At 38.2% G+C, this 72,089-nt stretch overlaps 1 protein-coding gene and 1 pseudogene across 5 annotated transcripts; one reads left to right on the top strand and one right to left on the bottom strand.

The window, feature by feature from the left end:
- The first annotated feature begins 15,266 nt into the window (after window positions 1-15,266).
- LOC100664561 (UDP-glucuronosyltransferase 2B31-like) lies at window positions 15,267-26,341 on the top strand (annotated as a pseudogene).
- A 25,673-nt stretch (window positions 26,342-52,014) lies between these two features.
- Window positions 52,015-68,578, bottom strand: LOC100670349 (UDP-glucuronosyltransferase 2B31-like). Of its 5 annotated transcripts, XM_010594165.3 has the most exons (7): window positions 68,141-68,578; window positions 67,730-67,789; window positions 65,824-65,972; window positions 63,702-63,833; window positions 57,788-57,875; window positions 56,681-56,900; window positions 52,015-52,578 (listed from the first exon to the last, which is right to left on the bottom strand). In XM_010594165.3, exons 1-7 carry the CDS (start codon window positions 68,448-68,450, stop codon window positions 52,299-52,301), a joined length of 1,239 nt encoding a protein of 412 aa, XP_010592467.2. In that variant the 5' UTR covers window positions 68,451-68,578; the 3' UTR covers window positions 52,015-52,298. The 5 variants fall into 5 exon arrangements, with proteins under 5 accessions (XP_010592467.2, XP_010592466.3, XP_003414219.2 ...); XM_010594164.3 differs by having other exon boundaries at window positions 65,824-65,968; window positions 67,726-68,578; XM_003414171.3 differs by having other exon boundaries at window positions 67,730-68,578.
- Between the last annotated feature and the right edge of the window lie 3,511 nt (window positions 68,579-72,089).

The raw sequence follows: 72,089 nt of genomic DNA, 5'->3' as shown, positions 1-72,089 counted from the left end.
TAGAATCTGGTGCACACAACTATCACGACTACCTCTCGAGGTGGATAGGTGTTAGGGTGCAGCACACACCTGATGACCCAAAATCAGATTCTACTCAAGAATAGTAAATAGACTCAGGCATAAATATCTGGCAAAAGCTCAAAACAGCTGGTAATAGGTCATAAGTAAGTCAAGGGCTACAACAAACAAGAGAGCACAACCTAGTAGCCCATCCACGTATATTGAAAGAAAACAAAACAAGATAAGACTCAGTGAGCAATTATAGAATACATCAATACTATTTTTTATATCCTAGTGATGGCTCGGAGACAGCAGTCAATATCAAACCATATAAAGAAGCAGACCATGACAGCTTCTACAACCCCCCAAACAAGAGAATCAAAATCTTTCCCAAATGAAGATATAATCCTGGAATTATCAGATACAGAATATAAAAAACTAATTTACAGAATGCTTCAATACATCAGGGATGACCTCAGAAATGAAATAAGGCAAACTGCAGAAAAAGCCAAGGAACACACTGATAAAACAGTTGAAGAACTCAAAAAGATTATTCAAGAACATAGTGGAAAAATTAATAAGTTGCAAGAATCCATAGAGAGACAGCATGCAGAAATCCAAAAGATAAACAATAAAATTACAGAATTAGAAAATGCAATAGGAAGTCAGAGGAACAGTCTCGAGCAATTAGAATGCAGAGTGGGAAATCTGGAGGACCAGGGAATTAACACCAACATAGCTGAAAAAAATCAGATAAAAGAATTTGAAAAAATGAAGAAACCCTAAGAATCATGTGGGACTCTATCAAGAAGGATAACTTGCGGGTGATTGGAGTCCCAGAACAGGGAGGGAGGACAGAAAACACAGAGAAAATAGTTGAAGATCTGCTGACAGAAAACTTCCCTGACATCATGAAAGACGAAAGGATATCTATCCAAGATGCTCATCGAACCCCATTTAAGATTGATCCAAAAAGAAAAACACCAAAACATATTATCATCAAACTTGCCAAAACCAAAGATAAAGAGAAAATTTTAAAAGCAGCCAGGGAGAAAAGAAAGGTCACCTTCAAGGGAGAATCAAAAAGTTCAGACTACTCAGCAGAAACCATGCAGGCAAGAAGGCAATGGGATGACATATACAGAGCACCGAAGGAGAAAAACTGCCAGCCAAGGATCATATATCCAGCAAAACTCTCTCTGAAATATGAAGGCGAAATTAAGATATTTACAGATAAACACAAGCTTAGAGAATTCGCAAAACCAAACCAAAGCTACAAGAAATACTAAAGGAAATTGGTCAGAAAACCAATAATATCAGATACCAGCACAACACAAGGTCACAGACCAGAACATCCTGATATCAACTCAAATAGGGAAATCACAAAAACAAATTGAGATTAATTAAAAAAAAAAAAAAACGCTCAAAACAGGGAATCATTGAAGTCAATACGTAAAAGATCACAATAATCAAAAAGAGGGACTAAACACAGGTGGCATAGAACTGCCGTATGGAGAGGGATACAAGGCGATATAGGACAATACAAGTTAGGTTTTTACTTAGAAAAATAGGGGTAAATATTAAGGTAACCACAAAGAGGTATAACAACTCCATAACTCAAAATAAAGGCCAAGAAAAACGTAACGACTCAGCAAACATAAAGTCAAATACTATGAAAATGAGGATCTCACAATTTACTAAGAAAAACGCCTCAGCACAAAAAAGTAAGTGGAAAAATGAAATTATCAACAACACACGTAAAAAGGCATCAAAATGACAACACTAAACACTTATCTATAATTACGCTGAATGTAAATGGACTAAATGCACCAATAAAGAGACAGAGAGTCTCAGACTGGATAAAGAAACACAATCCGTCTATATGCTGCCTACAAGAGACACACCTTAGACTTAGAGACACAAACAAACTAAAACTCAAAAGATGGAAAAAAATATATCAAGCAAACAATAAACAAAAAAGAGCAGGAGTAGAAATATTAATTTCTGACAAAACAGACCTTAAACTTAAATCCACCACAAAGGATAAAGAAGGACACTACATAATGATAAAAGGGACAATTGATCAGGAAGATATAACCATATTAAATATTTATGCACCCAATGACAGGACTCCAAGATACAAAAATCAAATTTTAACAGAACTGAAAAGTGAGATAGACACCTCCACAATTACAGTAGGAGACTTCAACACACCACTTTCGGAGAAGGATAGGACATCCAGTACGAAGCTCAACAGAGACACTGAAGACGTAATTGCAAAAATAAACCAACTTGACCTCATTCACTTATGCAGAACTCTCCACCCAACTGCTGCAAAGTATACTTTTTATTCTAGCACACATGGAACATTCTCTAGAATAGACCACATATTAGGTCATAAAACAAACCTTTCCAGAATCCAAAACATCGAAATATTACAAAGCATCTTCTCAGACCACAAGGCAATAAAAGTGGAACTCAATAACAGAAAAATTAGGGAAAAGAAATTAAATACTTGGAAACTGAACAATACCCTCCTGAAAAAACACTGGGTTATAGGAGACATTAAGGAGGGAATAAGGAAATTCGTAGAATGCAACGAGAATGAAAATACTTCCTATCAAAACCTCTGGGACACAGCAAAAGCAGCGCTCAGAGGCCAATTTATATCGATAAATGCACACATACAAAAAGAAGAAAGAACCCAAATCAGAGAACTGTCCCTACAACTTGAACAAATAGAAAGTGAGCAACAAAAGAACCCATCAGGCACCAGAAGAAAACAAATAATAAAAATTAGAGCTGAACTAAATGAATTAGAGAACAGAAAAAAATTGAAAGAATTAACAAAGCCAAAAGCTGGTTCTTTGAAAAAATTAACAAAATTGATAAACCACTGGCTAGACTGACTAAAGAAATACAGGAAAGGAAACAAATAACCCAAATAAGAAACAAAAAGGGCCACATCACAACAGACCGAACGAAATTAAAAGAATCATATCAGATTGTTATGAAAAATTGTACTCTAACAAATTTGAAAACCTAGAAGAAATGGATGAATTCCTGGAAAAACACTACCTACCTAAACTAACACATTCAGAAGTAGAACAACTAAATAGACCCATAACAAAAAAAGATTGAAACGGTAATCAAAAAACTCCCAACAAAAAAAAGTCCTGGCCCGGACGGCTTCACTGCAGAGTTCTACCAAACTTTCAGAGAGCAGTTAACACCACTACTACTATAGGTATTTCAAAGCATAGAAAATGACGGAATACTACCCAACTCATTCTATGAAGCCACCATCTCCCTGATACCAAAACCAGGTAAAGACATTACAAAGAAAATGACAGACCTATATCCCTCATGAACATAGATGCAAAAATCTTCAACAAAATTCTAGCCAATAGAATTCAACACCATATCAAAAAAATAATTCACCACGATCAAGTGGGATTTATACCAGGTATGCAAGGCTGGTTTAATATTAGAAAAACCATTAATGTAATCCCCCACATAAATAAAACAAAAGACAAAAACCACGTGATCTTATCAATTGATGCAGAAAAGGCATTTGACAAAGTCCAACACCCACTTACGATAAAAACTCTCACCAAAATAGGAATTGAAGGAAAATTCCCCAGCATAATAAAGGGCATATATGCAAAGCCAACAGCCAACATCACTCTAAATGGAGAAAGCCTGAAAGCATTTCCCTTGAGAACAGGAACCAGACAAGGATGTCCTTTATCAATGCTCTTATTCAACATCGTGCTAGAAGTCCTAGCCAGAGCAATTAGGCTGGACAAAGAAATTAAGGGCATCCGGGTTGGCAAAGAGGAAGTAAAATTATCTCTATTTGCAGATGACATGATCTTATACACAGAAAACCCTAAGGAATCCTCCAGAAAACTACTGAAACCAATAGAAGAGTTTGGCAGAGTCTCAGGTTATAAGATAAACATACAAAAATCACTTGGATTCCTCTACATCAACAAAAAGAACATCGAAGAGGAAATAACCAAATCAATACCATTCACAGTAGCCCCCAAGAAGATAAAATACTTAGGAATAAATCTTACCAAAGATGTAAAAGACCTATACAAAGAAAACTACAAAGCTCTACTACAAGAAATTAAAAACGACATACTTAAGTGGAAAAACATACCTTGCTCATGGATAGGAAGACTTAACATAGTAAAAATGTCTATTCTACCAAAAGCCATCCATACATACAATGCACTTCAGATCCAAATTCCAATGTCATTTTTTAATGTGATAGAGAAACAAATCACCAACTTCATATGGAAGGGAAAGAAGCTTCGGATAAGCAAAGCATTACTGAAAAAGAAGAAAGTGGGAGGCTTCACTCTACCTGATTTCAGAACCTATTATACAGCCACAGTAGTCAAAACAGTCTGGTACTAGTACAACAACAGACACATAGACCAGTGGAACAGAATTGAGAACCCAGATATAAATCCATCCACATATGAGCAGCTGATATTTGACAAAGGCCCAGTGCCAGTTAATTGGGGAAAGATAGTCTTTTTAACAAATGGTGCTGGCATAACTGGATAACCATTTGCAAAAAAATGAAACAGGACCCATACCTCACACCATGCACAAAAACTAACTCCAAGTGGATCAAAGACCTAAACATAAAGACTAAAACGATAAAGATCATGGAAGAAAAAATAGGGACAACCTTAGGAGCCCTAATACAAGGCATAAACAGAATACAAAACATTACCAAAAATGATGAAGAGAAACCAGATAACTGGGAGCTCCTAAAAATCAAACACCTATGCTCATCTAAAGACTTCACCAAAAGAGTAAAAAGACCACCTACAGACTGGGAAAGAATTTTCAGCTATGACATCTCCGACCAGCGCCTGATCTCTAAAATCTACATGATTCTGTCGAAACTCAACCACAAAAAGACAAACAACCCAATCAAGAAGTGGGCAAAGGAAATGAACACACACTTCACTAAAGAAGATATTCAGGCAGCTAACAGATACATGAGAAAATGCTCTCAATCATTAGCCATTAGAGAAATGCAAATTAAAACTACGATGAGATTCCATCTCATTCCAACAAGGCTGGCATTAATCCAAAAAACACAAAATAATAAATGTTGGAGAGGCTGCGGAGAGATTGGAACTCTTATACGCTGGTGGTGGGAATGTCAAATGGTACAACCACTTTGGAAATCTATCTGGCGTTATCTTAAACAGTTAGAAATAGAACTGCCATACAACCCAGAAATCCCACTCCTCGGAATATACCCTAGAGAAACAAGAGCCTTCACACAAACAGATATATGCACACCCATGTTTTTTGCAGCTCTGTTTACAATAGCAAAAAGCTGGAAGCAACCAAGGTGTCCATCAACGGATGAATGGTTAAATAAATTGTGGTATATTGACACAATGGAATACTACGCATCGATAAAGAACAGTGACGAATCTGTGAAACATTTCATAACATGGAGGAACCTGGAAGGCATTATGCTGAGCGAAATCAGTCAGAGGCAAAAGGACAAATATTGTATAAGACCACTATTATAAGGTCTTGAGAAACAGTATAAACTGAGAAGAACACATCCTTTTGTGGTTACAAGGGGGAGTGGGAGGGAGGGTGGGAGAGGGTTTTTTACTGAATAATTAGTAGATAAGAACTGCTTTAGGTGAAGGGAAGGACAGTACTCAATACGTGGAAGGTCAGCTCAACTGGACTGGACTGGACCGGACCAAAAGCCAAGAAGTTTCCGGGATAAACTGAATGCTTCAAAGGTCAGCGGAGCAAGGGCGGGGGTTTGGGGACCATGGTTTAAGTGGACTTCTAAGTCAATTGGCAAAATAATTCTATTATGAAAACATTCTGCATCACTTTGAAATGTGGCGTCTGGGGTCTTAAATGCTAACAAGCAGCCATCTAAGATGCATCAGTTGCTGTCAACCCACCTGGATCAAAGGAGAATGAAGAACACCAAGGTCACACGATAACTAAGAGCCCAAGAGACAGAAAGGGCCACATGAACCAGAGACCTACATCATCCTGAGACCAGAAGAACTAGTTGGTGCCCGGCCACAACTGATGACTGCCCTGACAGGGAGCACAACAGAGAACCCCTGAGGCAGCAGGAGATCAGTGGGATGCAGACGCCAAATTCTCACAAAAAGACCATACTTAATGGTCTTACTGAGACTAGAGCAATCCCGGCAGTCATGGTCCCCAAACCTTCTGTTGGCCCAGGACAGGAACCATTCCCGAAGACAACTCATCAGACATGAAAAGGACTGGACGGTGGGTAGGAGAGAGATGCTGATGAAGAGTGAGCTAATTATATCAGGTGGACACTTGAGACTTTGTTGGCATCTCCTGTCTGGAGAGGGGATGGGAAGATAGAGAGAGTTGGAAGCTTGCAAAATTGTCAGGAAAGGAGAGACTGGAAGGGCTGACTCATTAGGGGGAGAGCAAGTGGGAGTATGGAGTAAGATGTATATAAACTTATATGTGACAGACTGACTTGATTTGTAAACGTTCAGTTGAAGCTCAATAAAAGTTAATTAAAAAAAAAAAAAACCCTATGGAGCACAGTTCTACTCTGATACCCGTGGGGTCCCCATGAGTTGGAATTGATGCCACAGTAAAAGGTTTTTTATGTCCTGGCCCATAATCTTGCTCTGGAGAGACACACCTTCAACCCAGGCCTGTATAGCTTGGGAACGGTGTTGGGATTCTCCTTGAGAGATGGGAGGATCTCAAGAAGGAACTTTAAGTAACAAAAAGCCTGTCTCAAAGCTTTTCCTGTATCCTTTCTTGTTTTAGTGGTATCTTGCTAAGGACCCCAGGGCCTATGCTCAGCGCTGTTCCCAAGTTGAGAGGCAGAGTCAGGTCTAGAAGCCAGGGCTCCGCCTACATGATATATCCTCAATGCCAGGGTCCAGGAGCTCCCATAGGCAGAGCCCTGGATTAAGTTCTCTGCAGGGTCCTCTATAGGGTTTCATTGGAAGACACCCAGATGAGGAATTTCAATCACCTGTTGTGTATGCAATAGGAACTGAATGCGTACACACATGAGGCTTTCAAAAAAACCAATGAAGGAGTTCAGTCAGGGGAGGCTTCTCAGCAGAGACACATCTACACTAGGTTTGGAGAGGGGAAGAGCAACCACAGGGCAGAGGAGATTGAGGCTTGCTATTGACACTGCTTCTTCCTGGCTGTGTGTCCTTACCAGGCTTCCCTTCCCCAAGCCTCTGCATTCCCATCTAAGGTCTCCTCAAAAGCTAAGTTTCTGTGTCAGGCTCAAGGGACAGAAGAAGGAGAGGGTTCCAGCTCTGAGGCAGGGGGCAGCTGGGGAGCCCAGAAGGAGCTAAGGGCCAGTGACAGACTGAGGCAACTCTTGGAAAGCTTGGACTTGAGGCCTTTGTTCTGTCTGAGGAACTCCATTTCCTCATCACCTGTCAGCCTCTAACACATTGCAAATTGGCCTTGGCCCCAGCACACTGCTGAAACTGCTTGTTCTGTGGTTACTGATGACCCAGGCGCCAATGCCCTATCTTGGTCTTCATTCCCCTTGTTCTTTCTGGAACAGCTGACATTGTTGCTCACTATGTCCGCTGGCCTGAGTCCAGACCTTTCTGCTTCACACAATCCTCTTGTGGCTACCAGGTTATTCTTCCTAATGTGCAAATAGAAAATTCCATCCCAAAGCTGAAAAACCTGCAATGGCTCCCCAGCTGGCCACTGGTTTAAGTACAAACTCATCACCCAGGCATGCAAGGCTTTTTACAATTACGATGGTTAATTTTTTGTGTCATCTTGGCTAGGCTATGGCTCCCAGTGGTTTGGCCAAACTTCAGACTAACTACTGTACCATAATGTAATCTAAAGCAATGTAATATAATCACCATCCATAATGTAATCAAATGTAATAAAATCAGTCCATTGGGGGAAAAAAAAAAATGCCATTGCCATGGAGTCAGCTCTGACTCACAACGATCACATGTGTTACAAAGCAAAACTGAGCTCCATGGGGCATTCGTGGCTGTAATGTTTATGGAAGCAGATTGTCAGACCTTTCAAAGTGCCATTAGGTGAGTTTGAACCACCAATCTTCTGATTAGTCACTGAGCGCATACTATTTGTGTCACCCAGGGACCTTTGGGGTGTTACAAGAGTGTCTTATTTTTTTTACCTGTGAAAGAAAGAATCCCTGCTTGAGAAGAATTTTTTTGTATATGCCATTGGCCTCTATCCTGCCCCCGGAGAAAGAAACATCAAAGTCTACTGCCTGCACACACACACTCACACCATCCCTTTCTAGGCGGCAAAAGAGAGCAAGTGGTTGCTTTGCTGGGAATCAGACCAACACACATACTCTGACTCACAAAAATACAGGAAGGGTGACCCATACCTGTTCACCATTAGAGTTAATGGGCTAGAGGTGTGAGACCATCCCTTTTCTTTATGCTGAAGTGGGTGAAGAAGCAGGTGGAGATGCAAGTTGGGTTTTTCTTCCTTTTAGTAGTTTTGGGAAAGGGGTGTTGTTGCTTCTACTGCCCATACTTCTGCCTGTGATTTCCATTTTCTCCAAAAGAAAAAAAAAGTTGTCTTAGGGAGTTTGCATCTGGCCTGCAACCTGATAAGCTGCCTCATTAAAAAGTAAAAATGATAATTTCTATCAGCATATAATTTGTCCTTTTTTACCCCTGTCTTTTAGTCCACCATTCCTCCCTTCCTGAACTCTGCAGCATTGCATATACTGGCCCTTATTTCGTCTGCATCCAATATCAGCCTGAGGAAGTGTCTGATTGGACAAGGATCCATGGTAAATACATTGCTTGGTGTCAGTTTTGAAAAAAAGAACTATTAAAGTTTTTTTTTTTTAGGTAGTGTATATTTCTTTGTCCCTGCCTCGACTAAAAAATAAAACAAAACAAAAAAAACAGCCTTTGTCATCAGGTCATTCCAACTGTTAACAACCCTATAGCATAGTGTAGAACTAACTGCCCCAGCAGGTTTCTTAGGCTGCAATGCCAGGTATTCCTCCCAAGGAGTGGCTAGTGAGTTTGAACCGCCAACCTCCTTTCTGTAAGCACCTGAGCTCTTAACCACTGTGCTACTAGGGTTCCTTTTTATACCTCAAATGAGTCAAAACACCATATAACCAATTTTTTAAAGTCACATCCTCAGAACTTATTATTTCATATCTGAACAAGTCCTTACATGATTATTCAGCTGGTTTTATCCACCCACCTTCTAGTTTTTTACCCAAATTGTTTTGCAAATCATTGCCATCATTTACTGCTTTAGAAGAAGTTGTATTCTTAATACTTTTGAAAATTTTGACTTATGAAGCTGGATAAGATGAAAACATATCAAAGATAGGTTTTCCTAAAATGATTGTTTTGTCATCATTTCAAGTACAGAGCAAATGAACACATTTACTTGCATGAAATAAAATGTATATTTTTCTTTTAAAAGATACAGTGACAATGTTTTCCTTTTGGTTGTAATACAATTAAGGGGTATTCTAGATAATCATTATTAAAGTGTCCAAAGTTTATATCAAGAGTAACTTGAGATCTGTGAGACCCTGTAATTTTTACTATGTTCTAAGAAGGAGCAAAGAGCTGGTTCTGGGGTTAACTTCATGTCACCTGGCTATACAGTATCTTATCGTTGTGCTGACCTTTATCAGGAAATAAACACAGAATGCTGGTTCTGACTTCTGCAAATATAGGTGGCTCCATTATCTGCTATACTTGGTAGCATTTCTTACCTTCTCTCTGAAGAGCTGTAACTTTATGAGTGAGCCTGAATGGACTGAAAATTCATAAAGGGATAAAGGAAAAAAAAAGCATAAACTTCTGTATTTCAACTCAGTCCCCTACGCCATGAACACCTTTCATGGGCCCTTCTTTCTTTAACTAATGTTTTGTATTATCAGGCCTTAATTTCTAAAGCTCCTTCACTTTTTGGTTTGTGTAAGTTTTGGCCAATCCTGTTAAAACTTAGGGTTAGAGGTCAAAATTGAAGACACTTTCTAACCTGGTGTCTGCCCTTTGTTATCAGTACACCTTGGAGAAAATTCCTTAATTTCTCCTGTATCAGCTTCTCTTCTGTCAAGCACTGCATTTGTTTGGGATGGCATAGGATTGTATAGCAAAGCAGAATTGCTTAGGTTTAAATCATGGTTCTGTTGGACCTTGGGAGAGCTACATAGCATTTATGTATTTTGATTTTATCCAATAAAAAATGGGTAAAATATCATACCTAATTCACAGAGATGCTGTGTAAATTCAGAGAGATAACGTACATAAATCACACGGCACAGTGCCTCCTGAGTAATCACCACTATGTAATTTGGAAATTTATCATGATCTTTCTGGAATCCCCTCTTTGATTCTAGAGGAGGAAAGGTGGGACCAATGGATATAGCTTACGGGCAGTGATGAGGCTGGGATGGGCTATTCAGTAAAACTCTTTTGAGCCAGATGCAGTCATGCTCACAAATAGCTTTGCTCACAACAGTAGTGACTTTACCCCTACAGAACTGGCGTCGCAGTTGGCTTTCCTCTCAACAATGCTAATTCTGCTTTTCTTTAGAGGAGTTTTTCTTGTTGTTTTTAGTTGTTGACTTATAGCAAAGCCATGTGACACAATAAAATTGCCACACAGGGTTTTCTTGGCAGTAATTTTTATGGAGGTAGATCCCAGGTCTTTCTCTCACAAAGCAGCCAAGTACTTAACCATGTCCCTAGAAACCACATGCAAATTTTCCATCTACTGTCTGGGTAGGCATCAGGATGGCCTATTACTCTAACTTATCTCTATAGATATATATTTCAAAAAGGATCCCGTCTGTCGGCATTCTTCCACCTTTCTCTGGTTTTCTTTGCCATCTTCTTTTCTCATGACACCCCAGCCCCAAACATTTGCACACTGTAAACACTCATGGGCTTCATTGTTCCCTACACTGTTCATATTTGTTCTTGGAAGTGTTGAAACCATTATAGTGCTTTGGATATAGAAGCTCTTACTGCAGAGTGCTCTTTCATTCCTCTCTCCCAGCACAAATAGGGGAAGCAGTGAAGAAGATAGCCCCAAGATAAGCACAGAACCAAAACCACAAAATATAGAGAAAATTCAAAACAACAAGAGATATCAAATTCAACAGATGGAAAACCTTACTCTCAAGGAGATAGAGCATATGGAACAATTAGAGCAGGGCACAGAAACAGAGCTTTTTAAATTCCCAGAGACTTAAGGCAAATATAACATTTCTAAAAAGAAAAATAGTTAGTAGTTAAACTGGTGGTGCAAATGGTTAACGTGCTCAACTGCGAACTGAAAGAGTGGCAGTTCAAGTTCACCTAGAGGTGCCTTGGAAGAAAGGTCTGGCAATCTACTTCTGAAAAACCAGCCATTGAAAACCCTGTGGAGCACACTTCTACTCTGACTGACACAAATGGGGTTACCATGAGTCCGTGTTGACTCATTGGTAACTATTTTTTGTTTTAAGTCAAGTCAGACTAGTGAGCCAATTTAGAAAACTCATCCTTATGTTTTTGATTCTCTAGAACCATTCTCTGTACCAAATGACTTTGGATGGGTTCTCTAGATAAGCAAAACAAGCAAAGCGTATATATAGATACAGATAGAGAGAGAGAGTAGGGATTTATCTGAAGGAAATGGCTCACCCAGTTGTGTAGGCTTGCAATTCCAAAGTTCATGGGTCATGTGTCTGCTAGAAGATTTTCCTGACTCAGTGGTTGTAGGGAGTGACAAACCAAGAATTGGCAGGTCAGATCTCAGACTGCTGGCCCATATGGCTGTGGTAGCTGGCAAGTCCCAAAGCTGAGAGGTTCGTCAACCAGCCGCTGGCTCAACTGCCAAGAATCAGAGCTCTAATGATGACAGGCTGGAAAAAGGGTCTAGAGCAAGTAAACAAACTTTGCCAGAACACTTGTATATAGATAGGTAGGTAGGTAGGTAGGCAGGCAGGCAGGCAGGCAGGCAGGCAGGTAGGTAGGTAGGAAGGTAGGTAGACAGATGATAGATGGTGATGATAGACAGACAGACAGATTAGATAGATAGATAGATAGATAGATAGATAGATAGATAGATAGATAGATAGATAGATAGATAGATAGATAGATAGATAGATAGATAGATAGATAGATAGACATAGATAGATAGATGATAGATATATAGATAGATGATGCATGGATGGATGGATGAATGGATGGATGGATAGACAGATAGATAGGGTGCAGGCCACACCCCCAAGGAGACTTCCCTTACAACTGATTGGCTGATTACATCAGATCATATCATGGAGGTGATTACATTATATTACTTATGCGAAATCACAAAAGGAAGGAAAATTACATCAAATCATAGAATGGAGGATGATTACATAATACTGAGAATCATGGTCTGGTCAAGTTGACACATGACATTAATCATCACAGACCTCATTGTAAGTTGGTTACATCTGCAAAGACATTATTGCCAAATGAGGTCATATTCACAGGTAACAAGATACAAGACTTGAATATATTTTTCAGAGGGACACAATCCAACCCACAAAACTCTATTGTGCAATCAGCCTCAGCATCATTTCTCTCTTAAAAGACATTTGCCTTCTTTGAGTTTAAGTCATTTCCAAGTAGGATTTATGTGGAATTTAGTGGTGCAAGCATTAAGCACTACTTTACTAGCTGAAAGGTTGGCAGTTCACACCCACCCAGAGGTGCTTTGAAAGACAGGCCGGGCAATCTGCTCCTGAAAGGTCACAACCTTGAAAACTCTATAGAACAGTTCTACTCTGCACACATGGGGTCACCATGAATCAGAATCGACATGACAGCAACTAACAACAAAGAAATATAACAGTTCCTACTTGCTTCCTGCTATAAAGTTGAGGTATTTGGGAAATTCTTTGAATTCGGAAGCTAATTCTCTTTTCTTCATGACCCTTTGAAAAGGCTCCACTGTTTACTTTCACTCTCATTTTAACCCTTTGATAATGAAAGCACTGTCTCAATTTAAGTTATGATAATATTGAACCCGTATAATAACTGTACTGTGTGTTTCAAAACAAGACACAGCATCACTTAGCTGCCTTACAGATATGTTGTGAAATTCAATGTGTTTGTTGAACACAGATCAAAATTATGATTATTGTTCCAAATAATAATACTTGAGATGAGCATATCTTATTCTTTCTCTCTTCCGAAACCCATTGTCCCATCCTTCCTACACTCCTAATATGGAAACATTGCATCCTTTGGCAGACGTGAAAATAATATAATAATCTTTTTCTTTTAGACCTAGGCAAACAATGACTGAGCTTAATCTGTAACAGCACAAAGAATACAAATTAAAATTTTATAGAAAATAGGTAAAACAAACCACAAGTTCCCCTGAAGCTTACACATCAGCGAAATGAAATAGGATCAAAGTGGTCTAGGGTGAGAAAAACCTAACTGTATTTATTGGTCAGAAAGATCATATTTCAAATCTTACAATAAGTTTTATGTTATATAAATACAAGACATTATTTTTTATTTTTGTCAAATAATATCCTTTGCGTGGATATGCCACTTTTGTCTATTCATTAATCAGTTTATAGACATTTGGGTTTTTTCCACTTTTTGACAATTATGCTATTCATGAATAATGCTATTTATGAGCATTCATTTTCAAGGTTTGTGTGGATGCATGTATTCATTTCTCTTGGAAAAATACAAAGAGGTAGAATTGGTGGATCATATGGTAACTTTATGTTCAACTTTATGCCAGACTGTTTTCCAGAATGGTATGTATAAGGGTTCCAATTTCTCCACATTCTTTTTTTTCTAATACTAATTCTTTTTAAAAAGTTTTGTTTTTGCTAAAAATACAGACACAACAAAACACACACTCATTCAACAATTTCTACTTGTACATTTCAGTGACCTTGATTACATTCTTCACATTGTGTCATTATTTCACTACTCTCCGCAAATATTTTACCACCATTCACTTAGATTCTCCACATACTTGACAACACTTTTCATTACCTGTCTTGATTATAGTCAACCAAGTGAAAAGTAAAGATGTCACATTGAAAACTAAGGTGGACCTGACCCAACCCATGGCATTATCAATCGCATCATATGCATGTGAAAGCCGGAAAATGAATAAGGAAGACTGAAGAAGAACTGGCACCTTTCAATTGTATTACGAAGAATATTGAATGTACCATGGACTGCCAAAAGAACAAAAAAATCTGTCTTGGAAGAGTACAACCAGACTGCTCCTTAGAAGCAACGATGGTGAGACTTTGTTTTACATAGTATGGACATGTTGTCAGGAGGGATTAGTCCCTGGAGAAGACATCATGTTTGGTAAAATACAGGGTCAGTGAAAAAGAGGAAGACTCTCAAATAGATGGATTGACACAGTGGCTGCAACAATGGGCTCAAGCATAACAACAATTGTGAGCATGACACAGGACTGTGGTACATAGGGTCACTATGAGTGGGAACTGCCTCGATGGTACCTAACAACAACATCAACAATTTTTATAACATAGAAAAATCTTAAAACCTACTCATGAAAAAAAAAAAAATTGTATGATTCCATTTATATGAAATGTCCAAAATAGAAAAATCCATAAGGACAGAAAGTAAATTAGCAATTTTCTAGGGCTAGATGGAGAAGGAGGCTGGGAAGACTAGGAGAAGATGGGTAAGGGGCATAGGATTCCTTTTTGGATGGACTAAAATATTCTAAAATTAATCATGGTGGTGGTTGTACAACTCTGTGCATATACTAACAACCATTGAATTGTACACTTAAATTGATGAATTTTTTGGTATGTGAATTATATGTCAATAAAGAGTTTGCCAGATACAAAAAGCCTTGAACCATGATATCCAAAAATATATTAATGCAATCATATAATTACTTTTTCTTTAGTTCTTGTGTCAAGGAGACTGCAGTCACAAGTGACTTCAAACTGCCACAGCTCTTAACGCTATTTTAGAAACTATTATATAACACAGATGACACCCAAATGTTAGGTCCTCGACTCTTAGCTGTGATAGCACTTATGATAAAAAGGAAGTTAAGTACCCACATAAAAGACAAGGTCATCTCCCCTTTGTTTTTTTTTTGATCTTGGTATGCTCTGCTATTTATATGATGTGTTTACTTTACCCTGTAAGTTTGTATTTTGACAACTTGATTGATTTCTCCTGGAATACAAGTATGAGCAATAGCAAAAGGGAACAGCAATTTGAAAAGAATTCATTTAAACAGGATGTCTATGAAATATTTTCACTTCTGCTAATAAAACTGAGTTGTTACTTTAACTGTGGAACTTGTGGAAAAGTGCTGGTGTGGCCACCAGATATAGCCACTGGATCGATATAAAGACAATACTGGATGAACTTATTCAGAGGGTTCAAGAGGTGACTGTCCTAACATCTTCAGCTTCCATTCTTATTGATCCCAACACACCATCTGCTATTAAATTTGAAGTTTATCCTACATCTCTTACTAAAGATGGTTTTGAGTTTCTTTTCATGAAATGGATCAGGAAATCGTCAAATGATCTGCCGAAAGATACATTTTGGGCATATTTTTCGGTAGTCCAAGAAATCACTGGGGAAAATTCTGATTGTATTCAACAGCTCTGTAAAAATGTAGTTTTCAATAAGAAACTAATGATGAAATTACAACAATCAAGGGTTGATGTCATTCTTGCAGATGCCATTGGTCCTTGTGGTGAGCTGCTGGCAAAGCTACTTAAAATACCCTTTGTGAGGCAGGGCCAAGATGGCTGACTAGGTAGAAGCTGCCTCGGATCCCTCTTGCAACAAAGACTCAGAAGAACAAGTGAATCAATCACATACATGACAATCTACAAACTCTGACCATCAAATGCAGATCTAAAGAGTTGACCTGAGTGACAGAGACTCAGCCTGCACAAGGAGCCTGCACACTTACTCAGCTAAAGAGAGAACGAGCAACCACGGGGAAGCAGCAACTGTTTTTGGAGCCTGGACTCAGCATCCCAGTCAGAAAACCTTGGCTCTGGGCTTTGGATTGGGTGCAGGGGAGCTAAGCACAACTTCCTGAGATGGTGCAAACATGGGATGAAACCCTAGCCTCCTGAAGTGACCTTGGGGGAAGCCCAGCCTGTGCACGTAGGGAGCGCAGTGACGCAGCTGACAGGTGGAGAAGTCACCGGGAGGAAGAAAAAGCGAAGGAACATACTGATAAAGCAGTTGAAGAAATCAAAAAGATTATTCAAGAACATACTGGAAAAATTAATAAGCTGCAAGAATCCATAGAGAGACAGCATTCAGAAATCCAAAAGATTAACAGTAAAATTACAGAATTCGACAACTCAATAGGAAGTCAGAGGAGCAGAATCGAGCAATTGGAATGCAGAGTGGGGGAGGTGGAGGATAAGGCAATTGACACGAACATAATTGAAGAAAAATCAAATAAAGAATTAAAAAAAATGAAGAAACCCTGAGAATCATGTGAGACTCTATCAAGAAGAATAACTTGGTGTGATTGGAGTTCGAGAAAAGGGAGAGATAACAGAAAATACAGAGAGAATAGATAAAGATCTGTTGGCAGAAAACTTTCCTGACATCATGAAAGGTGAAAGGATATCTATCCAAGATGCTCATCGAGCAACATATAAGATTGATTCAAAAAGAAAATCACCAAGACATTTTATCATCAAACTTGCCAAAACCAAAGGTAAAGCGAAAATTTTAAAAGCAGCCAGGGATAAAAGAAAAGTCTCCTACAAAGAAGAATCAATAAGAATAAGTTCAGACTACTCAGCAGAAATCATGCAGTCAAGAAGGCAATGGGATGACATATATAGAGTACGGAAAGAGAAAACCTGAATGTAAACAGACTAAATGCACCAATAAAGAGACAGAGAGTCTCAGACGGGATAAAGAAACACGATCTGTCTATATGCTGCCTATAAGAGACACGCCTTAGACTTAGAGACACAAACAAACTAAAACTCAAAGGATGGAAAAAAAATATAGCAAGCAAAGAACAAGCAAAAAAGAGCAGGAGTAGCAATATTAATTTCTGACAAAATAGGCTTTAAATTTAAATCCACCACAAAGGAAAAAGAAGGACACTACATAATGATTAAAGGGACAACTGACCAGGAAGATATAACCATACTAAATATTTATGTACCCAATGACAGGGCCACATGATATATAAAACAAACTTTAACAGAACGGAAAAGTGAGATAGACACCTCCACAATTATAGTAGGAGACTTCAACACACCACTTTCAGGAGAAGGACAGGACGTCCAGTAAGAAGCTCAACAGAGACACGGAAGACCTAATTACTATAATCAATCAACTTGACCTCATAGACTCATACAGAACACTCCACCAACAGCTGCAAACTATACTTTTTTTTCTAGTGCACATGGAACATTCTCTAGAATAGATCACATATTAGGTCATAAAACAAACCTTTGCAGAATTCAAAACATCGAAAAATTACAAAGCATCTTCTCAGACCACAAGGCCATAAAAGTGGAAATCAATAAGAGAAAAATCAGGGAAAAGAAATCAAATACTTGGAAACTGAACAATACCCTCCTGAAAAAAGACTGGGTTATAGGAGACATAAAGGAGGGAAAAAAGAAATTCATAGAATGCAACGAGAATGAAAACACTTCCTATCAAAATCTCTGGGACACAGCAAAAGCAGTGCTCAGGGGTCAATTTATATCGATAAATGCACACACACATAATGAAGAAAGAGCCAAAATCAGAGAACTGTCCCTACACCTTGAACAAATAGAAAGTGAGCAACAAAAGAATCCATCAGGCACCAGAAGAAAACAAATAATAAAAATTAGAGCTGAACTAAATGAATTAGAGAACAGAAAAACAATTGAAAGAATTAGCAAAGCCAAAAGCTGGTTCTTTGAAAAAATTAACAAAATTGATAAAGCATTGGCCAGACTGACTAAAGAAATACAGGAAAGCAAGCAAATAACCCGAATAAGAGACGAGATGGGCCATATCACAACAGACCCAACTGAAATTAAAAGAATCATATCAGATTATTACAAAAAATTGTACTCTAACAAATTTGAAAACCTAGAAGAAATGGATGAATTCCTAGAAAAACACCACCTACCTAAACTAACACAATCAGAAGTAGAACAACTAAATAGACCCATAATAAAAAAAGAGATTGAAAAGGTAATCAAAAAACTCCCAACAAAAAAAAGCCCTGGCCCGGACAACTTCACTGCAGAGTTCTACCAAACTTTCAGAGAAGAGTTAACACCACTACTACTAAAGGTATTTCAAAGCATAGAACATGATGGAATATGACCTAACTCATTCTATGAAGCTACCATATCCCTGATACCAAAACCAAGTAAAGACATCACAAAAAAAGAAAATGACAGACCTATATCTCTCATGAACATAGATGCAAAAATCCTCAACAAAATTCTAGCCAATAGAACACAACAACATATCAAAAAAATAATCCACCATGACCAAGTGGGATTTATACCAGGTATGCAAGGTTGGTTTATTATTAAAAAAACCATTAATGTAATCCACCATATAAATAAAACAAAAGACAAAAACCATATGGTCTTATCAATTGATGCAGAAAAGGCATTTGACAAAGTCCAACACCCATTCATGATAAAAAATCTCAGCAAAATAGGAATTGAGGGAAAATTCCTCCACATAATAAAGGGCATCTATACAAAGCCAACAGCCAACGTCATTCTAAATGGAGAGAGCCTGAAAGCATTTCCCTTGAGAACGGGAACCAGACAAGGATGCCCTTTATCACCGCTCTTATTCAACATTGTGCTAGAGGTCCTCGCCAGAGCAATTAGGCTAGACAAGGAAATAAAGGGCATTCAGATTGGCAAGGAAGAAGTAAAATTATCTCTATTTGGAGATGACATGATCTTATACACAGAGAACCCTAAGGAATCCTCCAGAAAACTACTGAAACTAGTAGAAGAGTTCAGCAGAGTCTCAGGTTATAAGATAAACATACAAAAATCACTTGGATTCCTCTATATCAACAATAAGAACATCGAAAAGGAAATCACTACCATTTACAGTAGCCCCCAAGAAGAGAAAATATTTAGAAATAAATCTTACCAGAGATGTAAAAGACCTATACAAAGAAAACTACAAAGTACTAGTGCAAGAAACTAAAAGGGACCTACATAATTGGAAAAACATACCTTATCATGGATAGGAAGACTTAACATAGTAAAAATGTCTATTCTACCAAAAGCCATCTATACATACAATGCACTTCCGATCCAAATTCCAATGACATTTTTTAAGGTGATGGAGAAACAAATCACCAACTTCATATGGAAGGGAAAGAAACCCCAGATAAGTAAAGCATTACCGAAAAAGAAGAAAGTGGGAGGCCTCATTCTATCTGATTTCAGAACATATTATACAGCCACAGTAGTCAAAACAGCCTGGTACTGGTTCAACAACAGGCACGTAGACCAATGGAGCAGAATTTAAAATCCAGACATGAATCCATCCACCTTTGAGTAGCTGATATTTGACAAAGGCCCAGTGTCAGTTAATTGGGGAAAAGATAGTCTTTTTAACAAATGGTGCTGGCATAACTGGATATCCATTTACAAAAAAATGAAACAGGACCAATACCTCCCACCATGCACAAAAACTAACTCCAAGTGGATCAAAGACCTAAACATAAAGACTAAAACGATAAAGATCATGGAAGAAAAAATAGGGACAATGTTAGGAACCCTAATACAAGGCATAAACAGAGCACAAAACATTACTAAAAATGATGAAGAGAAACCGGATAATTGGGAGCTCCTATAAATCCAACACCTATGCTCATCTAAAGACTTCACCAAAAGGGTAAGAACACCACCTACAGACTGGGAAAATATTTTCAGCTATGACATCTCCGACCAGCATCTGATCTCTAAAATCTGTATGATTCTGTTAAAATGCAACCACAAAAAGACAAACAACCCAATCAAAAAGTGGGCAAAGGATATGAACATGCACTTCACTAAAGAAGATATTCAGGCAGCTAACAGATACATGAGAAAATGCTCTCGATCATTAGCCATTAGAGAAATGCAAATTAAAACTACGATGAGATTTCATCTCACTCCAACAAGGCTGGCATTAATCCAAAAAACACAAAATAATAAATGTTGGAGAGGCTGCGGAGAGATTGGAACTGTTATTATCCACTGCTGGTGGGAATGTAAAATGGTACAACCACTTTGGAAATCTATCTGGCACTTTCTTAAATAGTTAGAAATAGAACTACCATACAACCCAGAAATCCCACTCCTTGGAATATACCCTAGAGAAATAAGAGCCTTCACACAAACAGAAATATGCACACCCATGTTTATTGCAGCACTGTTTTCAATAGCAAAAAGCTGGAAGCAACCAAGGTGTCCGTCAATGGATGAATGGACAAATAAATTATGGTATATTCACATAATGGAATACTATGCATCGATAAAGAATGGAATACTACGCATTGATAAGGAACAGTGACAAATCTGTGAAACATTTCATAACATGGAGGAACCTGGAAGGCATTATGCTGAGTGAACTTAGGTGCTAAAGGACAAATATTGTATAAGACCACTATTATAAGATCTTGAGAAATAGTATAAACTGAGAAAACACATTCTTTTGTAGTTAGGAGAGGGGTGAGGGAGGGAGGGTGGGAGAGGGTTATTTACTGATTAGTTAGTAGATAAGAACTACTTTAGGTTAATGGAAGGACAATACTCAATACAGGCAAGGTCATTTCAACTGGACTGGACCAAAAGCAAAAAACTTTCTGGGATGAACTAAATGCTTCGAAGGCCAGCGGAGCAAGGGTGGGGGTTTGGGGACTATGGCTTAAGGGGACTTCTAAGTCAATTGGCATAATGAATTCTATTATGAAAACATTCTGCATCCCACTTTGAGGTATGGTGTCTGGGGTCTTAAATGCTAACAAGCGGCCATCTAAGGTGCATCAATTGGTCTCAACCCATCTGGATCAAAGGAGAATGAAGAACACCAAGGTCACACGATACCTATGAGCCTAAGAGACAGAAAGGGCCACATGAACTAGAGACTTACATCATTCTGAGACCAGAAGAACTAAATGGTTCCCGGCCACAACCAATGACTGCCCTGACAGGGAGCACAACAGACAACCCCTGGGGGAGCAGGAGAACAGTGGGATGCAGACCCCAAATTCTCATAAAAAGACCAGACTTAATGGTCTGACTGAGACTAGAAGAATCCCGGTGGTCAAGGTCCCCAAACCTTCTGTTGGCCCAGGACAGGAACCATTCCTGAAGACAACTCATCAGGCATGGAAGGGACTGGACAATGGGTTGGAGAGAGATGCTGATGAAGAGTGAGCTACTTGTGTCAGGTGGACGCTTGAGACTGTGTTGGCGTCTCCTGTCTGGAGGGGAGATGGGAGGGTAGAGAGGGTTAGAAAGTGGCAAAACGGCCACGAAAAGAGAGACTGGAAGAAGGGAGCGGGCTGACCCATTAGGGAGAGAGTAAATGGGAGTATATGGTAAGGTGTATATAAGGTTATATGTGACAGACTGACTTGATTTGTAAACTTTCACTTAAAGCACAATAAAAAATTATTAAAAAAAAATACCCTTTGTGTATAGTGTCTGGTTCACTATTGGCTACACATTTGAAAAATACAGTGGAGGACTTTTATCCCCTCCTTCTTATGTGCCTTTTGTTATGTTAGAATTACAAGATCGCATGACGTTCTTGGAGAGGGTAAAAATATGATATATGTGCTTTACTTTGACTTTTTGTTCCAGACATTGAAGGAGAAGAAGTGGGATCAATTTTACAGTGAAGTACTAGGTAAATCATGTTTTTAGTTGATAGAATGAAGTCTTAACTTTCCTTGTGTTTTTGAATTTGAGTTTGTGTAAATAAGAAGAGAGAGGAATTTGTTTTTCGTAAGTAAAAGATGAAATGATCTATCAATCTCACAAATATTTTAGAGAGGTTTCTATTACAGGGTCAGTTAGAAGAACCCGCTGGCCCATCACAATGACAACAGACACCTGAAAGTCAGAAACTCAAAAATTAAGACACTTAGAATTCCTTTAATTAATTGCATATCTATTTTAATGTACTTTTATCTTTGAAAAGTCATTATAAACCTCAGTGAATGTCTGGATGATAATAGACATGTAGATTGAAGAGTGACACATGGTTTCTAGCCAAACAGTCAATGTAACAAAAACCTGTTGCCACTGAGTCTATGTTGACTCATAGAGATGCTATAGGACAAATTAGGACTACTCCATAGTATTTCCAAAGAGCTGCTGGTGGATTTCAACCACTGACCTTCCGGTTAGCAGCAGAGCTCTTAACCATTTTGCCGCCAGGGCTCAAACTATCTATGTAGCATTGGAAAAATAACTTCTTCTATAGCTCAATTTTCTTATTCATTAATTGAAATGTTTTTCCATGTTACCTTCTGAGAATTCCTTCTCAGTTGAGAGATATAATGGCTCTATCCCAAATTCAAAAAATTTATACTTTTTGTCTACAATATTTTATTAACCTGCTAACCAAATAGCCGTAATCTAGATAATATAATTCTGCACAACTTGTTTCTAGTGAACCCTAACGATTCCACAATTTTTCACTAAGTGCTTACAACTCCTCTTTCTTACAGGCCCATCAAGCTTTGGAAGGGTTGACGTACAAGTTATTAATCTGTATTCTTTGAAAACTATGTCTCTCTATTAAAAAATAAAAATCACATCTATTTGCATAATTTTATTGAAAATTTTCCAGTTGTTAATTGCAAATAGTTTTATTTGTTAATAAAATTTTATTCCGCTCTTAACTTGAACCAAATATAGTAGCTGATACAAGGAATTGAGCCATACTTACAAAACCTCACAGTTTAGTTGGAAAACCAAATGTCAAGGGACTGACTTGGTAAATTGTAGAAACTAGACTTAGTACTTCTGGGAAAGGTGTTTCCATGGCTGTGGTAGGATTGATTGGGGAGCTCGAATTCTAGTTGTTTGCATTTTTGCATCTGTTACTTTTGCAATTTTGTTGTTGTTGCTTTTGGGTGGTATCTAGTCAGTTCTGACTCGTAGTGGCTACGTGTTCAACAGAACAAAACACTACCTGGTTCTGCGCCATCCTCATAATTGTTGTTATGCTTGAGCCCATTGTTGCAGCCACCGTGTCAGTACATCTTGTTGAGGGCCTTCCTCTTTTCCTCTGACCCTGTACTCTGCCAAGTATGATGTCTTTCTCCAGGGACTGATTCCTCCTGATAACGTGTCCAAAGTACTCAAAAGGTAGTCTCGCTTTCCTTATTTCTAAGGAGCATTCTGGTTGTATTTCTTCCAAGACAACTTTAGAGAAACCAAATGCATATTTAATTCTACAGTGCCTTAGGTTTAATAACTGTTTATGATGGTGAATATACTGATGTGACTTTAGAGATCTAAGTCTCCTCTCACACTTTTAAACAACTTTAGCTGCATTATTCCAAGCTCCCTTCTGAAAATTTCTGACCCCAGGTGACAATTTTCTGAAGTTGCCTCTACCTTTCTTTCTCTTTTCTTTTCTTTTCAGGAACACCCACTACATTATATGAGACAATGGGAAAGCTGAAATATGACTCATTCGAACTTACTGGGATTTTGAGTTTCCTCGCCCACTTTTGCCACATTTTGATTTTGCTGGAGGGCTCCAGTGCAAACCCGCCAATCCCTTGCCTAAGGTAAACCTGTTACTGTTGGTTTTGTATTTTCAATTGAAATGATTCTATGGAATTTTTAGAAGAGAATGTATACATTTTGGCAAAGAGGTGGACCTGGATGAAATACTTAAATTTTGTTGTAAGGATTTAGGCTTTTCACCAGTATTGTAGCTTAGAGGCAGACCCTTCCTAAACAGTATAAATGGGTGAGCATAAATGGGTGCTCCCAACAATATTTGCAGCCAACCCAAAGTGTTTTTCTTCAGTGCTTTGGTTTACAGCATTGAAACTATTCATCATTTGAAAACTCAGGGTTTTACATCTTTGAGAATAAAAGGAATTGTTTAGTGTATCTATCAAAGGAAGTGTTTTCTGCTGTATATCAACCCTATAGTAAAACTTTGTTTTTGTATTAAAAAAAAAAAAAAGTTGCCTTTGAGTCGATTTCAACTCATAGCAACCCTATAGAACAGGGCAGAACTGCCCCACAGGGTTTCCAAGGAGTGGTCGACCTTGGAACTGATTTGAACTGCAGACCTTTTGATTAGGAGTCGAATGTTGAACCACTGTGCCAGCAGAGCTCCACTGAGTATATAGGTATCTATATCATAGCTGCCTGATAAAATGAACAACGAAAATGTATCCCGTGTATCTAACAAGGACAATAAATTCTGTGTACATAATAAAGATCAACCAATTCTACCAATTTTTTCTGAAAATTCTCTTTGTTCAAAACTACAAAATAATTCTGTCAGCATATAGAATAATATACCTTATGAAGGAAAGGAAGAAACTAATATATTTTAAATTAATATTACAACTTTAAGACATAAAAGCAATCATTATTGCACTAGTATACAGTCTATCAAGAGATCCATTTTGTCTACCTTCTTATTGGCAGCAACATAAAACTGAGATCCTATTCAAGGATTAAAAGTCATAACTTATCTCAAGTGCAAATTGTTTAGGCTATATGGAATATCTTTTGTAGAGTTCAAAAGTTGTGGTATGATTAATGATAACTTAAAAATTTTTTTTTTTTTTTAATCTTATTGGGGAAAAATTTTCGTATTCACTTTAAAGGAAAATGGCAGTGTAAGGAGGAGGAAGAAACAGAGGAGGAAAAGGACAATAAATAGTGCCAGAATAGTTAAAATATTTATAGTAAATTTTACTTAAATTGAAGAAACAATATGGACATTCCAATATGTAACTACAAATGTGTATTCATGGTTTATAAATGGAAGTCTTATGACTATTTCATAGAAATTCCAAACTCAAAGCTTTTTTTTTTTTTTTTTAATATTAGAGATTCTTAACCTCTGGACAATAAGGGGTATGTTAGGGGAATATTTGGGAAACTAAGAGAAAGTTTAAGGTGTGACATACAAGGGTTATGTAACTTAGAGAAATACGGAAATATAATCATCACCACCATAAATAATTTTTCTTAGTGTTCATAGTTAGGAAGTAAAATGCTAATGACTCCCAACTGAAAGAATTCTTCAGAAAACGTTCTGGAATAAAAACATGTGATATGTTAGAACTATGACCAAAGAGGTGTCATTATGTTGATTCCAAATCATGGTGATCCCATGTGTATCAGAGTAGATCTGTGCTCCATAGGGTTTTCCTTGGCTGATTGTTCAGAATAAGATCACTGTGCCTTTCTTTTGGTGCATCTCTAGGTGTACTTGAGCTTTCAGCCTTTTGGTTAGCAGCTGAGCACAGTAATCATTTGCACTGTGCTGAGACTCCAGTAGAAATATAACTATGGAATTAAAACTGAGTTAAGACTCTGCTGTGATCCCTCCTTCCAAGAATGTATATTAGTAGTTAATAACTATAAATGAAGAGCCAGGATTCCTCTCACTACTGTGTAATAGCTTAATTTCATTTCTAGCTTTCACAAGGCACATACATAAACAAATTTACACAAATACACATCATAGAGACCATAGATTGCATATCACACATCTCCTTCCAAAGGAACTGACTGATTAATTTTGTTAAAAAGCAGCCACTATTATGATCATTTCTATCAATACTTGAAGATCCCTGTGTGGCGCAAACCTACAAAACAAAAGGCTGGCAGTTCCACCCTACCAATGGCACTCGGAAGAGAGGTCCAGAGATCTGCTTCCATAAAGATTACAGCCAAAAAATCCCATGGCACTCAGTTCTACCTTGTAACATATAGGGTTGTCATGAGTAGGAATCGACTCTGCAGCAACAGCTTTGGTTTTGGTTGTCATTGTTTGATTTTTTCTCTTAAGTTGTTTGTCAACAAATTGATACATATTGTTCAATATTTTTTTGCTGTTTCATGATGAAGCAGCTTCTTTCTTCATAGGAAATAGAAAAGGTTGTCCAGAGCTCTGGAGGATATGGTTTTGTGGTGTTTACTCTTGGGTCAATGGTCAGGAACATTACAGAAGAAAGGGCTCACACGATTGCATCAGCCCTTGCCTAGATTCCACAAAAGGTAGATAAAGTGTCTTAATGGTGAGCAAGTACATCCCTAGTCTGTTCAACTCTATAAAGGCTCTGATTATAGAAATTTTCTGCAGAAAGGTAAACTATCATGATAACAACTACTTATCTCAAATTTTATTTTGAAAACAGAAATTTTGGTGATAGATGTTAATATGATGTCTTTTTAAAATGATAATTACTTCAGCAATAACATTATAATGCGAAATACATATGTTTCATAGTTGCAGTGTGAAGTTTTGGCATTATAATGATGTTATAGCCAGGTATACATGAATCACTGAATTCTGTCCTGTCATTTGTTCCTCTTTCTTTCAGGATTCCTGGGGTCGCTATACTTAACTGCAGACATTATCAGAAAAGAGTAGTAGAATTTTAATTTGGTTATTAGAATAATAGGTCAGATATAAAAGTAAAAAAATATTTCACAAAACAACAAAGTCTGGGGAACATCACACTCTAGACAGAAGCACCATGCCATCCCTTTGCAGCAAAAACCTGAAAAAACTAAGTAAAACAGACACAAACATCAATCCTGAAGCCCTGAGCACTGAAGACAAGATAAAGAACTTGAACAAGCATCCAATGCAATAAGAAACTGACAGAACAGAGAATTAGGAGAGTTATGGAGTGGAGGTCCCCTACCAGCTAACATGGTACTGATTTGTCACCTTGGACTACAGCCAGCAAGGAACACAGACAGGGAATACGGAAAGGCAACTTCATAGAACGCCTACCAGAAAACAGAGCACCCGGTAACCAAGGATGCGATCATCCACCTCCACACTTCTTCCTTCTAGTTGGCCTCTACAGCTTTTCTACAGGCCACCATCACTCGACCAGAGAAACACCAGCTCACTTCCACCCAAGTCCACCCTGCCCTCACAGGTCAGCACCTTCAGCACCATTTTTTATTGTTGTTGTTTTTTTTGTTTTAGCTTTCTTTGTTTGTTTTTTCTCTCACTCTTCCTTCCTTTCCCTTCTCCTGGCCAGCTGGCCCTGTGTGCAGTCCCTGCCACTTCTTGAAGGGCTGTGCAACACTGTTCAGACAGAGAACCACCAGCCAGGCCTCTCCAGTTCTATGCCAGCTTCACCAGCCAGGTCTCTAACCTACGTTTTTTTTTTTTCAGTTTCTTCTCCTTTTCTCTTCCTTCCTTTCCTTTCTCCTGCCCATTTAACCCTGTACACTGCCCCTGTCCCTTCTTAACAGGCAATGTTGCACTGCTTGGCTAGAGAGCCACTGGCACACTAACTCCCTAGGCCCATTCTGCCCCCAATAGCCAGCTCCTTTACTGCCATATTTTTTTTCTTTCTTTTCTCTCTCTCTTCCTCCCTTCCTTTCCTTTCTCCCATCCGTCTAGCCCTGAACACTGTCCCCCCTCTTCTCGGCAGGCTATGCTGAACCACTCAGTTAGGAAGCCTCTGGCACATGGCCTCCCTGGGTCTGAACCTCCCCCACAGATCAGCTCCCTCAGCACCATATTTTTTTTTCTTTATTATTCTCTTCCTTTTTCCTTCTCTCTCTCACCTAGGCCTTGTGCTGCCTCTACCTCTTCCTGAAGGGCCGTGTCACTACACCCAGTGAGAGAGACATCAGTGAACTACCACCCAATTCCAAGGCACCCCCAGTGTCCAACTGCCTCAGCACCATATTTATTTTTGTTGTTGTTGTACTTATATTATTGGGTTTTATTTTTTTGTTGTTTCTTCTCTCTCTTTCTCTTTTTCCCTTTCCTTTCTCCTGCTGACCTACACTGTACACCACCCACACCCCTTCATGACAGTCCAAGCTACACCACTCAGCTACAGGGCCACTGGCACATGGTCCCCCCCAGGTATGCCCTAGTCCATGCACCAAATCGTTCAACAACTCCATTTTACTTACTTTTTTTTGGTCTGTCTCTCTCTCTTCTTTCTGTCACACACTTAGCTCCACACATCGTATCCTCTCCCTTCTTTGTTGCCTATCTACACTGTGCATTGAGCACTGTGCACCTGACGGGCAGCAGCATATTCACCCAAACCTTGGGCCCTAACACATAAATGACTCCTCCCCTCCTAACTTCAGCTGCTGAATCTGCCCTGTCACACCATAGCTGAGAGACTGACCCTGCTGATGGCAAATTTAGGACAATTCCAGTAAAACAGAAATTAAGGAAATATGTAAAAACCAAACCAAAATTACAAGAATTATTAAAGGGACTCCAGTTAGAGGATCAACAACAGCAGACAACAACTTGAATCTAGGACACAGGGCAGCATCAGTCAGATAGCAACCTGGGTAATGAACTCTCAAGGGTACAACAAAACTAAAATATTTACAACATGGAACCAGAGTGGTCAATCTGTAAATGACAATATCAGAACAATAAAAAAGAGAACAAGCAGTGTACCTATAGAGCTTTCAAATGGAGAGGAAGCCAAGGCAATTCGAGTAATAAAAGACTGGTTTAAACTTAGGAAGGTAGGAGTAAATTTGAAGATAAACAGAAAGAAAGTTAAGAAATCTGCTCATAAAAATAAAGCAGAAAAACATGAAGTCTCAGTAAACACAAAATCTACAAAAACTAAAGAAAAAAAAATCCAGAAACAAAAGGAATTCAGCTCAGGACAGTAAGAGGAACAAAGAAAACATAAGCACCACAAAAAAAAAAAAAACCTGTAAAATGATACCAATAGAGGGGCGGGGCTGAGACGTCTGACTAGGTAGAAGCTACCTTGGATCCCCCTTGCAACAAAGACTCAGAAAAACCAGTGAATGATCGCATACATGACAATCTACAAACCCTGACCACCAAACACAGATCTAAAGAATTGACCTGAGTGACAGGCGAGTGAAAAACTGCACCCTGAAACAGCGACCACCTCTGGAACAGGGGACACGCTCCACAGCCTTGAGCCCTCGTGGTTCCCTGGTGTCAAGTGGTGGGGCGGATTGTGGGTTGCTGAGGTGGGGCAGGCACAGGACACAGCCCTAACCCCTAGGCCCCTGGGGTAACCTCGGTAGAGGCTCAGCCAGCCCAAGCAGGCTGCACGATGATGCGGCTAACGAGAGAACAAGCAACCCCGGGGAAGGAGCGATGGTTTTCGGAGCCTGCACCCAGCATCCCAGTCAGAAAACTTGGCGCCGGGCTTTGGACTGGGCACAGGGGAGCTGAGCACGGCTTCCTGAGGCGGCGCAAACACAGGATGCACCCCTATCCCCCTAAAGTGACCTTGAGGGAAGCCCAGCCAGCCTATGCACCCGACAGGAGGAAAAGTCACCGGGAGGCAATGACTGGTTTTGGAGCCTGGAGTGCAGTGTCCCAGCCAGGGAACCTCGGCGCTGGGCTTTGGACTGGGAGCGGAGGAGCTGAGCACGGTTTCTGAGACAGCACAAGCACAGGATTGGGGCCTGACACTCAGGGGCAATCTTGACCCACCCAGCACACATACACAGACTACACTCCCCTCAGGAATCTCAGATAAAACAGTCATCACCAAGCAAGATAAGTAACTTTGTCTATATTGCTGGGTGCTGCTTCTCCTATCTATCTGATCCCTCCCGTCTGTGCCCCAGGCAGCTTCATTAACATTGGAATTTCCTGGGCCAGTAAGCGAAGTGCTCCACAGTTTCTTTCTTTTTTTTTTTTCTTTTCCTAACCCATTCTCCTGGCCTGAGAGAAGCAGCTACTAAAAACCCAGGGACAAAAAAAATACTTCCCTGACTTGCCTAAAATGGAATAAAAATACAGAACCAGCTCCAACCAAGCATACGAGATCCACAGTCTTTAGCTTTCATCCCTACAGGGAACAAGGTGGCTATTATAACGCAAAGGTAATTCTGATAGAGATCTGACTGTAATTGTTTTAGCGGATCACTGGAAAGAAGTTTCCCAGGTCTGATATCTCTACCTATTAAACAGAGCCCTCACTGATCCACAACGGGGAACTGAGGGCTGAAGCTCCTCCCAAACCACCTAGCCACCTGCCAAAGGGGTCTGAGGGTACTGATACGTACCAGTCTTTAGAGGTACATGCATTGGGTGCCTAAGGTACAGCTGCAGAGCCTGCCCACCAAAGTGCTTTAGGAATAGAGACACACCTACCTTACCGGCACTGTGAGGGAAGGCTGTCAGCATCCTGCCCCCTGGACTGTGAGCTCCTGCTGCTACTAGGATCTAGTGCACACAACTATCACCACTACTCCTCTAAGTTAATAGGTGACAGTCTACACCACACACTTGGTGACCCAAAATCAGAACACTTAAGCTGAATCTACTTAAGAATAGTGAATGGGCTCTTAGGCTTATATAACCGGCAACAGCCCAAACCAGCTGCTAATAAGACATAAGTGATTCAAAGGCTACAACTATCAAGTTGATTGATTGTGGCATTTAGATCTTCCACGTCTTTTTTGAGCTTCTTTCTGGATGTCCCGTCCTTCACTGAAAGTGCTGTGTTGCAGTCTCCTACTATTATTGTGAAGCTGTCTATCTCACTTTTCAATGTTCATAGAGTTTGTTTTATGTATCTTGCAGCCCTGTAATCGGGTGCATACATATTTAATATGGTTATATCTTCTTGGTGTATTGTCCTTTTAATTATTATATAGTGTCCTTCCTTATCCTTTATGATGGATTTAACTTTAAAGTCTATTTTGTCAGAAATTAATATTGCCACTCCTGTTCTTTTTTGATTGTTGTTTGCTTGATATATATTTTTCCATTCTTTGAGTCTAATTTGTTTGTGTCTCTAAGTCTAAGTTGTGTCTCTTATAGGCAGCATATAGACAGATCTTGTATTTTAATCCATCTTGCCACTGTCTGTGTCTTTATTGGTGCAAGTAGTCCACTTACATTCAGGGCAATTATGGATAGGTATGAATTCAGTGCTATCATTTTGATGTCTTTTTTTTGTGTGTTGTTGACAGTTTGTTTTTCCCACTTAATTTTATGTGCTGAGTAGATTATCTTTACAAATTTTCCTTTCCTCATATTTGTTGTTGATTTTGTTTCTTCTGAGTCTCTATTTTTTTCTCTTATTTTATTTTGATGATTAGGATGGTTTGTCTCCTTTGTGGTTACCTTATTATTTACCTCTATTTTTCTTAATTTAAACCGAACTTTTATTTCTTTGTATTGCTGTATCTTCCTTTCCATCTGGAAGGTCTATGATTTCATTTCTTAGTCCCTCTTTATTATTTTAATACTGTCTTCTTTTATATAATAACATCGCTGTTAGCCTGTTTTGAGCTTTTTTTTTTTTAATAAATCTTTGTTTTTTTTTGCATTTCCCAGTCCGGGATGACTTCTGGTTGCTCTGCCCAGTGTTCTAGTCTTGGGTTGATATCTGATATTATTGATTTTCTAACCAAAGAACTCCCTTTAGTATTTCTTATAGTTTTGGTTTGGTTTTTATGAATTCCCTAAATTTGTGTTTATCTGGAAATGTCTTAACTTCGCCTTCACATTTAAGAGACAGTTTTGCTGGGTATAGGATTCTTGGCAGGCAATTTTTTTTGCCTTCAATTTTTTACATATGCCATTCCATTGCCTTCTTGCCTGTGTGGTTTCTGCTGAAGTAGTCCAAGCTTATTCTTATTGGCTTCCCTTTGTAGGTGACTTTACTTTTATCCCTCGCTGCTCTTAAAATTCTCCCTTTATCTTTGGTTTTTGCAAGTTTGTTTATAATATGTCTTGGTGAGTTTCTTTTAAGTTCTACCTTATGTGGAGTTCGATGAGCATCTTGGATAGATATATTCTCATCTTTCACAATATCAGGGAAGTTTTCTACCAACAAATCTTCAACAATTCTCTCTGTATTTTCTGTTCTCCCTCTCTGTTCTTGTAGTCCAATCGCTCGTAGGTTATTTCTCTTGATAGAGTCCCACATGATTCTTCGGGTTTCTTCATTTTTTGAAATTCTTTTATCTGGTTTTTCTTCAAATATATTAGTGCCAATGATTTATCTTCCAGTTCAGAAATTCTGCCTTATACTTGCTCAATTCTGCTCTTCTGACTTTCTATTGAGTTGCCTACTTCTGTAATTTTATTGTTAATCTTCTGATGGATTTTTCCAACTTATTTAACTTTTCATTATGTTCCTGAATAATCTTTCTAATTTTTTCAATTGCTTTATCTGTGTGTTCCTTGGCTTGTTCTGTGTATTATCTCTTTTCCTTCCTGATGTCTTGAAGGGTTCTGTACATTAAACTTTTGTATTCTGGCTCTAGTAATTCCAGGAATGCACTATCATCTAGAAGATGCCTGGGTTCTTTGTTTTGAGAGGCTGTTGAGATGATCATGGTCAATTTCTTTATGTGACTTGATATAGTCTGTTGTCTCCGAGCCATCTATAAGTTATTGCATTAGTTTATGCTTGCTTACTGTGTCATAGTTTCTTGCTTTGTTTTGTTTTGGTATACACCTATGGGTTGCTTGAGTGAGCTAGCTTGATTATTTTCACCTTTGGAGCTCAGGCATCCTGTCCCCGGCTGGCTAGAGCTGTTATCAGGTATATCAGTCTAGGAGTTCATTGTGTTTTTTTGTATGAATTCAGCTCAGGTTTCCAGGTAGCTGATCATCAAGTGTGTGATACAGGCTCTGTCCTGCAGTCTTAGAGGGGCAGGGGTGATTGGTGTATATACTGGTATCTGATTGCAGTAGGGGGTCACACTCTGAACAGGTAGTGAGCTGAGAACCAACCCCCAAATGTCTCTGAGGAAAGTGCATCCCTGTTCCCCAGAGCATGCAGGTGGGTGGGTTTTGCAGACGGACCATGGGCACCCAAAGTTTTTGGTTGTAAGGACTGGGAGGTACCAGTTATCTTTGTACCCCTGTCACAGGTGGCTGGGTGACCTGAGTGGAGCTACCAGTCCTTAGGCCCCTGATGTGGGTAGGTGAGGACCTTGTTTAATAGGCAAATCCATGTCAAACATCAAATACCCACCTCTTCACCACATAGCTGAAATGGTTGGAGTTGACAACAAGGGCCTTTTCTCCCGAAATAGGCCCACATATGTCCATGCAGAAGGGAAAGGTGCTCAAGTTCCATGGATGGTTTATGCCTGGACAGGAGCCATTTCTGTCCTAAGCTCCCTCGGTTAGTGGAGATGGCAAATTGTCTTTTTCCCCAACTGCTATTTTTTCCTTCCCCAAGGCCAGGAGGATGGCTCTAGGCCCTCAACAGGGACTATCTCAGGTCCAGGGAATTCAGCCGCTGAAGCTGGCATGGGGGTGTGGGGAGTGGTAAAATATATGCAAGTACTTAGTTTTGCCGAGAGCACCATTCTTCTCAGGTTCTGGAGGTATGAGTAGGCTGTGTGGCTGTCTGCTTCTTGCTGAGAAAACTGCGGCTGAATGCTAGTAGCAGCCCACCTCCGTGGCTATGGGAATGGTGCCTGAGGGCTCCACATGATTCAGGTCCGGTAACTCTTCTCTGCTTCTGAACAGTCTCTTCCTCCCCCTGCTCCTCAGTTTGTTTTCTATGCTTGCGTTTGTAGCTCAGAGCTCCCAGCTTGTCACAAATATACTCGTTTCCCTTTTTTTAATGGGTCTTTGTTGTAAAGAGGGTTCCCCAGAAGTCTCTGTCTATTCTGCCATCTCGGTTCTGCCTCTGAAGTGTTCAGTTTTTTTTTAAGGAAACTTCAGAACTTTTTAATGGCATATTATAATTTTTCAGCTGCTACCTTAAAATTTTCTCAATATGCAACAATATTACCCACAAGTTATGACAAATACGTTTCCTATGTTCTAAATTGTATTCTTTTCACATGTTTTTCTTGACTTACTGAATGGACCAGGACTTACAGAACAATGCTGAATAGTAAGATTGACAACTAAACACTGTTGACAGTTTCTTGACTTTTGTGATAATAAGTCATTAGGAAAAAGAGAACAAACCTTGGCAAAAATGTAAGTAATTCATACATGTGATTGAATAGGTCAATTAGTCTATATGTGTTTTTAGTGGAAAACACATATCTCCTTTTGACTGCAGCCTTATTTAATCATTTTAGTTTTTGTTTCTTCTGATGGTTGATCTCATCATACACTTCAGTTAAACAAATCATGATAACTTGCCTCACTTATATGTGTGTGTTTGTAAATGGAGAGAGAAATGAAAGGATAAACATGAGGTAATCAATGCCAGTCATTGTGTGGCGTGGTGCTGCTACAAGCTGGTCAGCCAGTGGAGGGAGGAAATTGGAGATAAGCCAAAAGAGTGGGTGTTTTTTTTTTTTTTTTAAAAAAAAGCATATTTGGTAGAATTATGATATCTCATTTATGTAAAAATAAATATCTGTATGTATGCTGCAATCATGGGCTCAAGTGCACCAAAAAACATGAGGATGGCACAAGACTGGGCAGTGATTCATTCTGTTGTGAATAAGGTCACTATGAGTCAAAACCAACTCGAAGGCACTTAACAACAACAATAACTACAAATATATTCACAAAGATAACATGTTATATGATATAATCATTACAGAGTTAAGGAAGATTACCAACAGATAGGTGAAAATTTAGGTAAATTTTGTTTATACTTTTTTGTATTCTCTAAATTATTACTTAGAATATGAGTTATTTATATAGTTGAAATAGGTGGAAAAGCAATTTTCAATGTAAAAAAAAAACATAAACTTGATAGTTGACATTTGACACTGTCACATTCTGATTTTTGCTATGTTAAACTGTATATAATTTTTTTCCCTATTAGATTTTAAGATCTTTGATAGTAGCTTCATTATCTTCTTAACATTCAGTAGAATGCCTGACATGGTATGTTATACATAGCAGATAAGCTGTCTGTTATTGGATAAATGAATACTGAGTAAGGTTGGCTAAATAAAGTTGAAAAAGATTCAAAAATCATTGCTTAGTGATTGAGTAGGAAAATAGGAATCTTAGGTGTTATCTCATGATCTTGACCAAATTATTTGCAATGGGCAAATTAGTTTTCCAATTCTTGAATAAACTTAGATTGTCAAAGTAGGAACTCATGTAAAACTAGAGAAGGTTCTGGATAGATCTGCTAAGAAAAGCTGATACACTATTACTAGAGGATCTTTTTTAACTTGTTTCTACCTATCTTGTCTAGAAATAAATTCTGAGATTGGGTTCTGCTCTTGTGTTGGAAGTCATTTTGTCTTTGTCTTTGGCACCAATATTTACCACTGCCTTGTATGTTCTTGGAATTACATTTTCTAGACTCCTCGTTTTAGGGTCCTTCATGTGAGTTATGTTCTGTCAGTGAGATGCACTGTTTTAGGATTCAGACAGCACAATAGAGAAAGAAATCCTATTATTCTTCATTTGCAGTAGTGGGAAGATGAATGGGCTTTAGCAGATATGAGGTTTCCTAAAGGCATGTGTCCTTTCCCATGACAACCACCTCAAGGCTGTGGAGTAGCTGTGAAGTTTGATGGCGGTATCCTACGATTTCCTGACATAAACAGCAATTTAAGCAACATTCTGATTTTTTCAAAAACAGGCAAATCTGAAATAGGTGATGACCATACTGGACTTTTGCTCTCCTAGCACACTGGAAAATGGTATTATAAGTAACTTATTATTGTCTGGATTTTTTTTCCTACTGAAACTTGAGTGATAGTGCCTCCAATAGCAATCACCTAATGGCCCTAGGAATTGCCAGAAAATGGATTAAAATATAGAAGTTATTTACTAATATCTTACATTAGAGCCCTCTTGATTACATGTTGTACATCTAAAGCTCCTTTGCTTCTAATTGTATTCCTGGTTTTAATCTCCCTTTCTCTACTTCATTGTTATACTTGTGATCTTGCTCAATGCATTTGCATTGATTTTTATTTCATCCTATCCTGACCCTTGCACCCTGCATGTCCTCAGTATTATTGACCTACTAATCTCTGAAAGCTTATCTTCTTTGGCCTAAGTTTTTTGATAATTTTTTTCAGGGTTTACTTTACCTTTGTTGATCTAGTTTATTCGCCAGTCATTTTGAGCCACTGCCATCCATAGCCTGGGATTCTAGACTTTTATAAGTAACAAATTTGCATTTTTAACCTACCTACACCAAATAAGAGTCAGCAGAAATCACCAAAATAAAACTTGAATTGGGCACAGAACAAAACACCTGAATGGATAATAAAGAGAAAAAGATGGTTAACCAGTTTAATAATGAGGGATTTTCCAATTAAATCAATGTGATCCATCTTCATATACTTTAAACTGGTAAAATTAATACCCAGTATACAAAAAACCCATTGCTGTGCAGTTGATTAGAACTCATAGGCATCCTATAGGACAGAGTAGAACAGCTGCATCAGGTTTTCAGTGAGCAACTGGTGGTTTTGAACCGCCAATCTTTTGGTCAGCAGCAGAACTCTCAACCACTATGCCACCAGGGCTCCACCCACCATAGGAGTGGTATCAAATCATTGATCACTTCACTTCTAATTTGCTTGGAGTTGGTATAACACCAACAGAATGGACTCTCTTGAACCAAGACTGATCTAGCTAATACTGTCATCCAAAATCCAAACTATCATTATTCTGTTAATACATTTGGGGGCCATGGGTGGGACTTCAGACCCAATGGACCCAAGATAAAATAACCTTTGTCAGTATTCTATTACTTGATCTCTATATACCTGTCATAGATTGAAATGTATCTCCAAAAAATATGTGTAGTAATTTGGCTAGGCCATGATTCCCAATATTGTGTGATTGTCTACCATTTTGCCATTTGATGTGATTTTCCTATGTGTTTTAAATCCTACCTCTATGATGTTGATAAAATGGGATTATCAGCAGTTATGTTAATGAGGCAGGACTCACTGTATAAGATTGGATCGTGTCTTGAGTCAATTTGTTTTGAGATATAAAAGAGAGTAGTGAGTAGAGAGATCTGGGGACCTCTTACCACAAAGTGCGCAGCTCCAGGAGCAGAATATGTACTTTGCAGCCAGGGTGCCTGCATGGAGAAGCTCTTAGACCAAAGGAAGATGGATGACAAGGACCTTCCTCCAGAGACAACAGAGAAAGGACGCATTCCCCTGGAACCTGTACACTGAATTTGGACTTCTAGCCTTCTAAATTGTAAGGGAATAAATTTCTATTTTTCAAAGCCATCCACTTTTGGTATTTGTGTTATAGTGGCACTGGATATCTAAGACAGAGTTTGCTACCAGGAGTGGGGTGATACTCTGATAAAAAAAAAAAAAAAAATTTTTTTTTTTTTTTTTTTTTTTTACCTAAAATGTAGAAGTAGTTTTGAAATTGTGACTGGAGAGAGGCTGGAAGAGTTTTAAAATGCCTAATAGTAAAAGCCTAGATTGCCTTGAAGAGACTGTTGGTAGAATTATGGACATCAGACAATTCTGGTGGCAACTCAGAAGGAAATAAAGGGAGCTGTCTCACTGGTGAAGATGCAGATGGCAAGAAACAGCATTAGAGAACCAGCAGCAGCAGAAACAGGAGACCAGTAAGAGACAGCACTGGAGCTGACCCATGGAGCTAGAGAGCTGAGTGGCAGAGCTCAGGAAGTTTCCTGGTGGGGTGGGGTGCCTCTGGCCACTTATTGGTAGCATTAGGATTGCTACCCATGTAGCAAGAGAGTTGAGTGCCTTCTGGCTAAATTATACTGGTGGAGAGGGGTGCCTCCAGACACTTTTTGGTGGAGCTACTGGGCTTTGGAACAATTGCCCCAAAGGGCAGATGCAGGCATCAGGCCTGAGGGCCCAGTGGCCAAGAAACTGGGAATCAGAAGCTGAAGAGACAAGATACACAGGAAGCGGAGCTGCCTCAGTCTCAAAGCCTATGGCCACAGCATCTGGGGTCTCAAAAGCGTGGAGCCACGGCCTCTGATATTCCTAAGGGTGGTGTCACCACTCAGATGGAGAATGATGTGCCTAAAGCCGAGGGAGCAGAGTTGCCGTTCCAGTGGGCCTGGAAGGGACAGCTGAAGCTCAGACCAGGGGCCTCCACTCAGAATCTGGAGACTGTGGCCAATACCTGCAGTCTGGAGGCAGGGCCGTTGTGTAAATTGTCTCAGAGAACAGTGGATTATTTTCAAAGGCTTCATGGCTAATGCAATGTGTTCTGCCGACTTGCTTGGTGCCTGTTATCCCTTCTTTCCCTCCAATTTCTCCAATTTTTAATAGAAATGTCTGGCTTGTGACTGTTTCACCATTGTACTTTGGAAGCAGATAGCTTTTATTCTAGATTTCACAGATGAAGAGAAATTTTTAGATTTTGGAGTTGGAATTGTTTTAAGACTTTTAGTATGATTTGTTGGGGTGAATGTGTTTTACATGTGACAAGGACATGAATTTGGGGGGGCCAAAGAGTGTAATGTCGTGGATTGAATTGTGTCTTCTAAAAATACGTGTATCAATTTGGCTAGGCCATGATTCCCAGTGTTGTATGTGAGTCCACCATTTTGTCATCTGATGTGATTTTCCTATGTGTTGTAAATCCTATCTCTATGATGTTGATGAGATGGGATTAGCAGCAGTTATGTTAATGAAACAGGACTCAATCTCCAAGATTGGAATGTGTTTGAGGCAATCTCTTTTAAGATATAAAAGAGAGAAATGAGTGGAGAGACATGGGGATCTCAAAGCACTGACAAGGCAGCAACAGGAGCGGAGCAGGTCTTTTGGATCCTGGGTTCCTGCATGGAGACGCTCCTAGACCAAGGGAAGATTGATGACAAAGACCTTCCTACAAAGCCAACAGAGACAGGAAGACTTCCTCTGCAGCTGGTGCCCTGAATATGGACTTCTAGCCCTTAGACTGTAAGGGAATAAATTTCTCTTTGTTAAAGCCATCCACTTATGATATTTCTGTTATAGTGATACTAGATAACTAAGATAATACCCTACTTTCACACACTTTGTTTTCTAAAGAAAGCCATGCCTCTCACACATCTGAATCTTACCTTGATGCAGTGTCCAAAGGCAAAACTTTTGGGATATCATACAAGAGAAAAATTTAAATATTGCCTGCTGTGACAGTTTTTTGAGTTATTGTCTCTCAGCTCCAAACTCAGCTTTATGTTATTGAAGCTACCAGCAATGGATCCATATATTGTTATATATACATTAATAGTATAGTAGTTTAATATAATTCTAATTACTCAATGAGTTCAATTGATCTAAATTATCCATTGCTTGTCTTAAAAATGACTGTTTTCAAAAATTTCTCCCCAGGTATGCTATGCATATAAATATAGGCATAGGTATAGTTATAGATGAAATGAGCCCTGGTGGTCCAACGGTAATGCACTTGGCTGCTAATCAAAAGGTTGGCAGCTTGAACCTTCCCAGCAGCTCCCCAGGGGAAAGACCTGATGATCTGTTCCCATTAAGATTACAGCCTAGAAAACCTTGAAAAACAGTCTGTAATATGGGGTCTCTATGAATCAAAATTAATACAAAGACTACTAAGAACAACAACAATAGGTATTTATAGAGATAAATATACAGAAATTCATATTAGGTGATTGCTACTTAAGTTCTATAGCCAGGATTCAACCACCAAGAAGGGAAAAAAATCAAGTAAACATTCCTGTTAAAAAATGTTGCTTTCAGTTGGCTTATTTTCCTCTGCTTATTCTGTACATTTTATACTAGTGTCCACAACAAAATTAAAGGAAAATTGATTGTCCATGCAAAAGACACTGAAAGGAGTAATTTAATGAGGCAAAATTATTGAAAAAAAGTATAAATTTAAGTGCAATTAAGAAAATACCCCAGCTTAAATTATGTTTAAAATAAACAAAAAATTCTTTGTAACTATGTTTACAACACTGAAAATGAGATGGCGGTTAGGCACCACTGCTAATTACCAGACACTTTAGAAATAAAAGCAGACCTCTGCTTCTAGGCAAGGTGGAAAAGTAGGAACTGGATGTACCCTTCCTCCTGAAACAGTCAAAACACTGGACCAAATGTATGAATCAATGTCTTTTGAGAAATTGAAAATAGGGCAACAAAGGACTATAAACCCTGAGAAACAGGAAACACGATTTGAATCTTGTAACAGCCCCAGTTTACTGCCTTGAGAGAATTCCTAGGCCATACTCAGGAAGAAAAACCCAGGCACAGTTTGGGGGACTCTCTGAATTAAGAAGATGGAACTGGTGGTCCAGGGAGACAAATACAAATAGAGAAAATTTCGAAGCCTACAGAAAGGATTCCCGGAGACTTTAACTGAGTAATAATATGTATTTGTAGGGGCAAATTACCTAGTAAGTAAGGTAAACACGGGCTTACTTATGCTTACGTACTAACCTGTAAGGTTTCTCATGTGAAATTGTTCATGACAGATTAGTAAATAGCACAAGTAAGCCTGTGTTTACGTTGCTTGCTGGACAATCTGTCCCCTTCAAGATTGCATTTGGAAAAGGGTCTTTGATTCAGTAGGAAGGTACTGTAGGATTGGTAGAGACTGATGCCAGGCATACCTAGAAGCCGAATCTTTGATGGTGAAAAAGTGGGAAATTGTTCACTACAGATGATCTGGTAAGCAAGTTAAGCACCATGCTTACTTTGTGTACTGTATAATCTGTCTCCGTGAATATGCATATGAGGAAACTACTGCAAGTTGGGGAAATTCCTTTGGAAGAATAGAGAATAGTGTCAGGGACACATACAGGGCTGGAGAAAGTGCCTATTCTCCTTAGCCAGATTGGAAAATGTCCTTATGCTCAGGCATTGTAGAGATTCCACAGAAGGGTTTGCCTCAATGATGGCTAATAATTTGCCCTAGACTGAGCACAAAATCTAAATGTAACAAACTGATACTGAGTAACTTAACTGTGTCCTAGAAAAAAACTTAAGAATATTTATAGAAATATGAAAGCATACAGTACCTGACAAAATTCACGACACCTGGCACCCAATCAAAAGTAATTACTCGTGGTAACACACAAAAGAATGAAATAATGAAAACAAAAATCAATCAATTAAAAACAACCTAGAACTGACACAGGTGTTGGAATTGCAGATAAAGATATTAAAACAATCATTATAACTGTATTTGATATACTCAAAAAGTGGAGACACAAAGAATATTTTTTAAAAATCCCAAATTGAATTTTTAGAGATGAAAACTACAATGCTTGAGATAAAAATATGCAGTTGAGTTTAATCATAAATTAGATATTGCAAAATAAAGATTAATATGTTGAAAACAGCAATAGATGCTATTCAAACACAATACTGAAAAAAAAAATGAACAATGTATCTGTGACCTATAGACAACTTCATGCCACCTAAGACAGATGTGACTGGAGTCTTTGAAGGAGAAGAGGAGCAGGAAAAATACTTAAGAAATAATGGCCAATCATTTTCCATATTTAATTAAAATTATAAATCCACAAAACCAAGAAACTCAATGAACGTAAAGTGGGAGTAAGAAAAATATCAGGGGGGGAAGAAAAAGACACCAAGGTGATTCATAATTGTACTGCTCACAATCAATGATAAAGAAAAAATAGTAGAAGCAGCCCAAGGCGGGGGAAGAAAAGACACATTATATACAGCAGAACAAAGATAAGGATGACAGCAGATTTCCGAGAAAAAATAGAGTACAACTCAAATGCTAATGATAATTGATGGATTTATTTTCCCTTAAGACCAGACTTTTTCTTACTGTTTTATTGTGAAATGTGTCTTTAATTTAAAGGAAGATTAGAAGTTCTATGTATTTCCAAAGCTTCCAGTAAAGGCTTTTCTTGGTTTGTCACTAGCCAGTTATTGTCCTTGTATTCTACGGCTTTATGCCCTCCAAAAATACCCTTTGTATTTAGATCTCTGTGTACGCAGTGTATTAAAGTCCAATTTTTCTTAAAATGAAGTCACAATGTCTTAGAAATAACATTAGTTATGTAGATTTTGATGTTTTATTCTCCCTGTTTCTCCACTTTTTGAATGTCAGAAATATTGTCGTAATTATTTGTACAATCTGGTACAACAGTGAATTTCCCAAAAGATGGTTTTTGAAAAAATATAAAGATGGCTAATGGCTATTCCATGATCTATGCCTTTGCAAACAAGTGGGAAAATATTGAACAATTCCAAAGAAGGCCAGACGAAATCGTGATAGCCACTTACCCCAAATGAGGTGAGTTTACTGGACTGACGAATGCAGGCTTGACTTCCTCTTTTGTTTCCTGGTGATGGACCCCTCTATAACCATCATCCTAAGGAAGGTAATTATTCAGTGCAGTCATCTACTTCTAGTATATTGAAGTGGGCATTTGGAACAAAGAAAAGGAGGCTCTGTAGAATTCAGTTTTAATTAGAATGTATTAAGATGGTGGACTTTCAATGGGTATTTTTTCCCACGGATTTGGATGATGGTTATAAAAAATGTTTCTTCTGCCACAGGTACCACCTGGATTAGTGAAATTGTGGACATGATTCTAAATGATGGAGATGTTGAAAAATGTAAGCAAGATTTTATTTCTGCTAACATTCCATGCATGAAGAAAGCAAGAAGTCATTAAAAAGGCAAGAAAGAAAGACCAAAATGCATGTCAGAAGGGGCTCTGAAACTTGGTCTTGAACATCACACAGCTAAAGCAAAAGGAAGAAATGATGAAGTAAAAGAACTTAACAGAAGACTTCAAAGAGTTGCTCCGGAAGACAAAGTAAAGTATTATAATGACATGTGCAAAGAGCTGGAGATAGAACCAAAAGGGAAGAACACGCTCAGCATTTCTCAAGCTGAAAGAGCTGAAGTAAAAATTCAAACCTTGTCAGCTCCTGTCTGGAGAAGAGATGAGAGGGCAGAGGGGGTCAGAAGCTGGCAGAATGGACACAAAAATAGAGAGTGGAGGGAAGGGTTGTGCTGTCTCTTTCGAGGGAGAGCAACTAGGAGTATATAGCAAGGTGTGTATAAGTTTTTGTATGAAAGACTGACTTGTTTTGTACGCTTTCACTTAAAGCACAATAAAAATTATATAAAAAAAAAATGTTGCTGATGAAATTTGTATGAATTTCCTACTTATAACTGCCTTAAAAGTAAGCTTTCCCCTCACCCTCGATGAGCAATCTTGGTGGCTGCATCCCTGACTGTCTTCTTTCCTTGTGCAACAAAATAAAAGTACCTTTCCACTCTGGCAAAAAGAAAAAAAAAAAAGCAAAATTCAACCTTGAGTTGCAATAGTGAAGGATTCTGTGGGGAAATATTAAACGATGCAGGAATCATCTGGAAAAGATGGATGAAATACACAGAGTCAATATACCAAAAAGAATTGGTGGGCTTCCAACCATTTCAAGAGATGTTAATGCCGGCCTTGTCGGGGTGAGATGGTATCACATTGTAGTTTTGATTTGCATTTCTCTAATGGCTAATTGTCTCAGTCATCTAGTGCTGATATAACAGAAATACCACAGGTGGATGGGTTTAAGAAAGAAGTTTATTCTCTCACAGTCCAGTAGGCTAGAAGTCTGAATTCAGGGTGCCAACTCCAGGGGAAGGCTTTCTCTCTGTTGGCTCTGGAGGAAGGTCCCTGACATCAGTTTTCCCTTGTTCTGGGAGCATTTCAGCACAGGGACCTCAGGTCCAAAGTACATGCTGTGCTCCTGGCACTGCTTTCTTGGCGGTATGAGGTTCCCATGTGCCTCTGCTCACTTCACTCTTTTATACCTCAAAATAGATTGGCTTAAGACTTACCTAATCTTGCAGACCTCATCAATATAACTGTTGCTAATCCATCTTATTACATCATAGTGATGAGATTTACAACACATAGGGAAATCACATCAGAAGGTAAAATGATAGACAATCACACAATCATTCAAGGGAATCATGACCTAGCCAAGCTGACAGATATTTTTGGGGGAGACTCTTCAACCCGTGACACTAATGATCATGAGCATTCCTCATGAATCTGATAGCCGCCTGAATGTCTTCTTTGAAGTGTCTCTTCACATCCTTTGCCCATTTTTAATTAGGTTATTTGTCTTTTTGTTGTTGAGTTTGTGCAGTGTCATGTAGATTTTAGAGATCAAATGCTGATGGGAATTGTCAAAGCCAAAATCTTTTTCCAAGTCTGTAGGTTGCCTTTTTACTCTTTTGGTGAGGTCTTTGGATGAGCACAGGTGTTTGATTTTTAGGTTCTACCACTTGTCTAGTTTCTCTTCTGGTGTTTGTGCATTGTTAGTAATGTTTTATATACTGTTTATGACATGTATTAGGGCTCCTAGCATTGTCCCTCTTTATTCTTCCATGATCCTTATACTTTTGGATTTTATATTTAGGTTTTTGATCCATTTTGAGTTAGCTTTTGTGCACAGCGTGAGGTATGGGTTTTGTTTCATTTTTTATTTTTGGTCTGTTTTGGGTGCTGTTTGCTTGATATATTTTTTTTCTATCCTTTGATCTTTAATATATTTATGTCTTTGTGTCTAAGGTGTGTCTCTTGTAGACAGCATATTGATGGGACATTTTTCTTTAATCCTTTCTGTCACGCTCTTTATATGGGTGCATTTAAGCAAATTATGTTTATTGTGATTATCAATATGTGTATGTTTGTTGTGGAGAGCTCTGGAGATGGTGGGGAAGGGCCTGGGGTCTGGGCTAATTCACCTTGGGGCCACAGGTGGCAGGGAGGAGGAGAAAGATGAGAAGGCGGGAGAAGGCAGGGGCAATAATGTGGGTTGGTACTGTTATTTCCGGCAGTCATGTTTGCTGGGATGAGACAGATGTAACTAGTGTTCACCAGAAGGGCAAGGGTTGTAGGAACATTCTCCTGGAGGAGTCTGAGCTCTTCCTTGAAGTGCAGCCAGTAAATGTGGTCTTACTTAGCCATGGATGTGTCTGCACTGTACCTTTTCTCCTACTGGGAGCTCTGTAGAGGTGCCCTTCCGTGTGCAGGATTCTTGGTTTTATTCTGAGACAACCATACTGAGACATGCCTCTTGGCCAGGAAAGTCCACTTTGTATCTGTATTTCTTCCGTGATATCTATCTGTTTCTTCTCCTCAGTGACTTCTGAACTAGTACTTTCTCCCTTCATTTGAGGTTCAGGATTCCTGGATTGACGTCTGTATCTGTTTTACTCGGTGATTTGGGTCTCTATTGCAGTGGAATTTCTGAGTGTGTCTGACTAGTCTGCCATCTTGGCTCCACCTCAAAAGCTGTGGGTTTTGAGTGGGACTCAGAACAAGACAAGGCTCTGCAACAGGTTCAGGTTGCCATGCAAGCTGTCCTGGCCCTTAGGTCACATGATCTGGCTGATCCAGTGGAAATTGATGTATTAGTGGCAGGTAGAGATACATTTTTTAGTTTTTCAGGCCACTATTGGTGAATCACAATGCAGACCCTTAGGATTTTGGAGCCAATCCCCGCCATCCTCTGCAGATAACTATTCTCGTTTTTCGAAATAGTTTTTGATTTGTTACAGTGCCTTAGGACAGCCTGAATGCCAAACCATGGGCCACCGTCACCACACTGTCTATTATGAACTGGGTGTTGTCTGACCCATGAACTCTCTATCATGAACTGGGTATTGTCTGACCCATGAAGTCATAAAGTCAGATGTGCACAGGAGCACTCCCTCATGAAATGGAAGTGGTATACATGAGATTGGGCTCGAGCAAGACCTGAAGGCACAAGTAAGTTGCATGAAGAAGTGGCTTAAATACCCATGGTCTCCATTCTTGTCACATTACCTTCCTCCCCCCATCCCCCAGTCTGCAAGTATGGCCTGATGGAGAGTTCATTATGATCAGTTGCCTGAGGAAGAAAAAACTTGTGCCTGGTTTACAGATAGTTCTACATGATATGGAAGCACCTCTCAAATATGGCTAGCGGCAGCGCTGCAGCCCGTATCTGGGACCTCCCTGAAGGACGGTGGTGAAGGGAAATCCTTCGAATAGAGAGAACTCCAAGTACTGCACCTGATTGTTCACTTGTCTTGGAAGGAGACATGGCCAGACATGAGATTGTGTATGGATTTCATGGGCGATGGCCAAAGATTAGTTGAATGGTTAGGGACTTGGAAAGAACATGATTGGAAAATTGGTGACAAAAAGGTATGGAGAAGAGATATTTGGATAGACCTCTCTGAAAGGGCCAAAGAAGTGAAAATATTTGTATCTTATGTGAATGCTCACTAAAGAGTCCCATTGGCAGAGGATGACTTTAACAATCAATTGGATTGGATCATGCCTTCTATGGAAACCAATTGTCCACTCTCCTCAGCCGCTCCTGTGATTCTCTGTAAGCTAATTAACAAGGTGATTATGGTGGCTGGGATGGAGATTATACATGGGCTCAGCAACAAGTATAACCACTCACCAAGACCAACTTGGCTACAGCCACTGCTAAGCCCCCAATCTACCAACAGCAAAAACCAACACTGAGTCCCTGATAAGGCACTATTTCTTGAGGCAATCACCCCACAACCTGGTAGTGTGTTGATTATATTAGACCTCTTCCATTTTGGAAAGGGCAGCGTTTCTTTCTCACTGGGATAGACACTATGGATACAGAATTGCCTTCTGTGCATGCAATGCTTCTGCCAAAACTACTGCGTGTGGACTCACAGAATGCCTTATCCACCATCGTGGTATGCCACGCAGCATTGCTTTGGATCAAAGGACTCATTTCACAGCAAATGAAGTGTGGCAGTTGGCCCATGCTCGCGGAATTCACATTCTGGCTGTACTTCTTCCAGGACAGTTTTGTTTGCTCTTCTAATAAAAAAAAAAAAAAAAAAAAATTTTTTTTTTTTTTTTAAATAGTCCACAGTATATTCAGTATTCTTCACCAACACATCGTAATTCAAAGGTGTTATTCTTCTTCGGTCTTCCTTATTCATTGTCCTGCTTTTGCATGCATAGGATAATATTGAAATACCATGGTTTGGGTGAGGTGTACTTTGGTCTTCAAAGTGACATCTTTGCTTTTTAACCCTTTAAAGGGGTCTTTTGCGGCAGATTTGCTCAATGCAATACGCTGTTTGATTTCATGACTGCTGTTCCCATGGGTGTTGGTTGTGGATCTAAGTAAAATGAAATCCTTGACAACTTCAATGTTTTCTCCATTTACCATGATGATGCTTATTGTTCAGTAAAGATTACAGCCTTGAAAACTACAGGGTGGTTCTATCCTGTCTTATAGGGTGGCTATGATTCAGAATCGACCTGACAGCATTGGGGGGGATCTACACTAATGGGGGAGTGTCTAAGTTACCTAACCCCCCCCAGTGTAGTCGAGTGCTGCTATAACAGAAATACCACAAGTGGATGTCTTTAACAATGAGAAATGTATTTTTTCACAGCCTAGTAGGCTAGAAGTCCAAATTTATGGCATCAGCTCCAGAGGCTTAACCTCTCTGTTGGCTCTTGACAAAGGTCCTTCTAATCAATCTTCCCCTGGACTAGGAGATTTCCACACAGGAACTCCAGGTCCAAACAGTGCACTCTGCTCCCGTCACTGCTTTATTGGTGGCATGAGGTCCCCATGTCTCTCTGGTCGTTCCTCTCTTTTATATCCCAAAAGAAACTGGCTCAAGACAAAATCCAATCTTGCAGACTGAGTCCTGCCTCATCAACGCAACTGCTGCCTATCCCCTCTCATTAACATCATAGAGGCAGGGTTTACAACACATAGGAAAATCATATCAGATGACAAAATGATGGACAATCACATAATACCAGTAATCATGGACCAGCCAAATTGATACACACATTTTGGGGGGACACAATTCAATCCATAACAGGAAGGAACAAACTGGAAAAAGGCGAGTGAGAATGGTTGCACAACTCGAAGAACGTGATCAGTGTCACTGAAATGGAGTTAGAGAAATTGTTGAAATGGTGTACAGTTGTGTATATTTAAAAAAATAGCAACACAAGATAAATTAAAAGTGAATATATACATGCGGACATTTACTTTTACATAAACAAAGTATCATAATTCTATAAAATGCACTTTTTAAAAAATTACCCACTCTTTAGACTTACCTCCAATTTCCCCCCTCCCCCTACCCAACCAGCAAGGAGCAGCACCTTCCAGGGACTGGTGTGTTGATTACCTCATGTGTATCCTTTCATTTCTTTCTCCATATACAAAGACATATGCATATGTAAGGGAGGTTATCATGATTTGTTTAAGCATATGTTGTGATCAACAACAGAAGAAACAAAAACTAAAATGATTAAATAAGGCTGAGGTCAGAAGGGGATATGTGTTCTCAACTAAAAATACGTATATACTGATTGATCTGTTTAAGCACATGTATAAATTACTTAAAATTTGCTGAGGTTTTTTCTTTTTCCTAATGACTTATTATTGTGAAAGTCAAGAACTTGACAACAGTGTTTAGTTGTCAGTATTACTCTTCGGCATTGTATTGAAAGTCCTGGCTAATTCAATAAGTCAATAAAAATATGAGAAAAGAATAACTAGAGCACAGGAGAAGAATTTGTCATCACCTGTGGATAATATGGCTGTCTACTGAGAAAATGTAGAAGTAGCAACTGAAAAATCATAATACTCTATTAAAAGTTCTATAAAAATATAGAATACAGTAATATTGGAAGTCAATGGATTTCCCAAATGTCAGAAAAATCAAACATAAAATATTATACATTTTATCAGAATAACGTCAGACCAAAAAATAAACGTAAACTTAAACCAAAAGCCCACTGCCGTCGAGTCAATTCTGACTCATAGCAACCCTACAGGACAGAGTGGAACTGCCCCATAGAGTTTCCAAGGCGCACCTGGCAGATTTGAACTGCTGACCTTTTGGATAGCAGCCATAGCACTTAACCATTATGCCTCCAGGGTTTCCAACATAATCTTAACAAGAAATATTTATACCTTACCAAAATAAAAATATTAACATATACAAAAAGCTGGTCAACCAATTTAATAATGAGGGATTTGGCAATTGAATCTGTGATACATTTTCATATACTTTGAACTGGTAAAATTAATACCTCCGTACAAAAAACCCACTGCTGCCCAGTTGATTCCAACACATAGCGACCCTATAAAAAACAGTAAAACTGCTCCATAGGGCTCCCAGTGAGCCGCTGGTGGATTCAAACTGCCAACCTTTTGGTTAGCAGTTGAACTCTTAACCACTGCTCCACCAGGGCTCCACCCCCGTAGGGATGGCACCAAATCATTGGCCACTCTAGCTCTGGTTTGCTAGGTGTAGGAACAGAGTGGTGATGGGACCGTACCAAGAGAATGGACTCTCTTGGACCAAAACTGATCTAGCTACTACTGTCACCCAAACCCCAACCTATTATTATTCTGATTATACATTTGGGGACCACAGGTGGGACTGCAGACCCATGTACCTACTATCAGCTGACCTTTGTCAGCAATCTATTACTTGATCTCTGTATACCCCACTTTCACACACTGTTTTCGAAGGAAAGCCATGCTTCTCACTTATCTGAATCTCACCATAATGCTGTGCCCAAAGGCACAAAAGTTTTTAAGATGTCAGTACATGAAAAAAATTTAAATATTGTCTGCTGTGCCAGCTTTTGGTTTATTTTATCTCTGCTCCAAATTCAGTTTTATGTTGTTGAATCCGGACCCTCTAAACATTTCTTTTTGCTAGCTGGTTGAATGATAAGCTTTATCAAGAGAAAGCACTGGAATGACATATTCTGCCAAGTTCCCTCCCCTCTTCATTATTGTTATTGAGTGATTACTGTGATTATTGTTGGGTTTTAAGAATAAACATGAAACTTGTGATTAGTATATTTGTATGACATATCATATCATTTAATAAATATTACATTTTATATAGAAATTAATTTAGAAAACTCTTGATCATACTTTCAGTCTTCAACATAGACAGACTCAGTTTCCTATATTCTTTTGAAGATTAAGTTCCTAATCATTGATTTTTGTCTCCAACCACTGTGATGCTTGCATAGTCCTGAGGAAACAACCAGATGGAAAATATTGCAATTTGTAGAATTTAATATATTGTGGGACTTTTATGACTTTCTGCGAAATGTACCTTCATGTTTATGACTTTCCCTAACTGTAATTACATATGTTGCTGTATGGATAAAAGGACACTTTAATTATGCATGAGTAGATAAAGTATGATGTATCTGGTATGCGGTCTTTCTAAGAATTGCAAAGACAATCAAGATGGACAGAGTCATTATCAAATGTGCAGAAGTTACTTCTTGAAAGCAGAAATAGATAGGAATTGGGCATAGGTAGTGCGAGTTGAGCTACATTATTGTCTCAGACTAATGTGTAGGTATAAGGTATCCTCCCACTTAAAAATGAAAAAGAAACCAATATTAATGTAATGAAAAATCATAAATAAATTATTTTTTCTCTCTAAAAAAAACCCAGTGCTGTCGAATCGATTCTTTTCTATTTAGTAATGTGATATTATTTTTTTTCTTTTTAATGGCATGATTCAAAGTTTAATGAAAGATATAAGTTTAACAAAAGAAAATATTCATTGACCATTATTATCATAATTAATTTCATTTACAACTATTTCTGAAAATATCTTTGCTATATGGAAACCAAAACCGAAATCTAACTAGTTGCTGTAGAGTAGAATCCAACTCATTGAGGTCCGAAATATGCAGAGTACGCCACAGAGTTTTCAAGGCTGTGATCTTTCAGAAACATTGCCAAATCTTTCCTCCAAGGGACCTCTGGATGGGTTCAAACCACAAACCTTTTAGTTAGCACTCAAATGCTTAACTGTGCCATCCACGGACCCCTAGCTTACCATAGAAGAGTGTTATAAAAATTTCCAGTTATCAAAAATGCTAAATATGCCTTTATTCCACCCAAATGTTTTAAGTTCTCTTATCTGGCGGAAGAAATCACAAAGAAATGTTTTTTTTTTCTTGTCTGTGGTTCATTTGTTCTGGGTCCAAAGGTTCTGATTACTGATATTCAAAGATATGTTTGGATAACTTTTTTGCCATTTCAAGTGCTTTCTAATGCAAAGGTTACAAAAATTGTTGCATATGACACAATTTGGCTGTTTATTCAATCTGCAATTTACTTTTTCAATGGGGTGGAGGGAAGAATCTATATAAAAGATTTGTATAGAGTTCTGGTTTTTCTATCCTAAGTATCCTAAGTATTAAATTATGTGAATTGACAAGTTAAGGCCCAACTTAAGGCCTAAGTATGATAGGTATTAAAGTATCTGGATTGATAAGGTCAAAAAATGAGAGATGCTATTAAGGGATCTTTAAACATTATAATCCGGAGGCATTGGACTAAACTTGTTGGGCCCCACCTATCATTCCTAATAACAGGAACTACTCTCTCCTTTTATTTTATGTCTTAATATCCAGCTTCAAAGGTCATTCAATAAGGGAAAACAATAACTCAAACATATTGAAGGCTTGTGTGGAAAATATCTTTAGCCTTTCTATCTAAAGACTTCGCAGGATTGTGCAATTTTAGGTAGGAAGCCAGTTAAAACTACACAGAACTTCTGAAAGAAAGAAAAAGTTCATGAAGAAATACTTTATGGTTCATGAGGGATGTATGTATTCCGTATGAATGCACATTATGCATGTAGATAATATTTCTGAAAATTCACAGTGAAAACATCAGGCTTCCTGATCTTTCCAACTAAATAGGTTGAGGCTTAGGTGAGTTTTAGTTTTTGTCCCCGCTATGAAACGATACATAAGACATCACCAAAGTAGAATTTTTTCTGGATTTGCAAAATGAGAATAATACCCTGCATATAATCTATCTGATGAATGGAACTGTCCATTTCAAGAGGAATATTGAGGAGGAACTCATCAAAAAACACATAGGATTATTCCTCCTTAGGGAAGAATGGATTAACCAACATCATAACAATTAACTAAGAGTGAAATATCTGAGGAAAGCAGAAAAGGCTCAGCTTTTGCAAAATGTGGAGGAGAATCTTTCCACAAGTTGAACCATAACGGTTGAATTAAATGTAACGCTCTCACTTATCATGCCTATTAGTCTTAGGCCTTAAAGAGGCCTACTCCCTCTTTTTCTTCTTTTCTGTCTTAAAATACTTTTGATAGCCAAACAAGCAACATTTTAGGACAAGAAAACTAACAATTGCCACACAAGCCAGTAGAAACCCAATCACATCCAAAGAGTGGTACTGGTACCAGGTGAGGCTGAGGGCGGCTGGGCGAAGGTGCTTGGCTCCTTTGTGGCGCATGACAAACTCAATCCAGAAGACGGCTCGATCCAGGGGCTTAACAGGCTGATCATGATGAATGGCTGATAACCTCATAGCGTTCTCTTTATAGCTGAAGAAAAATCAAATAGACATCAACTTAGAGAATAACCAGAAAAGATAAATAAGTGAAATTTTCATGTAGATGGTAAAATGAGTGGCACATACGATTGGAAGAAAAATATATTATTTTCCTCTGAGATGATTTTAGTTTACAGGCTACAATTTGTTAAATATATAGGATTTCAATGTGTAAGGAAGAATAGAAGTTTGGGGAGGACATGTATTTTTAGGAAAGAGATTTGAAAGAGCTAAGTTTAAAGCAAAAAATGAAAAAGTAGAACAAAAGGTCATATTTAAGAGTCGGGGGTTTGAATTATCCAGTAAGAAATTGTTAATGGACCAGGTGTACATGTTTAAAAATAATACCACTATCCAGAAATAGGAGGCTGGTCTATCATGAGGTCAAGGCATGTGTCTAGGCAGGGCTGGTCAGGAGTTAGTGTTGGCCAAGAATTGGTATTGATCTTACATCAGTGATTGAGTAGTTAAATGTGTGAAAGTGGATTGTCTTGGTTTGAAACTTGATTCTGACATTTACTTGCTGCCTGTTCTGTGCAAGCTATTTATTCTCTGTGCCTTAGTTGTCTCTTTGTTAAAATGGAATATACAGGCATAGTGCCTCTTTTATCTGACTATTGTGAGGAATAATGGATTGTGTCTTAGAATACTTAGAATTGTTCCTATCATGTAGTAGAGACTCAGTAAATGTTTTCTATTGTTATTTTTGTTAGTATTGTTATTTTAGATTGTGGATATTGCTCAACATGTCACTTCAAGACATTGTAGTTGTATATTTTTTTTCTCTATTGAAAATCACTATGATCAAGGGAGAAGTGTGAATGCAGGCATATGGTTTATAAACTCTGAATCCCAAAGTGCTATAATAGCATGACACTGTAGCAATCAATAGCAATGGAGGTAACTTGGCTCTATGTTACTTAAAAAACACAATCGAAAGGCCACTACTCCCGAAGTATTTTTGGAATATAATAGAGAAAGAATGTAATGATGATGTCACTTAATACAAGCAAAGGACCTAACTAAAATGCCTAGCATGTGATAAGCATTCATTAGACATAAGCTAATAAACTCTCTTCACATTTCAATACCACCATCATATTTATTGACAATTAAAATTTTATAAAGACATCTATAGTAGAGATATATAATTTTATATGAACTTACAAATGAAAGGTATATTCCTTTTAAAATAATAAAAACAAAATATGCTTAACATGGTTATCATGTAGAATGAGCAATACCAAAAAACCTGTTGCGGTTGAGTCGATTTAGACTCATAGCGACCCTATAGGACAGAGTAGAACTGCCCCATACAGTTTCCAAGAGGAGCCCTGTGGATTCGAACTGCCAATCTTTTGGTTAGCAGTCATAGCTTTTAACCACTACGGCACCAGGTTTCTGAATGAGCAACAGGTGTACTAAAATTAAAATATTGCTGCATTTAACATGTAAATGTCCAAGGTACTATAATCATCAATCAATTTTCAAATTAAATATTTTATTTCCTCTTAAAGTCATTATGAACGAAAAGGTGAAAACCTATGCAGAATAATTGTGATAATAATAGCATTAATTATATAATTGAAATTAATGCATGTCTGATTTCATAAATTTTGTCTTTTGAACAGGGAACATTCCAACATTCCAACTGATGAAGATCAAAGGCTACAGCCTTCAGTATGGATTACACTTCAAAATAAAGAAAACAAAAACTCTCACAACTGGACCAATAAGCAACGTTATGATAAATGGCGAAAATATTGACGTTTTCAAGGATTTCATTTTACCTGGATCCACAATCAACACTCTTGGAAGCAGCAGTCAAGAAATCAAACAACGTATTGTGTTGGGCAAATCTGCAGCAAAAGATCTCTTTAAAGTGTTGAAAAGCAAAAATGTCAGTTTGAGGACTAATTTGTGTTTCACCCAAGCCATGGTATTTTCAATCACCTCATATGCATGCAAAAGCTTTACAGTGAAGAAGGAAGACCAAAGAAGAATTGATGCTTTTGATTTATGGTATTGGTGAAGAATATTGAATGTACCACGGACTACCAGAAGAACAAACAAATCTGTCTTGGAAGAATTATGGCCAGAATGCTCTTTAGAAGTGAGTATGATGAGATTTCATCTCATATACTTTGGACACTTTATCAGGGCGAACCATCCCCTGGAGAAGGACATCATGCTTGGTAAAGAAGAGGGTCAGTGAAAAATAGTAATACCCTCAAAGAGATGGGTTGACATAACACTGTGCTCAAACACAGCAATGATTGTGAGGATGGTGCAGGATTGGGCCATGTCCCCTTATGTTTTGCAAAGGATGGCTGTGAGTTGGAACTGACTCTACAAAACCTAATAACAACAATTCCAACATGTATCTTTCAAATCAATCAACTTTAATTTTACAATTCTTCCAAATAAGACAAAAATAATCATAATCAGAAGAACTAAGGCTTTGCATACTTTTATGATGGCAAAGAGTTTGGTTTGTGTCTTAGTTATGTACTGCTGCTATAACAGAAATACCACAAGTGGGTAGATTTAACAAAGAGAAATTTATTCTCTCAAAGTCTGGGTAGTTACAAGTCCAAATTTGCAGTGTCAGCTCCAGGAGAGAGCTTTCTCTCTGTCGGCTCTGGTGGAAGATTCCTTGTCATCAGTCTTCCCCAGGTTGAGGAGCTTCTCAGGCACAGGGACTCCAGGTCCAAAGGACATACTCTGCTCCTGGTGGTCCATTCTTGGTGGTATGAGGTCCCCACTCTCTGTTAGCTTCCCTTTCCTTTTATCTCTTAAGAGAATAAATACGGTACAGGCCGTGCCCCAAGGAAATTCAGTTTCATTGGATCAGGGATGTGACCTGGTAAGGGTGTTACAATCCCACCCTAATCCTTTTTAACATAAAATTACAATTCCACCCTAATCCTCTCTAACATAAAATTACAATCACAAAATAGAGGACAACCACACAATACAAAGACATGTCCCAGCCAGCCGAATTGATACATTTTTGGGGGGTGTAATTTAGTCCATGACAGTGTGCGATACACATTTTTCATGGTTTTAATTGTATGTATTTTCACCTCTTTTTTTTTTTTTTACCATTTCTAGTGATGGTAGCAAATTATGAGGCTAGAAATTTGGGGAAGCATTAAATGTAATGAAAATTTGAGGTTGATTATGTCATGTTGATTTACTAAAAATAAACCATTTTATATTTATATATTATTAGGTGCTGTTGAGTCAGTGCCAACTCATAGCAACCCCATGTACAACAGAATGAAATGCTGTGCCTGGTCTTGTGCCATCATCACAATCATTGTTATGCTTGAGCCCACTGTTGCAGCCACTGAGTCAATCCATCTTATTCCACATCTTCCTCTTTTTCACTGGCCCTCTACTCATACTTTGTACATTCCACATTCCAATCATTAATGTATGTTTACAGCTGTTTCTCCTCATTTTGAGTAGTGCCACATCAGCATATGAAGATTCCTAAAGCTTGACTCTATGTACATCATTAAATTGGACTCTACTTTTAGGAGGCAGCTCTTTCCCGATAGTATTTTGAGTGCCTTCCATCCTGAGGGGCTCATCTTCTGGCACTATGTCAGAAAATGTTCCAATGCTATTCATAAGGTTTTCTGGCTAATTCTTTTCAGAAGTAGACAACCGGGTCCTTCTTCCTAGTTTGTCTTAGTCTGAAACTAGCTGAAACCTGTCTGCCATGGGTGAGTCTGCTGATACTTGAATACCAGTGACGTAGAATCACAGCAACACACAAGGCCCCACGGTAAGACAAACTGACAGATGCGTAGGAGTAACGATTTTAGAATAGCTTAAAACATTTAGAATTGTATGCTAAGAGTGTCACACAACTGTGCAGAGTAGTATTTTTATAACAGTCATGGTCCCTATTTCAAATTTGTTCTCATCTCATAATTCTTCCCTTTCCAACTAGAGTGATTCCTCTCTATCTCCTTATTAGCTGTTTCAAAACTTTCCCATTATCCTTAAACATTTGACATATCATTCCCCCAACATCATCAAAAAATGAACAAACAAACACAAAACTTATTATAACCACTCACGATGGGTCATTGATGACAGTCTTCAAAGCATTGAGCAAATCTGTACTTGTCATTGTGTTCAAGTCCAGACTCACTGCTGCCCCTTTGGCCTTCATGCGAACAATGTTATCAGGTTGATCAGCAAACAAGGGAATGCCCACCATAGGGATCCCGTGGTAGATAGCTTCATAGATGCCATTAGTTCCACCATGAGTTATAAAAGCTTTGGTCTTTGAATGACCTAGGAATGGGTGAAATTTACCAAAATTATTTATTATAATTCTTAGAAATGAAATGGGAAATATAAGGAACTCAATAAGACAGTGATATCTGGGAAACAGATTATCTTGCCCATAAAACTATATTTAAATTGTTTTTAGATCCCTGAGCAGGAAACAACTAGGTCTACTGGAGTAATAAGTGCAGGCTTCATGGGAGAAATGGTGTGTGCCTGGAGACTTGAAAAATGAATAGAAAATTGTCAGGTGGATAAATTGAATTGAAGGAGAATATTCTGGATAAAAGTAACAACATGAGCAAAAATAGGGGACACAGCAGAGCATATTCTATTACAGAAACAGTGAGAAAAAGACTGAGTCTGATACATAGGGTGTCCAAGGCAGGAGGAAGTGTGATGATGGTGATGCTGGACTCAGAAGAAGGGAAGGCGATCTTTTATCATGAAACATTTCATCAGTTCATGATAAAGATTTTGGATATTTTCCTAAAGAAAATGGAGAGTCGCTGGTTCTAAAGGAGATACTGTTAATGTTCATCTGCATTTGAACTATCTCTGTAGCTTTGGAGAGGATAGGTATGAGGTGAGAGTATTAGGGGACAGAGAAATGATCCAGGAGGCTATTATAAAAGTCCAAACAAGAAGTGATTACCCCTGAAATAACAAATACTTTGCTTCTGGCCTGAAGGATTATAATGACTGTCCATAACAAAATGCCAGTTGTTATATTTCATGTTTTTTTTCCCCACTAGAACAAGAAAATAAATATAAAAAATGTACACTTCATTTTTGAGTTTTTTAAATAACAAATGCTGAAAAATTGGTTTTCTGTTGAACTATTATCCCTCTGAGTGTTACTCATATTTTCAGTATTTATTCTGTAATCTTACCAAGGAGGTCATTCTGGGGAATCCACTTATAGAGTCTTGTATTGGGTCCTAAGTTATCTGGTTTCTTGCCATCAAATCGCCACACCACCTATTAAGACAAAGAAAATACTTTATTCCATGAACAGAACTGCAAAATTATGTTGTTGCTGTTGTTAGATACTGTCCGGTCAGTTCTAACTCTTAGCAACCCTATGTACAACAGACCAAAACAATGCCTGGTCCTGTGCTGTCCTCACAATCCTTGTTATTCTTGAGCCCATTGTTGCAGCCCTTGTGTTAATCTATCTTGTTGAGGATCTTCCTCTTTTTCAGTGACCCTTTACTTTACCAAGCATGACATCCTTCTCCAGGAATTGATCCCTCCTGATAACATGTCCAAAGATTGTGAGACATAGTCTTGTGATCCTTGCTTCTAAGGAATATTTTGGTTGTATTTCTTCCAAGCAGATTTGTTTGTTCTTTGGCAGTTCATGGTATATTCAATATCCTGGGCCAACACCATAATTCAAAGGCATCAATTCTTCTTTGGTCTTCCTTATTCATCATCCAGCTTTCACATGCATATGAGGCAATTGAAAACACCATGGGTTGGGTGAGGTGCACCTTAGTCTTCAAGGTGACATCTCTGCTTTTCAACATTTCAAAGAGTTCTTTTGCAGCAGATTTGCCCAATGCAATGCATCTTTTGTTTGTTTGTTTTCTTTTTGTATTGTGCTTTAGGTGGAAGTTTACAGCTCAAGTTAATTTCTCATACAAATATTAATACAAATATTGTTATACAACACTAGTTGTGATCCCTATAATGTGACGGCACTCTCCCCCTTTACACCCCAGATTTCCTGTGTCCATCCAGCCAGGTCCTGTTCCTTCCTGCCTTCTCATCCTACCTCTGGACAGGAGCCATCCATTTGGTCTCGTGTATCTGCTTGAACTAAGAAGTACCCTGTTCACCAGTATTATTATATGTTTTAGAGTGCAGTCTAATCTTTGTCTGAAGAGTGGACTTTGGGAATGGCTTTAGTTCTGGGTTAACAGAGTGTCTGCGAGCCATGGCTTCGAGGGTTCCTCTGGTCTCAGTGAGACCCTTAAGTTTTCTGTTTACATGAACTTGAGTTCTGCTCCATACATTTTTTGTGCTCTTTCAGGGACTCTGCTCTGTTCCCTGTCAGGGTGGTCATTGGTGGTAGCCAGGTACCATCTAGTTTTTCTGATCTCAGGCTAATGAAGTCTCTGGTTTATGTGGCTCTTTTGTCTTTTGGGCTAATATTTTCCTTGTGCCTTTGGTGTTCTTCATTCTCCTTTGCTCCAGGTGGGTTGGGACCTTAGATGGCTATTTGCAAGCTTTTAAGACCCCAGCGTCTCTCACCAAAGTAGGATGTAGACCATTTTCTTTATAAACTATCTTATTCCAATTGAGCTAGATGTTCCCCGAGACTATGGTCATCAGACCTCAGCCCAGTAATTTGGTCCTCCAGGGAGTTTGGATGTGTCTATAAAGCTTCCATGACCTTGACTTGGTCAAGTCGTACGGACTCCCCTGGTATTGTGTACTGTCTTACCTTGCACCAAAGTTACCTCTTATCTATTGTCTAGTTAGTGTTTTTCCCTCCCCATTCCTTCCCTCTCCCTTAACCATAAAACATTATTCCTTTTTGTGTGTAAATCTTTTCAAGTGTTTTTATAATAGCGGTCTCAAATAGTATTTGTCCTCTTGTGATTGACTTATTTCACTCAGCATAATATTCTCCAGATTCATACATGTTGTGAGATCTTTTGCAGTTTATCATTTTTCTTTACTGTTGCTTAGCATTCCGTTGTGTATATGTACCATAGTTTATTTATCCATTCATCTGTTGATGGGCATGTACATCGTAATGCTGCAATGGACATGGGTGTGCATATGTCTATTCATGTGACAGCAGTTATTTCCTTAGGATAAATTCCTAGAAGTGGCGTTGTTGGATGGTATGGTATTTGTATTTCTAGATTTTTAAGGAAGCACCATACCATTTTCCAAAACGGTTTTATCAATTTTTTGGATTATAGTTTTTCATGGTACTCTTTTATAATCCGTTTTATTTCAGTTGGGTCTGTTTTAATGTCCCCATTTAATTTCTTATTTGGGCTATTTGCTTCCTCTCATTTTTCTTTTATCAGTTTGGCCAATGGTTTGTTGATTCTTTCGAAGAACCAATTTTTGGTGTTGTTGATTCTTTGTATTGTTTTTCTATTCTCTGTATCAACTATTTCTGCTCTGATCTTTATTATTCCCTTTCTTGTGGTGGGTGTAGGCTTCATTTGCTGTTTTCTTTCTATTTGTTGAAGTTGTATAGCTAATTTTTACATTTTTCCCTTTCTTCTTTTTTCGTGTGTGCATCCACTCCTATAAATTGACCCCTGAGCACTGCTTTTGCTGTGTCCCCAAATTTTTGCTGTTATATGTTTTCATTCTCATTTGATTCTAGGAATTTTTTGATTCTGTATTTGATTTCTTCTATTGCCCAGAGGTTTTTCAGCTAGATATGATTCAGTTTCCTTGTAGGTGATTTTTTTTCTCCTGGTATTAATTGCTGCTTTTATGGTGTTGTGCTGAGAGAAGATGATTTGTATTACCTCAGTGTTTTGGATTTTGTTGAGGGCTCCTTTGTTAGCCTAAGATATGGTCAATTCTGCAGAACGATCCATGTGCATGGGAAAAGAATGTGTACTTTGTTGATGTTGGATGGAGTGTTTTATATATGTCTAAAGGTCAAGTTGATTGATTGTGGCCTTTAGATCTTCTGTATCTTTATTCAGTTTCTTTCTAGCTTTTCTGTCTTTTACTGAGAGTGATGTGTTGAAGTCTCCTACTATTATTGTGGAACTATTTCTCTGTTTAGTACATTAGAGTCTGTTTTATGTATTTTGGAGCCCTGTAGTTGGGTGCATAATATTTATATTTGGTTATATGCTTATGGTGGATTGTCTCTTTCATCATTGTATTAGGTTCTTTCTTGTCTTTTATGGTGGCTTTTGTTTAAATTCAATTTTTATCTGAGATTAAGATTGCCAGTCCTGCTCTTTTTCAGTTACTGTTTTATATATATTTTTTTCCTCCTTTGATTTTTAATATATTTATATTTTTGTTTCTAAGGTGTTTCTTTTGTAGACAGAGCATTCCTTGGTCCAGTGTTTTTAATCTATTCTGTCACTCTTTGTCTCTTTATTGGTGCATTTAAGCCATTTATATTTGGTGTGATTACTGACAGGCGAGAGTTTATTATCATTTTATAGTGCTATTTTTGTGGTGCTGATGTTTTCCTTGTTCCTCTTACTCTCTTAAGCTGAATTCCTTTTCTTTCTGTGTTTTTCTTTTCTTTATTTAGTTTTTATAGATTTTGTGTTTATTGAGACTTTATGTTTTTCTTCTTTATTTTTATGAGGAGGCTTGTTAACTTTCTTTGTGGTTATCTTCAAATTTACTCCTACTTTCCTAAGTTTAAACCAGTCTTATCATTTGAATTGCCTTGACTTCTTCTCTATTTGTAAGTTCTATACCTGCCCTGCTTGTTCCCCCTTTTATTGTTCTGCTGTTCTTGTCATCCACAGATTGACCTCTCCAGTTCCATGTTGCAGATATTTTAGTTTCATTGTATCCTTGAGAGTTCATTACCCAGGTTGGTATCTGGCTGATGCTGTCCTACTTCCAAGATTCAGGCTGTTGTCTGATGTTATTGATTCTCTAATTGAAGGACTCTGTAATAATTCTTGTAAGTTTGGTTTGGTTTTTAAATAGCCCCTTAATTTCTGTTTAACTGGAATTGTCCTAAATTTGCCATTAGCAGGGTCATTTGCTCAGCTATAGTGTAACAGGGCAGGTCTAACAGGAGAGGCAGGGAAGAGATGCATCATTTATGAGTTAGGGCCCTTTTCTGGGAGTATGTACTGGTGCCACTCAGGGGCACAGCACTCAGTGCACAGTTTAGCTAGGCAGCAGAGAAGGGAGAGGATATGATGTGTGGAGCTAAGTGTGTGAGAGAATGAAAAGAGAGAAACAGAAGGAAAAAAATAAGTAAATAAAGTGGAGGTGTGGAAAGATTTGCTGCATGGGGCAGGGCAGACCTGGGGTGACCATGTGGCAATGGTTCTTTCACTGACTGGTGTATCTTGGCCAGTCGTGAAAAGGCATGGGCAGTGTACAGTGTAGGTGGATGGGAGAAAGGAAAGGAAAAAAGGGAAAGAGAGAGAAGAAAAAAAACAAACAAAAATACCCCAAAATACAAATACAACAACCATAAAAATAAACATAGTGCTGAGTTAGTTGGCCGTTGGAGGTGTCACAGAATTGAGTGGTACCGCACTGATGTCTCTCTCACTGGGCATTATGACACAATCCTTCTGGAAGAGGTGGAGGCAACACACAGCCTAGGTGGCAGCGAGAAAGAAAAGGGAGGAGAAAAAGAAAAAATATGGTGCCGAGAGATCTGGTCTGTGGGGGAGGTGCAGACCCATGGAGCCCATGTGCCAGAGGCTCTCTAGCTGACTGGTTCAGCACAGCCCATTGAGAAGGGGGGGGTGGTGTGCAGGGTAGGTGGATGGGAGAAAAGAAAGGAAGGAAGGAGAGAGAGAAAAGAAACAAAAACAAACAAAATATTGCAGTTAAGGAGCTGGCTAGTAGGGGCTGCATGGACCTAGGCAGTTAGTGTGCCATGGCTCTCTAACCAAGCAGTGCAACATCACCTGATAAGAAGCGGCAGGGGCAGTGCACAGGGTTAGGTGGGCAGGACAAAGGAAAGGAAGGAAGGAAAAGAGAGAAGAAACTGAAAAAAAAAAAAAATAGAGCTGAGAGACCCGGCTGGTGGGGGTGGCATAGAACTGGAGAGGCCTGATTGGTGGCTCTCTATCTGAACAATGTGGTACAGCACTTCAAGAAGGGGCAGGGACTACACACTGGCCTAGCTGGCCGGGAGAAAGGATGTGAAGGAAGGGTGAGAGGAAAAACAAGCAAAAAAAGCCAAAACAACAACCAAAAAAATTGTGCTGAATGTGTTGGCCTTTGAGGGTGGGGTGGACTTGGGTGGCAGTGAGCTGATGCTTCTCTGGCCGAGTGACAGTTGCCAACAGAAAAGTGTTCGAGGCCACCTAGAAGGAAGAAGTTTGGGGTGGAAGCTTGTATCCCTGGTAACCAAGTCCTCTGTCTCCTGGTGAGAGGTCTATGAAGTTCCCATACTCCCTGTCTGTGTTCCTTGGTGGCTGTAGTCCAAGATGACAAATCGGTACCATATTAGCTGGTAGGGGACCTCCACTCCGTAGCTCTCTTCATTCTCTGTCAGTTTCTTATTCCATTTGGTGCTTGATCAAGTTATTTATCTTGTCTTTGATGCTTTGGCTTCAGGATTGTAGTTTGTTATCTGTTTTACTTAGTTTTTCAGGTTTTTACTGCAAAAAGATCGTATGGTGCTTCAGTCTAGAGTGTCCTATTCCCCAGACTTTGTTGTTTTGTGAAATATTTTTTACTTTCCTATCTGACCTAGTATTCTAATCACCAAATTTAAATTCTACTCTTTTCTGATAACGTCGGCAGTTAGTATAGTGATTCAAGAATCCTGCCAGAAAGAGGAGCAAATGACAGGACAGAATTCGGCAATTCCCATATACCTGGCTACAGAATCATTGTAATGCCAAAACTTCACACCGCAACTATTGAATATATGTATTTCTCATCACAATATTAATGCTAAAGTAATTATCAGTTAAAAAGACCTCATATTATTTTAACATCTAACGCCAATATTTTGTTTTCAAACTTAAATTTGAGATAAATTAGAGCCATCATGATAGTTTACCTTCCTACCGAAAATTTCTATAATCAGGCCCTTTAAAGAGTTGGATAGGCTAGTGAAATACTTGTTCACCATTAAGACACTTTTTGTACCTTTTGTGGAATTTGAGCAAGAGCTGATGCAATTGTATGGGCTCTTTCTTCTGTGACATTACTGACCATTGACCCAAGAGTAAACACCACAACACCATGTTTTCCAGAGCTCTGGACAAACTCTTCTATTTCCTGTGAAGAAAGAAGTTGCTTCATCATGAAACAGCAAAAAAAAAAAAAAAAAAAAGTAAATTGAACAATATTTATTAATTTGTTGACAAAAAGAAAAAAATCAAACAGTGACAACCAAAACTAAATCTGTTGCTGTAGAGTTGTTTCCAACTCATAATAATTCTATATGTTACAGGGTAGAACTGAGCACCATAGGATTTCTTGGCTGTAATCTTTATGGAAGCAGATCTCTGGACCTTTGTTCTGTGGTGCCATTGCTACGGTGGAACTGTCAACGTTTTGTTTTGTAGGTTTGCGTCACACAGTGATCTTCAAGTATTGGTAGGGAGAAATTATTAGAATAGTGGCTGCTTTTTAAAAAACTAATCAGTTAGTTCCTTTGGAGGAGGAGTGTGATATGAGATCTATGGCCTCTATTGTGTATATTTGTGAAAATGTGCTTATGTGTGTGTGGTGGAAGCAAGAAATGAAATTAAGCTATTACACAGTAGTGAGAGGGATCCTGACCCTTCATTTGCAATTATTAATTACTAACAAAAATTCTTGGAGGGATCACAGCAGGGTCTTAACTCAGCTTTAATTCCATATAGTTATATTTCTACTGGAGTCCCAGCACAGTACAAATAATTACTGTGCTCAGCTGCTAACCCAAAGGCTGAAAGCTCAAGTCCACCTAGAGAAGCACCGAAAGAAAGGCACAGTGATCTTTTTATGAAAAATCAGCCAAGGAAAACCCTATGGAGCACAGTTTTACTCTGATACACATGGGATCACCATGAGTTGGAATCAACATAGTGACACATGTTTGGTTATAATTTTACTAAATCATATGTGTTTATTCCGGAAGGTTTTCCAGATAATTCTTTCAGTTGGAAGTCATTAGAATTTTACTTCCTAACTATGAACACTAAGAAAAATTTGTTATGGTGGTGATGACTGTATTTCCCTATTTCTCTCTGTTACATAATCCTTTTATGTCACACCTTAAACTTTCTCATAGTTTCCCAACTATTCCCCTAACGTACCCCTTAATGTCTAGAGGTTAAGAATCTCTTATATTGAAAAAGACTTGAGTTTGGAATTTCTGTGAAATGGTCATAAGAGTTCCATTTAAAATCCATGAATATACATTTGTAGTTACATATTGGAATGTCCATATTATTTCTGTAATTTAAATAACATTTACTATAAATATTTTAACTATTGTGGTACTATTCATCCTACTTTTCCTCCCCTCCGTCCTCTATTTTCTTCTCCCCCAACACTGTCATTTTCCTTTAATGTGAACAGGAGAATTTTTTCCCAATAAGATTAGATTGCACAAAATTGTCATTAATCATATCACAGCTTTTGAACTGTACAAAAGATATTATATATCACATAAACAATTTACACTCAAAGTAAGTATTGACTTTTAATCCTTGAATAAGATCTCAGTTTTATGTTGCTGCCAATAAAAAGTAGACAAAATGGATCTCTTAATAGTGGTTGACCACTCCTCGGAAACCCTGTGAGGCAGTTCTGCTCTGTCCTATAGGGTTGCTATGAATTGGAATTGACTCGAAGGCAACTTTTTTTTTTTTTTTGTGATACAGACATAGTTTTACTGAAGTTGCCTATAGGGTTGATATATGGCAGAAGACAGTTCCTTTGATAGGTATGTTAAACAATTCCTTTTATTCTCAAAGACATAAAACCCTGGATTTTCAAATGGTAAATAGTTTTAATGCTGTAAACCAAGCCTCTAAAGCAAATAAACTTTGAGTTGGCTGCAAATATTGTTGGGAGCACCCATTTATGTTCACTCCTTTATATTGTTTAGGAACGGTCTTCCTCTAAGCTACAATACTGGTGAAAAGCCTAAATCCTTAAAACAAAATTTAAGTATTTCATCCAGCTTCATCTGTTTGTCAAAATGTATACATTCACTTTTAAAAACTCCGTAGAATCATTTCAGTTGAAAATACAAAACCAACAGTAACAGGTTTACCTTAGGCAAGGGATTGGCAGATTTGCAGTGGAGCCCTCCAACAAAATCAAAATGTGGCAAGAATGGGCGAGGAAACTCAAAATCCCAATAAGTTCGAATGAGCCATATTTCAGCTTTCCCCATTGTCTCATATAATGTAGTGGGTCTTCCTGAAAAGAAAAGAGAAACAAAAGGTGGAGGTAACTGGAGAAACTTGCCACCTGAGTATCAGGGAAATTTTCAGAAGAGAGCTTGGAATAATGGAGACAAAAGTATTTAAAAGTGTCAAGGAAGACTTACATCTCTAATGTCACGTCAGTACATTCACCGTCATAAGTAGTTATTAAACCTAAACCACTGTAGAATTAAATATGCATTTGTTTTCTCTGAAGTTGTTTTGGAGGAAGTACAACCAGAATGCTCCTTAGAAGCAAGGATGGTGAGACTACATTTCAAATACTTTGGACAAGTTATCAGGAGGACCAGTCCCTGGAGAAGAACATCCTGCTTGGTGCAGAAGAAGGTCAGAGAAAAAGACGGAGACCCTCAATGAGATGGATCGACACAATGGCTGCAACAATGGGCTCAAGCACAAGAACAATTGTGAGGATGACGGAAGACTGGGCAGTGTTTTGTTCTGTTGTACACAAAGTCACTATGAGTCAGAACCGACTGGACAACCGACAACAAGAACAACACAGTTGCAAAAGTAACAGATGCCAAAATGTAAACAACCAGAATTTGAGTTCCCCAATCATTTCTACCACAGCCATGGATAGAAACACCTTTCCTGGAAGTACTCAATCTAGTTTCTACAATTTAGCAAGTCAGGCCATTGACACTCAGTTTTCCAACTGAACTGTGAGGTTTTTGTGAGTACGGTTCAATTCTTTGTATCAACTACTGTATTTGGTTCAAGTTAAGAGCTGAAAAATACATTATTAACAAATAAAACTATTTGTAATTAACAACTGGAAAATTTTCAAAAAATTAAGGAAATAGTTATGATTTTTTTTTTTTTTTAAATAGAGAGGCACAGTTTTCAAAGAATACAGACTGATAACTTGTATGTCAGCCCTTCAAAAACATGATAGGCCTATAAGCCAGATAAGTTGTAAGCACTTAGTGAAAAATTGTGGAATTGTTAGGGTTCACTAGAAACAAGTTGTGCAGAATTATATTATCTGGATTATGGCTATTTGGCTAGCAGATTACTAAAATATTGTAGACACAAACTGTAAGTTTTTGAGTCTGGGGTAAAGTGACTATATCTCTCAACTGAGAAGGAATCCTGAGAAGGTAATATGGAAAAATATTTCAATTAATGAATAAAAAAAATTGAGCTATAGAAGAAGTTATTTTTCCAATGTTATATAGACAGTTTGAGCCCTGGTGGCACAGTGGTTAAGGGCTCTGCTCCTAACCAGAAGTTTAGCAGGTGAAATCCACCAGCTGCTCTTTGGAAATACTATGGAGTAGTCCCGCTTTGTCCTATAGCAACTCTAAGAGTCAAAATCGACTCAGTGGCAACGGGTTTTTTTACATAGACAGTTATGCTAGAAATCATGTGTCACTCTTCAATCTACATGTCTGTGATCATCCAGACATTCATTGAGGTTTATATGACTTTTTAAAGATAAAAGTACATTAAAATAGATACATAATTAATTAAAGAAATTCTAAGTGACTTAATTTTTGAGTTTCCAACTTTCAGGAGTCTGTTGTGATGGGCCACTAGGTTCTTCTAACTGATTCTATAACAGAAGCCTCTCTAAAATATTTGTGAGATTGATAGATCATTTCATGTTTTCATTTCATCTTTTACTTACAAAACACAAATTCCTCTCTCTTCTTATTTATAAAAACTCACCTTCAAAGACACAAGGAAAGTTAAGACTTTATTCTATTAACTAAAATCATGACTTACCTAGTACTTCACTATAAAACTGATCCCACTTCTTCTCGTTAAATGCCTGGAACCAAAAGTCAAAATAAAGCACATATATCATATTTTTTACCCTCTCCAGGAATGTCATTCGATCTTGTAATTCTGACAGAATAATAGGTACATAGGAAGGAGGGGTTAAAAGTCCTCCACTATACTTTTCAAATGTATAGCCATATGTGAACCGGACACTATACAAAAAGGGTATTTTAAGTAGCTCAGCCAGTAGCTCACCACAAGGAACAAGGGTATCTGCCAAAACGATATCAAATCTTGATTGTTGTAATTTCATCATTAGTTTCTTGTTGAAAACTACATCTTTACAGAGCCTTTGAATGCAATCAGAATATTCCCTCTCAATTTCTTGTATTTGTGAAAAATATGTCCAAAATGTGTCTTTTGGCAGATCATATGTCAATTTCCTGATCCATTCCACAAAAAGAATCTCCAAATCATCTTTAGTCAGAACAGTAGGATAAACCTCAAATTTAATAGCAGATGGTGTGTTGGGGTCAATTAGAATGGAAGCTGAAGATGTTAGAACAGTCACCTCATGACCCCTCTGAATAAGTTCATCCAGTATTGTCTTCATATTGATCCAATGACTATAGTCTGTTGGCCACACCAGCACTTTTCCACAAGTTCCACAGTTAAAGCAACAACTCAGTTGTATTAGCAGAAGTGAAATCCGTTTCATAGACATCCTGGTTAAGTGAATTCTTCTTTTCAAATTGCTGTTCCCTTTGCTATTGCTCGTACTTATATCCCAGGAAAAAAATCAATCAAGTAGTTAAACTACAACTCTTACAGGGCAAAGTAAACACATTATATGAACAGTCAAAGCATGCCAAGTGGAAAAAAGCAGAGAGGCGATGGCCTTGTCTTTTATGAGTGTAGTTAACATCTCTTTTATAGTAAGTGCTATCACACAGCTAAGAGTCAATGACCTAACATTTGGGTGTCACCTGTGATATGAAATAGATTCTAAAATAGTGTTAAGAAATGTGGCAATTTGAAGCCACTTGTGACGGCAGACTCCTTGACACAAAACTAAAGAAAAAGTAATTATACGGTTACATTAGTATATTTTTGGATATCATGGTTCAATGCTTTTTGTGTCTGGAAAAATCTTTATTGACATATAATTCACATACCAAAGAATTCATCAATTTAAAGTGTACAATTCAATGGTTGTTCGTATACGCACAGAGTTGTACAACCACCACCATGATTAATTTTAGAATATTTTAGTCCTTCCAAAAAGGAATCCTGTGCCCCTTACCCATTGCTTCTCAGTCTTCCCATCCTCCTTCTCCCCTAGCCCTAGAACACTGCTAATCTACTTTCTGTCTCTATAGATTTTTCTATTTTGGACATTTCATATAAATGGAATCATATTATATATATGTATATATATATATAGTGACTAGGTTCTTTCACTTACCATAATATTTTCAAGATTTTTCTGTGTTATATAAATTATTGTCATTGCTGTTAGATACCATCGAGTCTTTCCCACTCATAGCGACCCTATATACCACAGAACAAAACACTGCCCTATTCTGTGCCATGCTCACTATCATTATGCTTGAGCCCAATGTTGCAGTCACTGTGTCAGTCCCTCTCGTTGAGGGTCTTCCTCTTTTCCACTGACCCTGTACTTTACCAAACATGAGGTCCTTCTCCAGGAACTAATCCCTCCTGACAACATGTCCAAAGTATGTGAGACGCAGTCTCGCCATTCTTGCTTCTGAGGAACAGTCTGGTTGTACTTTTCCAAGACAGATTTGTTTGTTCTTTTGGCAGTCCATGGTACATTCAATATTCTTCATCAACAGCACAATTCAAAGGCATCAGTTCTTCTTCGGTCTTCCTTATTCATTGTCCAGCTTTTGCATGCATATGATGCGATTGAAGATACCATGGCTTCGGTCAGGTGCACTGTAGTCTTCAAGGTGACTTCTTTGCTTTTCACTTGGTTGACTATATTCAAGACAGATAATAAAAAGTATTGTCAAGAATGTGGAGAATCTAAGTTAATGGTGGTGAAATAATTTGGGGAAAAAAAAATTGAGAGATAGGAAAATAATGACACAATGTGAAGAATGTAATCAAGGCCACTGAAATGTACAAGTAGAAACTTTTGAATGAGTGTATGTTTTGTTGTGTCTATATTTTGAACAAAAACAAATACTTTTCAAAAGAATAAGTATTAGAAAAAAAAAAGAATGTGGAGAGAGAAATTGGAACACTTATCCATGCCATTTTGGAAAACAGTCTGGCATAAGGTTGAATATAAAGTTACCATATGATCCAGAAATTCTACTTCTATGTATTTTCTCAAGAGAAATGAATACATCCATCCGCACAAACCTTGAAAATGAATGCTCATAAGCAGCATTATTCATGAAGAGCATAATAGTCAAAAAGTGGAAACAACCCAAGTGTCTATCAACTGATTAATGAATGTGCAAATGTGGTATGTCCATAAAATGGGGTATTTTTTTTTTATTTATATAACTTAAAACTTATTGTAAGGTTTGAATTATGATCTTCTTGATCAATAATAAGTACAGGTAGGTTTTTCTCGACACGGACCACTTTGTCCCTATTGTGTTTCTCTGATGTGTAAGCTTCAGGGGAACTTGTGGTTTGTTTTACCTATTTTCTATAAATTTTTTAATTTAATTTATGTATTCCTTGTGTTGTTACAGGTTAAACTTAGTCATTGTTTGACTAGGTAAAAGAAAAAGATTATTATACTATTTTCACTTATGCCAAAGGAGGTAAGGTTTCCATATTAGGAATGTAGGAAGGATGGGACAATGGATTTTTGAAGAGAGAAAGAATTAGAAATGCTCATCTCAAGTACTATTATTTAGAATAATAATCATAATTTCCATCTGTGTTTAACAAACACATTGAATTTCACAACATGTCTGTAAGTCAGCTAAGTGATGTTGTGTCTTGTTTTGAAAGACACGGTGCATTTATTATACTGGTTCAATATAAGCATAACCTAAATTGAGACAGTGCTTTCATTATCAAAGGGGAAAATGAGAGTGAAGGTAAACTGCGGAGCCTTTTCAAAGGGTCATGAAGAAAAGAGAATTAGCTAGTGAATTCAAAGAATTTCCCAAATACCTCAATTTTATAGTAAGAAGCAAGTCGGAACTGCTATATTTCTTTGTTGTTAGTTGCTGTCAAGTCGATTCTGATTCATGGTGACCCCATGTGTGCAGAGTAGAACTGTTCTATAGAGTTTTCAAGATTGTGACCTTTCAGGAGCAGATTGTCAGGCCTGTCTTTCGAAGCACCTCTGGGTGGGTGCAAACTGCCAACCTTTCAGCTATCAATGCAGTGCTTAATGCACCAATAAATTCCACATAAATTCTACTTGGAAAGACTTGAGAAAGACAAATGTCTTTTAAGACAGAAATGGTGAGCGCCCTCAAGGAATTTTGTTATCACTATTTTTTTTTACAAAATATTTACCTGATAGAAATGATAAATCAATCATTTTAAGAACTTCTGATCTTTGAGGTTTGAATATACTTATCTTACTAGAAACAATACAATCGCATTCAAGATATTCTATATTACAGATTGTTATTAATTCAGACTGTCCCTCCATATGATAGTAATCGTTACTTATTATTAATTGAAAAATGCCCAGAAATCAGTGGAACGCTAGACTCTGAAGGATTTAACTTCCACATCATACATTTCCTTACAATTCTTTGAGATTTCCATTCTTTGTGAAAGGAAGAAAGTTCTTAAAATTATTGATTTATCATTTCTATCTTTTTTTTTTAATCAGGTAAATATTTTGTAAAAAAAATTAGTGATAACAAAATTCCTTGAGGGTGCTCACCATTTCTGTCTTAAAAGACATTTGTCTTCTTCAAGTCTTTCCAAGTAGAATTTATGTGGAATTTATTGGTGCATTAAGCACTGCATTGATAGCTGAAAGGTTGGCAGTTTGCACCCACCCAGAGGTGCTTTGAAAGACAGGCCTGATAATTAGTAGGAGAAAGGAAAGAATTTTACTTAAACAGTCTGGTGAAAATGAATTGGAAGAAAATAAATAGTAAATAGGTCCAACAGGATCCAAATTTTTTTGGAGTAGTTTAGCTGGTCAATTTAATCCTAGTTCAGAATTAGTATTATCATCATTATTGTGGTTATTATTATGACTAGAAGAGTTATTAATCAATGAGTGTGGAAAACATTTTTCTAGAAAACCAATTTAGAAGAATTCTTTACTTAATTAATGATAGAATTATTTCCTCTGGTTCAAGGGCCTTAGCAAATGACAATACGATTGAGGTTTATTTTCCTC

Source organism: Loxodonta africana, chromosome 5 (assembly GCF_030014295.1).
Source record: "Loxodonta africana isolate mLoxAfr1 chromosome 5, mLoxAfr1.hap2, whole genome shotgun sequence".
Taxonomy (NCBI): domain Eukaryota; kingdom Metazoa; phylum Chordata; class Mammalia; order Proboscidea; family Elephantidae; genus Loxodonta; species Loxodonta africana.
This window is presented reverse-complemented; position numbering and strand designations above follow the sequence as displayed.

Excerpts from the sequence above, each read along its gene's own strand:
- LOC100670349 (XM_010594164.3), bottom strand. The coding sequence starts at position 68,450 with ATGTCTATGAAACGGATTTCACTTCTGCTAATACAACTGAGTTGTTGC. Across the intron at positions 57,876-63,701 it reads TTGCTCAAATTCCACAAAAG|GTGGTGTGGCGATTTGATGG; the intron begins GTACAAAAAGTG and ends TTGTCTTAATAG. Across the intron at positions 56,901-57,787 it reads TCCCCAGAATGACCTCCTTG|GTCATTCAAAGACCAAAGCT; the intron begins GTAAGATTACAG and ends ACCCATTCCTAG.